The sequence below is a fragment of the Triticum aestivum genome, chromosome 6B, assembly GCF_018294505.1.
Source record: "Triticum aestivum cultivar Chinese Spring chromosome 6B, IWGSC CS RefSeq v2.1, whole genome shotgun sequence".
In the NCBI taxonomy this organism is placed as follows: Eukaryota; Viridiplantae; Streptophyta; class Magnoliopsida; order Poales; family Poaceae; genus Triticum; species Triticum aestivum.
In genome coordinates, this window is record NC_057810.1 from 120565262 (window position 1) to 120637350 (window position 72089).

Below are 72089 nucleotides of genomic sequence, written 5' to 3' on the forward strand. Positions count from 1 at the left end.
TGAGAAAACAACTTATGGGAACAATAATCAACTATCATAGGAAGGTAAAACAAGCATAACTTCAAAACTGTGAGCACATAGAGAGGAAACTTGACATTATTGCAATTCCTACAAGCATATGTTCCTCCCTCATAATAATGTTCAGTAGCATGATGAATGAATTCAACAGTACAACCAGCACCTAAAGCATTCTTTTCATGATCTACAAGCATAGAAAATTTACTACTCTCCACATAAGCAAAATTCTTCTCATTCGGAATAGTGGGAGTAAACTCAACAAAATAATTATCATGTGAGGCATAATCCAATTGAAAACTAAAATCATGATGACAAGTTTCATGGTTATCATTATTCCTAATAGCATACAAGTCATCAACATAATCATCATAGATAGCAACTTTGTTCTCATAATCAATTGGAACCTCTTTCGAAATAGTGGAATCAACACTAAATAAAGTTGACACGCTTCCAAATCCACTTTCATAAATATTATAAGATTTAACATCCTCAAAAATAGTGGGATCACTACTTCCTAAAGTTGACACTCTTCCAAACCCACTTTCATCAATATAATCATCATAAATAGGAGGCATGCTATCATCAAAATAAACATTCTCATCAAAACTTGGGGGACAAAAAATATCATATTCATCAAACATAGCTTCCCCAAGCTTGTGGCTTTGCATATCATTAGCATCATGGATATTCAAGGAATTCATACTAACAACATTGCAATCATGCTCATCATACAAAGATCTAGTACCAAACATTCTAATGCATTCTTATTCTAGCACTTCAGCACAATTTTCATTTTCATCATACTCACGAAAGATATTAAAAAGATGAAGCATATGAGACAAACTTAACTCCATTTTTTTGTAGTTTTTCTTTTATAAACTAAACTAGTGATAAAACAAGAAACTAAAAGAATCGATTGCAAGATCTAAGGATATACCTTCAAGCACTCACCTCCCCGGCAACATCGCCAGAAAAGAGCTTGATGTCTACTACACAACCTTCTTATTGTAGACGTTGTTGGGCCTGCAAGTGCACAGGTTTGTAGGACAGTAGCAAATTTCCCTCAAGTGGATGTCCTAAGGTTTATCAATCCATGGGAGGCGTAGGATGAAGATGGTCTCTCTCAAGCAACCCTGCAACCAAATAACAAAGAGTCTCTTATGTCCCCAACACACCCAATACAATGGTAAATTGTATAGGTGCACTAGTTCGGCGAAGAGATGGTGATACAAGTGCAATATGGATGGTAGATATAGGTTTTTGTAATCTGAAATTATAAAAACAGCAACGTAACAAGTGGTAAAAGTAAGCGTAAACGGTATTGCAATGGTAGGAAACAAGGCATAGGGTTCATACTTTCACTAGTGCAAGTTCTCTCAACAATAATAACATAGATAGATCATATAACAATCCCTCAACATGCAACAAAGAGTCACTCCAAAGCCACTAATAGCGGAGAACAAACGTAGAGATTATGGTAGGGTACGAAACCACCTCAAAGTTATTCTTTCCTTTCAATCTATAAAAGAGTTCGTACTAGAATAACACCTTAAGACACAAATCAACCAAAACCCTAATGTCACCTAGATACTCCATTGTCACATCAAGTATCCGTGGGCATGATTATACGATATGCATCACACAATCTCGGATTCATCCAACCAACACAAAGTACTTCAAAGAGTGCCCCAAAGTTTCTACCGGAGAGTCAATAAAACGTGTGCCAACCCCTATGCATAGGTTCATGGGCGGAACCCGCAAGTTGGTCACCAAAACATACATCAAGTGGCACGTGATATCCCATTGTCACCACAGATAAACACGGCAAGACATACATCAAGTGTTCTCAAATCAAAGACTCAATCCGATAAGATAACTTCAAGAGGGAAACTCAATTCAACACAAGAGAGTAGAGGGGGGAGAAACATCATAAGATCCAACTATAATAGCAAAGCTCGCGATACATCAAGATCGTGCCATAGAGAGAACACGAGAGAGATAGATATCAAACACATAGCTACTGGTACATACCCTCAGCCCCAAGGGTGAACTACTCCCTCCTCATCATGGAGAGCGCCGGGATGATGAAGATGGCCACCGGTGAGGGATCCCCCCTCCGGCAGGGTGCCAGAACGGGCTCCCGAGAGGTTTTTGGTGGCTATAGAGGCTTGCGGCGGCAGAACTCCCGATCTATCTTCTTCGTGGATGTTTTTAGGATACGTGGGACTATATAGGCGAAAGAAGTCGGTCGGGAGGTGCTTGAGGGGCCCACGAGATAGGGGAGTGCGCCCAGTAGGGGGGCGCCCCCTATCTCCTGGCCTCCTCGAGGATCTTCTAACGTGAACTCCAAGTCTCCAGGATCATATTCTTCCAAAAAAATCACGCTGCCGAAGTTTTCATTTTTTTTGGACTCCGTGTGATATTCCTTTTCTTCGAAATGCTGAAACAGGCAATAAAATAGCAATATGGGCTGGGCCTCCGGCTAATAGGTTCGTCCCAAAAGTAATATAAAAGTGTATAATAAAGCCCGTAATCATGTAAAACAGATAATAAAATAGCATGAATGCTTCATAAATTATAGATACGTTGGAGACGTATCAGCATCCCCAAGCTTAATTCCTACTCGTCCTCGAGTAGGTAAATGATAAAAGAAAGAATTTATGAAGTGTGAATACTAGAAGGTGCACAAGTTTGATCAATGATAATTTCAATCACCTTTTCTAGCATGATAATATGTCATAACAGTAGTTCATCTCATAAAACTTTTCACGAATAAGTGACAAGCAATTCAGATGTTAAAGCATAGACCATAAACTTTCTTGAAAACTAGCAAACTTCATTCTCAGTCATCAAACAATTGCAATTCATCTTATTTTCAGGAATTGCAAACTCCACATACTCAACTACCATATAGTCTTCTACAAATGCTAACACTCACGCAATACTAATGGTTATGGAGTTTCAATCGGACACTGAGAAAGATAGGGGCTTATAGTGTTGCGTCCCAACATATTCACCTTTGGGTGATGTCAACAATAATAGTTCATGCTAACTTACATCCAATTGGATATATATATCAGGATCTTCCCAACACGAGGTGCTTGACAAAGGATAAAATGAAAAAGGGAAAGGTGAAGATCACCTTGACTCTTGCATAAAGTAAAAGACATAAAGTAAAAGATAGGCCCTTCGCAGAGGGAAGCAGAGGTTGTCATACGCTTTTAGGGTTGGATGCACAAAATCTTAATGCGAATGAATGTCACTTTATATTGCCACTTGTATATGGACCTTTATTATGCAGTCCGTCGCTTTTATTACTTCCATAACAAGATTATCTAAAGCTATTTTCCTCACACCAAAAGATCATACATATTTAGAGAGCAATTTTTATTGCTTGCACCGATGACAACTTACTTGAAGTATCTTACTCAATCCATTGGTAGGTATGGTGGACTCTCATGGCAAAACTGGGTTTAAGGATATTTGGAAGCACAAGTAGTATCTCTACTTGGTGCAAGGAATTTTGGCTAGCATGAGGGGGAAAGGAAAGCTCAACATGTTTGAATGATCCATGACAATATACTTTAACAGAGATGTCGGAAAACATAACCCATTACATTGTCTTCCTTGTCCAACGTCAACTCTTTAGCATGTCATACTTAATGAGTGCTCCCAACTATAAAAGATGTCTAGGATAGTATATTTATATGTGAAATCTATCTTCCTTCAATATTCTTTCATGAATTGTTCAAATGACCAATACAATGCTTGCTAACCTTCAATAAATTTACAACCTCTACTTCTTAGATGTGAAGTCATTACTCCCCATGGGATAAGCAAATGAAACATATATAATTTCAGATTTATGGCATTCAACTCATTCAACCAATTACTCATAGGATATAAGTGAAGGACACGAGTAAATGATAATCTACTCCAAAAAAGATATAAGTGAAGAACAATGAGTAGCTAAATAATTATGTAACTATGTGAAGACTCTCTCTCATTAAAGAATTTCAGATCTTGGTATTGTATTCAAACAGCAAGCAAAACAAAATAAAATGACATTGCAAGGATGGCACAACTCATGTGAAGAAGCAAAAACTTAGGTTCAACCGATACTAACCGATAGTTGTTGAAGAAGAAAGGTGGGATGCCTACCGGGGCATCCCCAAGCTTAGATGCTTGAGACTTCTTGGAATATTATCTTGGAGTGCTTTGCGCATCCCCAAGCTTGAACTTTTGTGTCTCCTTAATTCCTCCCATATCATGGTTTCTCTTTTTATCAAAAGCTTCATCCACAACAAACTCAACAAGAACTCGTGAGATAGGTTAGTATAAACCAATGCAAAACCATATCATTTTCTACTATAACAAATCACTAAAATTATTATTCAAAATTTAATACCAAATGTCTCTGCATATTTAATACTCCTATCCTCAAATAGAATCATTAAACAAGCAAACATATGCAAACAATGCAAACATAACAGCAATCTGCCAAAACAGTACAGTCTGTAAAGAATGCAAGAGTATCAATACTTCCCTAACTCAAACAATTATGAGAAAAATACTATGCTGTAGAAGATTTATCAGATCTCATTATGCAAAAGGTTTCATCATTATACCATTCTCTAACTTTTCTAGAGAATTTTTGCAACAGCGGTAAACTTTCTGTTTTCAAACAGCAACATGTATACTAGCAAAATAACCATGGCAAAGGATATCCTTGACTTTTTTTATTGAAAATAAAGATGCAAAACAATATTATAAATAATAGCAAGCAAATACTAACAAAATAAAATGACGCTCCAAGCAAAACACATATCATGTGGTGAATAAAAATATAGCTCCAAGTAAAGTTACCGATGAACGAAGACGAAAGAGGGGATGCCTTCCGGGGCATCCCCAAGATTAGGCTCTTGCCACTCCTTATTCCATAGTCCATCGAATCTTTACCCAAAACTTGAAAACTTCACAACACAAAACTCAACAGAAAACTCGTAAGCTCTGTTAGTATAAGAAAATAAAACCACCACTTAGGTACTGTAATGAACTCATTCTAAATTCATATTGGTGTAATATCTAATGTATTCCAACTTATCTATGGTTCATGCCCTCCGATACTACTCATAGATTCATCAAAATAAGCAAACAATACATAGAAAACAGAATCTGTCAAAAACAGAACAGTGTGTAGGAATCTGTATCAAACGTATATTTACGGAACTCCAAAAATCCTACAAAATTAGGAAGTCCTAAGAAATTTGTGTATCAATCCAGAACAAAAAGAATCAGATCATAATCACGTTTATGTGAATTAACAAAACTAATATACTGGGTGCAAAAGTTTCTGATTTTCACCAGGATCAACAGAACTAGCATCGTAAGCTATCCCAGTAGGGGGGGGGCCCCCTATCTCCTGGCCTCCTCGAGGATCTTCTGGCGTGAACTCCAAGTCTCCAGGATCATATTCTTCCAAAAAATCACGCTGCCGAAGGTTTCATTCCGTTTGGACTCCGTTTGATATTCCTTTTCTTCGAAATACTGAAACAGGCAATAAAACAACAATATGGGTTGGGCCTCCGGTTAATAGGTTAGTCCCAAAAGTAATATAAAAGTGTATAATAAAGCCCGTAATCATGTAAAATAGATAATAAAATAGCATGAATGCTTCATAAATTATAGATATGTTGGAGACGTATCACTGGTGCCACCTACCAACGCATGATTCAAACATGCCTAGAGAAACAAATCAGCAAAACAGTTGAAGCATACATCGACAACGTAGTCATCAAGACCAGACATGCCATGTCTTTAATAGATGATCTAAGGCTCATGTTCGATAACCTCTGAACATATGACATTAAGCTCAATCCAGAAAAATGTGTTTTCGGTGTTCCCGCCGGAAAGCTGCTAGGATTCATCGTTTCCAATAGAGGAATTGAAGCAAACCCAGCTAAAATACGAGCTTTGTCACAGTTGGCTACCCCAACAGATCTCAAACAAATACAGAAACTAACTGGATGCGTGGCAGCTTTAAGCCGCTTTATCTCCTGATTGGGAGAAAAGGCATTGCCACTTTATCGCCTACTTCGACGAACTGAACACTTCGAGTGGACGGACGCGGCAACGGCCGGACTAGAGGAAATAAAGGCTCTTTAAGAAAGCAACCCAATCCTGGCCATGCAGAACGTTGGTGAACCAATGTTGTTATACATAGCCGCAACACCCAAGTTGTGAGTGCGGTGCTCGTCGTCGAACGAGAGGAGGAAGGACACAAATTTCTGGTTTAAGCCAGTATATTACGTATCCACTGTCCTCACACCATGCAAATCCCAGTACCCACATTATCAAAAAATAGCATACGCGGTCTTCATGGTATCCCGGAAATTACGACACTACTTTCAAGAGTGTTCAATCACGGTGGCCTCCGAAGTACCACTTAATGACATAATAAACAACCGCGACGCCACAGGCCGGATTGCCAAGTGGGCCATAGAGCTCCTCCCATTCGACATAACATATAAACCATGGCGAGCCATTAAATCCCAAGTACTGGCGGACTTCGTTGCCGAATGGACAGAGGCCGAACTCCGTAAAGAATACGGCACATACTCCAACTGGATCATGCACTTCGACGGCTCTAAAATGCTGGCAGGTCTGGGAGTAGGCGTCGTCCTCACATCCCCCACTGGAAATATAGTCCAATACGTACTCCAAATATTACACATAGACTCCAACAATGCAGCCGAATACGAGGCTCTGTTGCATGGTCTTCGGATGGTCGTCTCCATGGGCGTTCAGCGCCTAGAAGTGTGTGGGCATTCAAACCTTGCAATATCTTAAATAAATGGAGACTTTGATGCCAAAGATCTGAAAATGGCGGCATATCGTAATGCCGTCCTTAAGATGTCACCTCGGTTCGAGGGGCTCGAATTTCATCATGTGGTTCGAGAAAACAATCAAGCGGTGGATGTCCTTGCCCGCATCGGTGCTAAGAGCGACCTCTTCCCACCTAATATCTTTCTCGAAAGGCTTTTCTAGCCATCCGTGGTGTGTCAAGGGGAGATCGGCAACATCAGTCTGGATCCGACCACGACCCCAGAATCTGAACACACTGACATAATCGGGGGCTCTGCCATTGAAATAACACCCTCGGCCCATCTCATCATGGCTGTTATCGCCCCATGGACTGAACCCTTGTTGGCCTACCTTAACAGGCACGAACTCCCCAAGGATCAAGATGAGGCACGCTGCATTGTGTGGCGCTCTAAAGCCTACAAAGTCCATGAGGGAGAGCTTTATAAGAAAAGCGCTACCGGGGTACTTCAAAGATGTATCTCTGAGGAGGAAGGGCGGCAGCTCTTGGCCGAAATTCATGCCAGCCCTGGCGGTCACCATGCTTCAACTCGGGCCCTTGCACGCAAGGCCTTCCGTACATGTTTTTACTGGCCGACGGCCCGAGTAGACGCACAAGACCTTGTCCAACATTGCGTCGGATGCCAGCTTTTCGCCAACCAAAGCCATATGCCACCCACCGCCCTACAAACAATCCCCATAACTTGTACTTTCACGGTCTGGGGGCTTGATATGGTTGGACCCCATAAAGGAGGAAGCCATAAGAAAAAATACTTGTTGGTCATGGTGGACAAATTCACCAAATGGATAGAAGTCAAACCAGTTAAAACGGTCGAATCCAGACCCGTGATAGACTTCATATCGGGTGTAGTACACCATTATGGTGTCCCCCGCAGCAGCATCACTGACAACGGCTCCAATTTCATGGCCGATGAGGTGAAAACTTGGTGCGGCAAGATGGGCATTAAGCTCGATTACGCCTCCTTCTATCACCCTCAAACAAACGGTCAAGTCGAACGAGCAAATGGTCTTATTATGATCAGCATTAAACCTAGACTAGTGTGATCCTTAAAAGAATCAGACACGCACTGGGTTGAGGAGCTTGACTCCGTACTCTAGGGGCTGCGGACCATGCCAAATCGCACTACCAGATACACACCCTTCTTCATGGTGTACGGCGCAGAGGCTGTGCTACCCTGCGATATTATTCATGACTCACCTTGAGTACGCATGTACGAAGAGAGAGAGGCCGAGCTCGATCGGCAGGACAATTAAGATGCCCTGGAAGAGGAGCGCGATGTCGCAAAAGCCTGCTCCGCATTCTATCAACAACAGGCTTGCAGGTATCAAAGCAGAGAAGTACGGGCCAAGACTTATAATATTGGAGAACTCATTCTACGCCTACCGGAGAAGAAAAAGGACAAACTCAAGCCCAAGTGGGAGGGTCCCTTCATTATTGACAAAGTTCTCACCGGAGGAGCGTACCGACTACGGGATGCATCCGATAATCGCCTCTACCCGAACCCATGGAACACAGCCAGACTCCGAAGATTCTACGCCTAGCACCGAACTCCCTATTCGTCTCCTTCCCTCTGTTGCTTTTCATTTTCTTTTTAGCTCTCTTCATGCCTTTCCTTTTGAAAAGCTCTAAAGCTTTATCGTGTCTAGATTACACACTTGTAACGCACTAATCTTCAAGTATGTGAGCTCATTATACCTGGGGGCTTCTTATATAGAATCTTAATATAATTATCTTTCGGGCATCAAGCCCACTGCATATGCGTTCTTTTTCCATATGCACCTTTTCTTCGCCATTATATGCATCGATATGACTTAAGTTTTGGCCAAGCTGGGTTGCCTGGCTCCTGTGCTTATTCCCTACGTTCCCGTTAGTTCGGCTAGGGCATAAAGGGAGCACCTCTGCGATTGTTACTGTCGGGTACTCCGGACGTGTACCTCAGACTGGGTGAAGCCGAAAGCTAGCGTTCTTAAGGGAATATTTGATCGGTGGACTAAAGATGTTTTTTAGTTATCACAATATAACTCCCCAGATGTTTCATATACTGCACTTTTTGATCGCAGTTCAGACATGCACGTTAATGCACGCGTACCCAGGGAAAGGAACCCTTAACGGAACTATTATCTCTAGAAGATGTTTCTTACTAACCATGTAATATAACATAGCTAGTCAAGTACTTGTCTGTTCAAGCAATTATGACCCCTACACCTGGTTTCCACGAGTACCCCGGTTTATGTTACCGAGCGGGTATTCGGAAACACTCCGGTCTGTCGGGTCCAGAGGCTGAAGCAAAAAGGTCTGCCATGACAAATGTTTTACAATCCGGCTAGGGACAAATACGTCAATTGAAGTACATAGTCATTTAGACTCAAATACTTCTTCTTCTATGCCATCCAATAGGTTGTCTAGCCTAAAATCCTGTTGGGAATATTTTGCGGCTAATTCTACCTCGTCATATACTAGACTAACGGGAATTTCTTTCCCATATGACCCTACAAGTCCAACCCGGGCCATATGATTCGGATCAAGCTTGGTATATCGTGTTTTCACCATGGCCCAAGCCTCTCTCTCCCCTTCTCGACAGGAAGATATCTTCCATAGTCACAAACGCTGTCGCGCTCCCTTGAAAAGCTGAGCAAGCTCCCGCATACTTCCTGGTAGGGAGGCGGATGGCCATAAGGCCTTGGTGACACTTCGAATGACCTGCCGAACTTGTTCATGCAGTTGCGAAAGCTCTTGTAGCATATCGCCTAAGGATCCGGGCATCTCCTCTTCGGGACGGCCAGTCAGTATACCTACAGACATATCTCTATTAGTTCCTATCTTTGCCAAACTATAAAAATGTTTGTTTGAGAACATACTAAAAATGCTGCGCTGAAGCCTCTTATTTGCCTTCACTGAGTCAGCCAGCTGGGCCCGAACATCTTTCAATTCTTCACCCAGCTCGGTATTAGCATCCTGGAGCTTGTTTTTCTTCTGTATGACCCATGTATGTACACACTCGCCAGCAGCTACTTGCCTTTGGGCTTCTTATTCACCCTCTTGTGGGATTCCCGGATTCTGTTCCGGATTATCTGAGGATTTTGGTCATCAGATATTGTTAGTGTTACTGGTTTATAAACACAATATTGTTTTTTCTCAATTCGGGAACACATACCAGTCGATGCCTCTTCGGTTCTGGACAGCTTGGCCATAGTGGCCGTTAGCTGGGTTCGACACTCTTCTAGCTCTTGAGACAACAGGTTGTTCTTCTCTGAGAGAACCTACTAGTACAATGATCCTTAAATAAGTTGTACCAATTGCTTCAAGTCTCAGGGGCTACTGATATACATACTCATCAGATTTTTATACTTACCCGTATATCTTTCAACTACTGGTCCGTGGCTCTACCAAGCCCATCCTGAGCAGCTCGGATATATGCATCACCCGAGTTCAAGGCATTAAAAGCCTCTTCTGAAAATCCAGGGTTGCGGTGTGCGGCCCGCCGGCGCTGATGATTCATGGCGCTCTCCACTTCAGAATTTGTAACGAACATTCTATCTGAATCCTCCGTACGGGGACAGTCCGGTGTCACCCCCGGGTTGGCCTCCGTCCTTGAGACCGGGTCTAGAGTCCGGCTAGTAGAGGTACATTTGGCAGGATCCCCTGACATAGTCCAGCGGATGTTCTTTCTGCTAAAACACAACGGATAGTGTCATACTTTAAGATGACAACAGCGGGGTGTGTTTAAAGCCGTACCTCCTTGATGACGGCTCCGCCATGTTTCTGTTCGCCTTTCTTTTTGAAGTCCTACCCGGCATGGGCGCCCCTTGTTGGCGAGTCACCTCGGGTTCGGTTTGGCGCGCCAATCGTCTTCCCTTTAGGGCATAAGAATTGTACGATGGGTAAGTCGGAAAGACTAAATCTTTTTCAGAAGAAAAGTCGCTTTTTTGCTTATGTGCAATTTAGGGAGGAGGCCGGGGTAGTCAGCAATGATGGCCACCTCTGCACCATCACAGCTCGCCCGGTGAAACACCCCTTCCACAAGCTCCACGAATATATTCGGATCCTCTTCAAATCCGGAGTCAAGGGCCCGGTTGCGGTCCTCTGGCTGTGGTGCCGGGCTATGGAACTCAAAGGGCCCTTCCACTAGTTATTTTCTGCCATTCCTGTTATAAGTAGATGGAGCAAATATTTATGAAAACAAAGGCCCAGGGAATGAATAGAGTAGAGTAATGGATGGCAGCTCACCCAGCTGGGAGGGTTGTACATGGAAAATCCATCCCGTGGCTTAATGAGGACGAACTCCTCTCTTCCCCCCCCCCCCGTATAAATTGGACAGTATTTCCACCAGAGCGGTGGTGGAGTCCGGGCCCTTCCAACCACAGCGGGTGGCATCGTCTTCTCCATTGAAGTTCCACATGGGATGCCCTCAGTATTGGAGTGGCTGAACCCCCCGCATTATGGATATCGCCATAACCTTGACTATTGACAATCTATACTGAGCAATTATTCTTATCTTGCTCATCAATTGAAGGACATCCTTGCTATCTTCATCTCTGGGGCTCCGGGGACGCCAGTTAAGGCGTTTTCTCAGCTGAGCGTTTGTAAACTCAGGAAGACCCATTCGGATTGGGTCGGGGAGGGAGACGTCCTCAATATAGAACCACTCGGAAGGCCACTCTTCGGGTGCCTTCTTCGGTGTGCCGGATAAGTATCCAGTCCCGGCGATGCGCCAAATCTCGGCTCCGCCCACTTGGAATATTGATCCTCCTTGATTACGGGGGACGAGGCACAATAGCTTCTTCCATAGCTCAAAATGAGCTTCACAGCCCAGAAATAGCTCACAAAAAGCAACATAACCTGCGATGTGCGGGATGGAGGCAGGTGTGAAGTTGTGCAGTTGGATGCCGTAGAACTCCAGAAGCCCGCGGAGGAATGGATGGATTGGAAATCTGACACCCCTCAGTTAGTAAGAAACAAGGCATACACGCTCCCCCTAGATGGGTTGGGAAAGTTCTTCGCTTGCTCCCCGCCATCGAAGGAAGCCAATCCGGCTCGAATGGGGACTAGATATGCAGGAGGTAGGTATCCTTGGGTCTGCAACTTCACCAATCGGCCGTGGGATACGGTAACACCTCTCCCAATCGCCCGGCTTGGTGTTACAAGAGCAGGAGGAAGAGCTGCGAGCGCCGGCCATGTTGGAGTATTTTTTTTCGGGCACGCTCTGATGATTCCTCGCTTGGGGAAGATGGTGTGGATCGGATCTAGAGATCCATGTCTCTTTAATAGACGATTTATTTACATGGTCAGGGTGGCAAATGTAAAAATGCCCCGACTTCTCGCATTCGCTCGACACGTGGAGACTGAGACTGTTAAGGTGTATAAGCCAATGAGCGTAACATTAAATGGGGAACCGGGCACTACTATTTACAACAGGTGCTTTGAAGAATTCGGAGAAGGAATCCGCCTTGCAATGCCGAAGACAATTTGCACGCCGGACTCATCGTCATTGAAGCCTGGTTCGGGGGCTACTGAGGGAGTCCTGGATTAGGGGGTCCTCCGACAGCCGGACTATATGCGTATGCCGGACTGATGGACTATGAAGATACAAGATAGAAGACTTCGTCCCGTGTCCGAATGGGACTCTCCTTTGCATGGAAGGCAAGCTTGGGAGTTAGGATATGAAGATTCCTTTCTCTGTAACCGACTCTGTGTAACCCTAGCCCCCTCCGATGTCTATATAAACCGGAGGGTTTAGTCCGTAGAACAACAATCATAATCATAGGCTAGCTCCTAGGGTTTAGCCTCTACGATCTCGTGGTAGATCAACTCTTGTTATACTCATATCATCAAGATCAATCAAGCAGGAAGTAGGGTATTACCTCCATCGAGAGGGCCCGAACCTGGGTAAACATTGTATCCCCCGCCTCCTATTACCATTAGCCTTAGACGCATAGTTCAGGACCCCCTACCCGAGATTCGCTGGTTTTGACACCGACACCCGCCCCCTATGCCTACAAGTATTTAGATGTGAGTTGCAAACACCACACATTACCACAAATTCAAATAAAATGTGAGATTGTTCGACATATAGTATTGTCTAGATTGTTTGATATTTAGTTGTAAGCTGCAACCGCCACACATTATCACAAACTCAAATAAAATATGAGATTGTTCGATGTATAGTATGGTTTAGATTGTTCGACATTTAGGTGTAAGTTTCAAATGCCATGCATTATCACATTATGGTATAACATGTGCAAAGCAACAGCACGCGTATCACCGCTATATTCATGCATGCATATGTTTATAACACTATGATCTCCTATTCAAATATATGAATCCACTTCCATATCAAATTATGATCTTTGTTAGTCTCTTACACCCACACAATCCTCTAACCTTTGTAGCTAGCACTAACTTTTTCTCGTGCATGCACACGCCCTCCTCGCCCTCCCCCTCCCTCAGCATTCTATCCATCGTGCACATTCATTCTATTCTTTAGGTCGTTCTCCCACAGTCTCCACAACTCTTTTCCGACACACACCGATCGATAAACCTCTCCAAGCAATGTCTGCCTACAACATACACACGCACCTTCCATCTCCTCCTTTTTGTGTCCATGCCTCATGTCTCTCATACGGTGTAACGCCTCGGACACAACTTTCCATATTCGTAACTCCAACTCTTGCCTTTTCCGAAGATGTGATATGTTATTTCCTCCGTGGTAGGCCTTTTGTCTTTTGTTTTGCAATTGGTTCATGTCTTGCATTTCATCTCATAGCATCATGTGCATTGCATCTGCATGTTTTCATAAAGCTTGCACCCGTTCGTAGTTATCGCGTTCCCCCTTGCTTTCGTTGACCATTCCAAGACCAATCGGGTTTCCGCTTCCCTCTTGACCGTGACCACCTAACCTCTCTTGCTAGCTCGCAGCCCCCTCGCGCGCGCGTCCGAAACTCCCCCGAACCCGACCCGGGCAGTCGTGACCGATGGGTCTAGATCATCCCCAAACATCTATAAAACATCTTCGTCTTCTCTTTTGTACTCCCTAACCCATTTATTCCGGACCGTATGATCGCGATCGGAGGATCCAAATCATCCCCCTTTCATATATATATAGAACCCTAGTCCATTTCTAGACCAAACCCTAAATTCTAGGAGATTTGTCCCTGCCGCCGCCGCACTCATCTCCCACCTCGGGATCCTCCTAGATCCCCTTCGCTCCAACCTGCCGCAGCCTCCTCCTACCTCGATCTCCCCTGCCACTCAGTCCTGTCGATCCATCCATCCATCGATCCCCACCAACCAGAGATTCCCACGGTCCTCCTCGACCAGCAGCATCCAGGAGCTCAAGCTCCCTTCTCTCGGTCCATGGCGCCCGGCGCCGCATCGACCACGGCCAGGCCATGCCCCTGCTTCCTCTCTCTCCTTCAGTTCTCTCTCTCCCTCTGGTCTCTCAAACTCTCTTGCTTTCTGTGTTCCACAGGACCCTATGGGGGCACCTCGCTCGATCTCCGCCTCCGCTTCTGGTTCGCCGCTGCTGCCACTCCCCTCGCCCGGCCTGCCTGCCTCACCACCGACTGGGCCTAGAGCCCATGGTGAGCGCCCAGCCACACCCAGCAGTTTCAGCACAGAGCATGTTTTTTTCCTGTTATGTGATTTTAGCTATTTATCCCGAGACTGCCAGTTTTGCAGAAAAACCCTCCTGCTTCATACATTTAATAACTCACAAACCGTGTATCATATGTAAATAATTTATATAAGACAAATGCTTAGTTTTTCATCTAGTTTCATATTTTGCCACTTTCATCGATGTTCAAAATGCTTAAACTTATTGTTTGTTTAAACTTGCTTAAATGCCATGTTTAAATGATTTATTTCATAACTAATTAACCGTAGCTCCGTTTTTAATGAACTTTATATGTAAATGGGGTGGAAAATGCATAGGTTATCTTGGTGCGCTTTGTTTGATTGTTTAACAACATTGAAATATGTTTTAGGGCCGAACAGTACCGAATTAGAATATTGCTCATGAGGATTTTCCGGAATTGTTGTTTGTTGTTTCCGGCCTCATTTAAACTTGCCTAAATACTTAGTTTTCTTATGCTTCACCTCTTGCCATGTTTAACAACATTTAATATGGTTGGGTACATAAACGAGAGAGAACTAAATAAATGAATGTGGTGTTTCGTCAATGTGTAACTCGTTGCATATTGAGCTCCACTTAATTTGTAGTATTGTGCGTTGCAGTTTGCCATGCCATGCCTTATTAAACCGGACAAGCATCATACTTGTTTGTGCATCATGCCATGTTTATGCTTGTGTGCTTCTTTCCGGTTTGCTTCTCTCGTTAGCTTCAGTTTTGTTCCAGAGTTGTGAGGATTCATTCGACTACGTTCGTTTGTCTTCTTCATGGACTCGTTCTTCTTCCTAGCGGGATTTCAGGCAAGATGACCGTCACCTTGGATCTTATTACTATCATTGCTATGCTAGTTGCTTCATTCTATCGCTATACTGTGCTCACTTGTTCTTCAAGCCTCCCAAACTTCCATGTCAGCCTCTAACATTTCACCCTTCCTAGCAAACCGTTGTTTGGCTATGTTATCACTTTGCTCAACCCCTCTTATAGCGTTATTAGTTGCAGGTGAAGTTGAAGATTGCTCCATGATGGACAGGATTATGTTGGGATATCACAATATCTCTTATTTAATTAATGCACCTATATACTTGGTAAAGGGTGGAAGGCTCGGCCTTATGCCTGGTGTTTTGTTCCACTCTTGCCGCTCTAGTTTCCGTCATACCGGTGTTATGTTCCTTGATTTTGTGTTCCTTATGCGGTTGGGTGACTTATGGGACCCCCTTGTCAGTTTGCTTTGAATGAAACTCCTCCAGCAAGGCCCAACCTTCATTTTACCATTTGCCTCACCTAAGCCTTTTTTTCCTTGGATTTCCGGAGCCCGAGGGTCATCTTTATTTACCCCCTCCCCACGGGCCAGTGCTCCACCGAGTGTTGGTCCAAATTAGAGCACCATGCGGGACCGTCCCTTGGCAACCTGGGTTATGTTGGTACCTGTATGCTTTGCTTATCCGGTGTGCCCTGAGAACGAGATATGTGCAGCTCCTATCAGGATTTGTCGGCACATCAGGCAGCTTCGCTGGTCTTGTTCTACCATTGTCAAAATGTCTTGTAAACCGGGATTCCAAGACTGATCGGGTCTTCCTGGGAGAAGGTATATCCTTCGTTGACCGTGAGAGCTTGTGGGATAAGTTGGGACACCCATGCAGGGTATAAACTTTCGAGAGCCGTGCCTGCGGTTATGTGGCAGATGGGAATTTGTTAATATCCGGTTGTAGAGAACTTGACACTTGACTTAACTAAAATGCATCAACCGTGTGTGTAGCCGTGATGGTCTCTTTTCGGCAGAGTCCGGGAAGTGAACGTGGTTTTTGGGATTATGTTTGAATGTAAGTAGTTTCAGGATCACTTCTTGATCATTGCTAGCTTCACGACCGTTCCGTTGATTCTCTTCTTGCTCTTATTTGCGTATCTTAGCCACCATATCATGCTTAGTCGCTGCTGCAACCTCATCACTTATCTTTTCCATACCCATTAAGCTTTGCTAGTCTTGATACCCATGGTAATGGGATTGCTGAGTCCTCGTGGCTCACAGATTACTACAACAACAGTTGCAGGTACAGGTTATGCAATGATCTTGACGCGAGAGCGATGCTTGCTTGTTTTGGAGTTCTTCTTCTGCTTCTTCTTCGATCAGGGGATAGGTTCCAGGTCGGCAGCCTGCGCTAGCAGGGTGGATGTCGTTGTGTTTTCTGTTTGTGTTTCATCTGTAGTTGGATGATGCTCTTGTCTATGATGATGTTGTATTCGTGTGGCATTATATGCCTCTTGTGTGTATCCCCATCTATTATGTAATGTCGATGTAATGATCTCACCTTGCAAAAGTGTCTCCAATATGCGCTTCTATCCTTAGTGGGACCTTCGAGTTCCTTTAGGATAGGGTCACATATTGGGTGTGACAAGTTGGTATCAGAGCCTCGACCGACCATAGGAGCCCCCTTGATTGTTGGCCGTTGTTGAGTCTAGAAGAAAACTGATTTCTGAGTCTAGTTATATCGGAGAGTAGGAATTCTTTTTACTCCTCAGCTCCTTCGTCGCTCTGGTGAGGACTCTCGACGTAGATGTTTTGTCTTTCCTCTCCTCAATTTTTCACAATTTTTTTAGGATCACGCGGGTATCTTGGGATCGTTCCAATATTCTTGTGACGAGAACATTGTTCTTGGTGCCTCCTGACATTTAGGGGTTGTGGCAGTGTCCCAGGGAGTTGAGCTCCGAGGTGTTGTCGTCACAATTTTATCGTTGCAGTTCTAGAATACCTGAGTTTTGCCATCATCGAAAATCTCTTTTATGCAGTTGTTGATGAGATAACCTCGACGCCACCCAGTACTAGGGAGTTCAGGAGTATTGCCATAGCTCATATAACGGGTGCTTTTCGAAGGTTGATGTACACGATTTCAGAGTTTTCTTGGTTATGTGTTGACGGATGGATACAGCTGGATGTAGGGATTGTTAGTTTGGGTGAGATCTATTGCTTCCCCTGTATCCCCAACACCAGATTGCGTAACCAGAAAGTTTCAGGAGTTTATAGGTGGGAATTCAAGTAGCTCCTAGAATATCTTTCCGACAGATGCATGATATGGGATTGGGTAAATCTCTATCATATGTATTTGTTCCGGCTTATTTCTGCAAGCCAATCCTTTGTTTTGTTTTGAGTTGTGGTATTTGAGTTGCTTCAATGTCAAGTGTTGATTCCATACCTTTCAAGCGGTGTTCTCATATTTCTATGGGAGTACTAATCCTTCTGATCATCGAGATTGTCATGTCAATTCTTTCCAACCGGTGTGCTTCTCTTCAAGTGGATCCGATCATTTCAACATTTGTGAGATCAATAATAAGTTTTCTCAATGGTATCGTTTCATCCATCCCCAAGTTGTCTTTGTTTTCCCGCCCTCCCACCCTTTTTCTTCAAGGACTCAGATTTCTTAATCATGTATCCTTTTATTTGTGGGAAGTCTCTTCATTCTTTTCTTTCAATGTTCTTATCCGGTGATTTCCCATGAAGATGCTCAACAGTTTCAAGTTCATCATCCTTCATAGTTGTTTCTTCTCCGGTGGATCCAATTCAAGCTTTCGATATTCATCATATTCCTTTCCTCATTTCTAATGCTTTCTCATGCCGATGCACCTCTTAATCATTCACTTCTTCCTATTCATTTGTTCTGGAGTGCTGAAGATATCTCACAAGACTTGTGTTTCCATTCTCAATCCGTTCAAGATATTTCGAGGTTGTTATCTCATTCAAGCCATTTAATTCAATCGGTACAATCTCTTTTTAAAATTGTTCAATGGTGTTTTCTTTTGAGTGGGCCCTAACCCACAGGTATTTTCCCAGGATCTTACCTGACTCTTCTAATTATTTCAGAGCTATTCCAAATTCTTTTCAAAGTGTGACGTAAGAATGGATTTCATCAGTCACATGCCTTCTCCAAGATCAATTTCAAATTCTTTTCATCTTTGGTTAAAGAGTATCTCAGTAATTTTGCTGGAGTTTCTCGTCGTCTTTTGAAGACCGAAGAAGAGATCCTCTTAAATCCTTACCATTCTTCCAAAGATGCATAGTTCAAGCTTGATGCCATCCTCTCATAATTGTTTTTAATTGTGAGAATTCTTTCCACCAATCCAGAGCACTTCATGAGTTGTTTCCATTTTATTCCTACGAAGGCCATCATTTCGGGATTATTCATTCCGTCTTTCAGCTCTCGTTCTCCAAATCTTACCCGTGCATCGTTCAAATATCCTCTAATCAGTTCATGATCTCTTCATTCTCAAGTATCTAAATTATCTAAAGTATCTTCGTTCTTTTTATAATTCTTCCCGGTGTTTCTTTATCTTTTCTTCGTTCATTTTCAATTCTTACAGTGGTTCGTTCAAGATTCCTCTTCCTTTGCTACCGTATCATTTCATTCGTTGTTTCCAATCCCACCGGTGGTCCCATCAATAACTTCTTAAAGTTGGCACTATATCTCTTTTCAATCCCTCAAGAAGAATAAGTAGTATGTCAAATCTGTTGCTCGTCATCAACTTAAATTGGTGAAGGATACGCATAATGTAATTCTTATTATTGTTTCATCCAAGTGATCTAGTTTCTTCTTTCCAATGTTGTTCATCATGTCACATTTCTCGGTTCGAGATGCTCCATCTTTTCTTTTCTGGAGTTCCAAGTTTTCCGCATTATCTCATCACGAAGCTCCACCTAAATTATTGCAAGGCTTCACCTTGTGTTTTCAACTTCTCTTCCTTTCTATCACCCTTTTATTACCAGAGTTCTTCATGGAGGATCTACATGGTGGTTCGTCAAGGATTCCTTTCATTCTTCATTTGTTCTTCAAGACTTCTCTCGAGGTGATGATCCGCCAAGCTATACTCAAAATTAAACATGGTGCTCAACACATGTTTTGTTTTGAGGCGTTCAAGTATTCTTCTTCTTGCATTTCGAAGTGCAATTCTTTCTACCTTATCTTTTGAGGTGGTGTTATATCATTCTTGGAAATTTCCATTCAGGTTTCGCGATTCACATGTTGTCAAGAATGAGGTATTTTAAATCCATCAATCTCTTCTTTGGAGTTATATTGGTATAGATTTCACCAAAAGCCTTCCCTAAGGAATGTTGCTATTTGTGGTGCTTATCAATGATCCGAGTTTTCTCCTATCCTCTCGACTAAAGAAGTTTTCATCTCTTCTTTGATCTCAAACAAGCAATTGTTTTTCGTTAGTGGCAGAATTTCACCTCAAGTGTTGAGATGTTTCCATAAGCCCACTACAAGCTTATTCGTTTTGTTGTTGGTTTTCCTTGGAAGGGTGCTTTCCAAGATCATTTGTGGCAGAAGTTGGCATTTCTTCTCCATTTTGTTATTTCAATGATCTATCTTCTATTCTTTCTTCCGGAGGCATTGTGATGTTTCTATTTTCACTCATCATCTCGAAGTGTGAGGATCGTGTTCTTTACGTGCTTATCCATTTAACCTGAGTGTTGTGTCATCTCTTCAAGTTCTTTTCATCTTATCAAGTCTTGCATCTCTTTTCAACCGGAGTGTTATCCAAATTTGTTCTTCCTTGTTCCTTGTTTATCTCGTTTCAACCAGAGTTGTTCCAATTCCTTCTTGTCATTTGTACTTGTCATTCGTATCTTTTCAACCTCTCAAGGTTCTTTGGTTTCATTCATTGGTCGAAGAAGAAACTTAGTTTTACCTCTTCTATTCCTCTTCCGTTTCTCTCCGGTGCCATCCTAGATCTCGAGACGAGATCCTCTCATAGTGGTGGAGTTCTAACGCCCCGGATACAACTTTCCATATTCGTAACTCCAACTCTTGCCTTTTCCAGAGATGTGATATGTTATTTCCTCCGTGGTTGGGTTTTTGTCTTTTGTTTTGCATTTTGTTCATGCCTTGCATTTCATCTCATAGCATCATGCACATTGCATCTGCATGTTTTCATAAAGCTTGCACCCGTTCATAGTTGCCGCGTTCCCCCTTGCTTTCGTTGACCGTTCCAAGACCAATCGGGTTTCCGCTTCCCTCTTGACCGTGACCACCTAACCTCTCTTGCCAGCTCGCAGCCCCCTCGCGCGCGCGTCCGAAACTCCCCCGAACCCGACTCGGGCAGTCATGACCGATGGGTCTGGATCATCCCCAAACATCAATAAAACATCTCCGTCTTCTCTTTTGGACTCCCTAACCCATTTATTCCGGACCGCCCGATCGCGATCGGAGGATCCAAATCATCCCCCTTTCTTATATATATAGACCCCTAGTCCATTTCTAGACCAAACCCTAAATTCTAGGAGATTTGTCCCTGCCGCCGCCGCACTCATCTCCCACCTCGGGATCCTCTCGGATCCCCTTCGCTCCAACCAGCCGCAGCCTCCTCCTACCTCGATCTCCCCTGACACTCAGTCCCGTCGATCCATCCATCCATTGATCCCCACCAACCAGAGATCCCCATGGCCCTCCTCGACCAGCAGCATCCAGGAGCTCAAGCTCCCTTCTCTCGGTCCATGGCACCCGGCGCCGCATCGACCACGGCCAGGCCATGCCCCTGCTTCCTCTCTCTCCTTCGGTTCTCTCTCGCCCTCTGGTCTCTCAAACTCTCTTGCTTTCTGTGTTCCACAGGACGCCATGGGGGCACCTCGCTCGAGCTCCGCCTCCGCTTCTGGTTCGCCGCCGCTGCCGCTCCCCTCGCCCGGCCTGCCTGCCTCACCATCGACTGGGCCAAGAGCCCATGGTGAGCACCCAGCCACACCCAGAAGTTTCAGCCCAGAGCATGTTTTTTTCCTGTTCTGCGATTTTAGCTATTTATCCAGAGACTGCCAGTTTTGCAGAAAAACCCTCCTGCTTCATACATTTAATAACTCACAAACCGTGTATCATATGTAAGTAATTTATATATGAAAAATGCTTAGTTTTTCATCTAGTTTCATATTTTGCCACTTTCATCTATGTTCAAAATGCTTAAACTTGTTGTTTGTTTAAACTTGCTTAAATGCCATGTTTAAATGATTTATTTCATAACTAATTAACCGTGGCTCCGTTTTTAATGAACTTTATATGTAAATGGGGTGGAAAAATGCATAGATTATCTTGGTGCACTTTGTTTTATTGTTTAACAACATTAAAATATGTTTTAGGGCAGAACAGTACCAAATTCGAATATTGCTCATGAGGATTTTCCGGAATTGTTGTTTGTTGTTTCCGGCCTCATTTAAACTTGCCTAAATAGTTAGTTTTCTTATGCTTCACCTCTTGCCATGATTAACAATATTTAATATTGTTAGGTACATAAACGAGAGAGAACTAAATAAATGAATGTGGTGTTTCGTCAATGTGTAACTCGTTGCATATTGAGCTCCACTTAATTTGTAGTATTGTGTGTTGCAGTTTGCCATGTCATGCCTTATTAAACCGGACAAGCATCATACTTGTTTGTGCATCATGCCATGTTTATGCTTATGTGTTTACCATGTTGTTTGCTTCTTTCCGATTTGCTTCTCTCTTCAGCTTCGGTTTCGTTCCGGAGTTGTGAGGATTCGTTCGACTACGTTCGTTTGTCTTCTTCATGGACTCGTTCTTCTTCCTAGCGGAATTTCAGGCAAGATGACCGTCACCTTGGATCTCATTACTATCATTGCTATGCTAGTTGCTTCGTTCTATCGCTATGCTGCGCTACCTATCACTTGTCCTTCAAGCCTCCCAAACTTCCATGTCGGCCTCTAACGTTTCACCCTTCCTAGCAAACCGTTGTTTGGCTATGTTATCGCTTTGCTCAGCCTCTCTTATAGCGTTGTTAGTTGCAGGTGAAGTTGAAGATTGCTCCATGATGGACAGGATTATGTTGGCATATCACAATATCTCTTATTTAATTAATGCACCTATATACTTGGTAAAGGGTGGAAGGCTCGGCCTTATGCCTGGTGTTTTGTTCCACTCTTGCCGCCCTAGTTTCCGTCATACCGGTGTTATGTTCCTTGATTTTGCGTTCCTTACATGGTTGGGTGATTTATGGGACCCCCTTGATAGTTCGCTTTGAATAAAACTCCTCCAGCAAGGCCCAACCTTGGTTTTACCATTTGCCTCACCTAAGCCTTTTTTCCCTTGGGTTTCCGGAGCCCGAGGGTCATCTTTATTTACCCCCCGGGCCAGTTCTCCTCTGAGTGTTGGTCCAAACTAGAGCACCGTGCGGGACCGTCCCTTGGCAACTTGGGTTACGTTGGTACCTGTATGCTTTGCTTATCCAGTGTGCCATGAGAACAAGATATGTGCAGCTCCTATCGGGATTTGTCGGCACATTGGGCGGCTTTGTTGGTCTTGTTTTACCATTGTCGAAATGTCTTGTAAACCGGGATTCCGAGACTGATCGGGTCTTCCTGGGAGAAGGTATATCCTTCGTTGACCGTGAGAGCTTGTGATGGGCTAAGTTGGGACACCCCTGCAGGGTATAAACTTTCGAGAGCCATGCTCGCGGTTATGTGGCAGATGGGAATTTGTTAATATCCGGTTGTAGAGAACTTGACACTTGACTTAACTAAAACGCATCAACCGCGTGTGTAGCCGTGATGGTCTCTTGTTTTGCAATGTCTGCCTACAACATACACACGCACCTTCCATCTCCTCCTTTCTGTGTCCTTGCCTCGTGTCTCTCGTACGGTCCCACACACGTGTAAACTCTCGCCCCTCTTTTCATCGTTCTCACAACCGCACACTCCTCCCCCTATCTAGCTAGTAGCTTGGCCTCTCGCACCACCTCCTAGCCCATTCTCTCTGTCTATCCGTCTAGTTGGGCCTTATTTGCCTCTAACAACAATTGATCTACCGATCGAGTTAGCTTTGCTTACCAAACACATGGTTCCCCTTCATCATCCATGCATGCGTCCCGACAGATCTATCACGCACAGGCACACACCGAAACACATCCCCACTCTTACTGATAATATTGCAGTTCTACCCTCAGTTTGTCTAGTAAGCCTCTCCCACCATCTTCGAGACGCAACTCCATCACCCATCCAACACTCTACCCCTATCCCTCCCTCTCCTCTCTCTCTCTCTCCCTCTCTCTCTCTCTCTCTGTCCCATCCTATTTCCCGTCCTTCAGTTATGTATGGATGTCGACCGGTCTCCCTCAAGACATAGCTGGGTCTCTCCTTCTCAACACTTATACGAGTCATTCTACCTCTCCAGTTAGGCCACTGCCTCCCCCTTCCCCCCCCCCCCCCCGCACTCACACTGATACATCGAGCGCTCTAGTCATGTCTCCCTGCCACACACAAACTTGTCATGTGCCCACTGACGTCCCGGTAGGTCAGTCGCCCTATATCTTTGACTTGCACACACACAATTTCGATGGCTCTCTTCATCGATCTCGCACCCACCCACTTGATCCTCTCTTCAACTTTATCAATATCTATGACCCCTCCCTCTCTTCTCGTGGATCGCCCTTGCCCTCTATATATGATATGGATAGACCTCTATTTCACACACATTGCATGTAAAATTTTGTTTGAGATGTCATCGACACATATTACCACAAATACATTCACGAAATCACAGCCCCCCTAAACAAAAAACACTCACGAACGCACACACCATCTATCTAGGTTTATATCTCTCTCACACACACACCCACATAGGTGGGGTACGTGCACAAAGAGAAGAGGTGCACACACGGCACACGTACTCCCGTCTCTTTCCCAACCACACCCGCGCGGGTACACGGTGGAGCTCATTTCTATACGAAATGGCGGCCCACGTGGTAAGTTGACATGTGTACTAGTTGTCCACTTGATGGAGGATCACTTATCACAGGTGAACAAACAAATTGCGACTTGACGCGTTATGTTAAAAAAGAGGCAAACCATGTGGGGCCTACCTTAGAGGCAAGGCTCTATACACTGGAGTACTTTTGATGTGTCCCATCAACTTGCGGAACGAGGAGAAGCTTGCTTAGTATGCTGTCTTCCCCGCCCATGGGCGCGGTGGCTCGCAGGAGAGGTGAAGCTTGCTTACTAGTACGCCTTACGCCCGCTCTCTCGCCCACGCGCGCGGTGGCTCGCAGGACGAGGAGAAAGTTTTACTAGTCCCTCCATTTACTCCTTGTCCCTACATTGGTTGGAGAGATTATCATATTGTTTGGAATATATGTCCTTTATTAGATTTCAATATGAACTACTAGTACATACTCCAAACACTGATGTATATAGACGTATTTTAGAGTGTAGATTCACTCATTTTGCTCCGTATGTAGTCCATATTGAAACGGACGTAATAGTATGCACTCTCCCTTGCCCCTCGACCCTCGCCCATGTGGTTGACGTTCAGCAATTCATTCGGTCTCATATAGCCAGAACGATATATACTGCAGTACCATTATTGCTCGACTTCCTGAAGAGGCGAAGAGCCAATCGCAAGGTTAATATTTTGGAGATGCCAAGCACAAGGTTTATAGGAGGACGAGTAGTAGGTGCCATGTCATTTATAAATAAAGTTTGTTTTCTTCAGTGGCACGTACGCAATATAAATAGGTTCATATGGAGAGAAAAGGAAACCGCTCCACTATATACATAGGCAGGACGAGCCTACACGGTTGCTTGATGGGGCTGCTCTCTTCACACTCTATCACACAAAACGATTGTGGTCACATCTATAACATCCAAGTGGATCACGTCCGCCGGGAGAAGGGGTGGATGCTTAGTGTAGATGCGCTCGCCGTCGCTGACGGCGAAAACCCGTTGTCGACACGTCCCAATCAGGGGTCCCCGCCATTCCGTCTCACAAAGCCAGTGAGGTTGCTTTCATCCCTTGCTCACTGCCATGACATGGGCAGTTGCCGCCTCCCGCCACCCTCCTCTAGGTTGACTTACGTTCCGACATCCCTCAGGTACAACTCCCTTTACAATCGGCTTGCACCACTGCTCCAGCTGCCCACATCACTCAATGTGGATATTTCTCTACTTCTTTGCCCCGAACATACCTCTACTTGCTTCTACTTACTGTATTTGTGATGAGTTTATGTCTCATCAACTAGTCCCAGTAATCTTATTCTAATCACGCTTCTTCAATTTCCTTGCCACAGGGATGCTCATCTCGATTTTGGTGAAACTGCACAAAATGATTCGATGGTCAAAGGGTTGCAAACTTCATTTCTTCGGAAGCTCCAACGTTGCCAGCAAATTAAAGCTTGGTTAGGGTTTACGGTTCAAGGGCTATGGACTGCATGGATCATTTTTTCTTTAGTTGTCTCTGTTCCAAAATAAGTGTCATCTTTAGTAGTAGTACAACTTTGTCCTAAAGTTTGCATAAAGTTGAGACACTTACTTTGGAACAGAGGGAGTACATATTGGCTACGATCTGTCAATCATTGAGATGCAATAGCATGCATGTTAGTCTCCTTTGTATTTGATGAAATGTTGCAATGGGTAACCTTGGATGCAAGATACATGAAACAGAAGCTGGAAGCTTCATAGCATTGTAAAAGTTTATCTCGCTGATAAATTACAGTATATACTATACTAGTACTATGTAAAGAGTTAGGTGTTGCATAGTGTCCAGAAAATATGATGATAGTGTGAGGTGGGCCATTTAGATATATTAAAACTGAGCATCCTCCCAGCCCTCTCAACGCTTCCAGCCATCACTCTCGACCACCATCCATTTTCCCGATTTGAATGTGTCTGGCCGTCCGATGCTCCAGTGTCGAGGGGACGCTGCTCCCGTAACAGTTTTCGAGCAACATGATTAATTGGGCCCGATAGAGCGCAGGAGGCCCGTTTAGCCCTATCCCTTCGCAGTTCATGTTTCCGTCCAATGGTATTCCTCCCGTGGTGAGTCCCCTCCCCTCCCGAGTCCTAACCTATCTTCACGCTAGGCAACGCGTCGATCATCTAGCGTCTCTTCGGTTGGATCTGGAAGTGATCGGGGTTGGAACTAAGCCGAGGGAAAATAATGCAGCGACAGGAAAGATGTGAATAACGCAGTGTCGTGCTAGATCAACGATGCGAAGAACATCACGCATTGCGGGTATGTGGTGGAAGGTTTGTGTGGAGCCGTAATGCAAGGATTTCTGCTACCTATTGTGTCACCGCTGGACTCGATCTTCCAATTCTGCCTCCAACCAGGACGACTCAAAGGTTTGGTAGCCTTTCTTGATTCGCCACCACAATTTGTTTCTCCAATCTAATCAGTTTGGATCCGTTCTTTTTTTTTCCTTCAGCGCCTGCTCATCTGCCCCTTTTAACCCTAGGCGTTGAAAGAAATGGAGGCGACAAGAATGAGATTATAGGCTGGGTCACCAGGTAAATCTCATTCTTCATAATCAAGTGTTATACATAATTACCTCTTATATCGTTCTTATGCTGTCAGTTAACACGATTCTGTAGGGACACCATTTGTATGTTGTACTCTACCAAGTGTAGCAAACACATGTATATCACAAGCTATGATACGAGGATACCTAAGATGTTTGCACTGCTAATCTATTAAGCATTTTGCGGTGAATTACTTTCCTATCTGAAATCCTTTTATTTTTTATCAAATAAACTATGAACTCACACGTGTTGTTTGATCACTGAACATTAATCCATATTGACGTTAACCCTTTCTATTAAAAAAAGTCAACGACAATATGCAAGCTACTGCCGAGGATTTGACCTTATGATGCATTAAGGCAAAGGATTTTGATTTTACATCTTTTTATTCCTTCCCATGCTATTTATATACTTTTATTCTGGCGGCTTCCCCATCTAGGTAGGAGCTCACACCTCGTGTGTTTTTGGAATTAGCATATTCCCATAGCTTCGTACAAAACCATGGTAAATTTTATGACAGAATATAACATGATAATTTTAGGAAAAGCATACGGTGAAATTGATTAATTGTGCATCTGTCCAAGTTGTGCAAACACATGTTCGGTTATTGTTTCTTTAAACTTCTCAGGGTTTAGATTTTTTATCATGCTATATACACATGCAAGGGAGAAGTTTTGTGATTTAGTAAAGGATGTCAAGGTGGACCCTGAACTCTGAAACTCGGGTCAAACAACATTACATTCTTTGATATTTCATATTATTGAATGAAAGCTAAGCTTTCAAGCCGTAGCTGAGAGGTGTTCATCAGTGGCGGAGCTTGCCAAAAAAAGCTGGGCGGGCTGAATGGGCCAGGCTGCAAGGAATTACTACTAGCTGGCATTCTACAACCCATGGGCTAGCTATATTGTGAGAAAAAGCTGCAGAGCTGGGCGGGCCATGGCCCATTTGGCCTTGCCTAAGCTCCGCCAGTGGTGTTCATTATGCACTTCCATGATTTGAGGCTTCATGGTGGCATTGATTCTGTTATTTGATACTCTATATGGTTTATATAGATTGGTCTTTTTTAGTTTGATGATCTGGTTTCGTGCCTTCTTTTGTGGTCAGGTATTGTTCATTTACAACTGAAATATCATGGTTCTTGCCATTACTTTGAATAGCGAGGATCTCTAGAGAATTGGGCAATCCAAGATTCTCATCATACTATGGGTAGCATTTGTGTCCTATTTCCATAGGTTCAAGTTGTTATTAGCAGGAGCAAGAACATAATTGTTCTTAGCAGGCTGACCAAAAGGTGTAATTTTTCTGCCACCAATTTGTTCAGTTTTCCTTGTCCTGCACTTATTGGCTTCACCTCAAAAGTTTCTTCATGTTTGCAGGGAAGTAGCAACACCTTGCAACAGGACTTACTGAAACAGGAATAAGAGTCGGCAGAGTAACTAGAATATGCAGAGCAACTGCTAGCCAAAACGTCAAGATCTTAAATTTAACATGAGTGAAATGAAAGTGCCATATGATCTTTTTCATGATCACTTTAGGTATGGCTCACTTACAAAAACTATGCAGGTTTCTCTTCATTAATGTGGTGGTCATTTATTTTAGAAAACTTACATGTCTTCAGGCAAGTGGCTAAATGTGGAAAGGTACCATAATTTATTATGGGCATGTATAAACAATAGCATGATAGTGGACCTCTGTTTTATTGCCCAGCTTGAAAAATTCAGCAAGGATGTTTCATAGCCATACAAGATTCCTAAATGTTGAAACTAGGTACGTATGGTAGGTGATGCTCTCTTACAAATATTAACATAAATGCTATTCCCTCTATAAAGAAATATAGGAGTGTAGTGATCTAAACGCTCTTATATTTCTTTATGGAGGGAGTATTTGAGTAGTGATGCTACTGTGTAGCTGCATCAGTATACATTATTATCGCTTACATTATGATGTTGCTTTATGGTGAACAACTTTAATTTATTTGCATGTCAGACCAATTGAGTTAGAATTTCATAACAACCTACTACCACTTGATTGAGCGCTTTGGAGATAATTTTTAGTTTTTTACCTTAAGAAAACTTTCCTTATTGTAGATCATATGAAATTCTTCAACCAGAGAAGATCTCCTCAACGAGTTAAACTACATTATCAGCCATCTATGTTGACACAACAAAGACATACTCAAAGAACTACATTGACAATAATTTGAGACAACAAAGACATACTCAAAGAAAGCAATGAATGGTCAATGAGAAATTATATTGTATTTCAGCAGTCTCTATGAAAACACTAAAATTGTTCATCTCTATTCTATGAGTAAGTTTGACATGTTTTTTGACAAATGATTCTTTTGACCGTCTAGATCTTAGTGATGTATTTTTATGGACTTCGGTTAGTCCATGGTGTTTTAATGCACTATATGTGTATTAGTGTATGCCCAACAAATTTTGTCAAAATGTATGAACATAGATTGCCAGTAGGAGAAATTTATTCCTCTGTTGTAACCTCTATTTACATTTCTGAACTATAGGGGGGTGAGAAGTAATAATTGCACTACTTTCCAATTCTGCCTTAAGGTTTTAATGTATTTGTCAAATTTCTATCATTACAGTGCAAAAATTTATTAAAAATTCTATCACAATAGACGGGTGCAGCAAAGCGCGCCATCATTGATCTAGTGTAATCAATGAGTATGCGTGTTTTCACTGCTCTCGCACTCCTCCGCTATAAGAATGGAGAAATTTTAATCTAGTAGTAGCTCCTTTCGGTGAAAGCGTGGGAAATCCAGCAGTCCTACCACCTCGGTAATAATGACCAATGAGCCGTCAAATCACATAGACCCGGCAATAAGTTGGACGGACGAAGCAACCATCACTCTTGAATCCGCTTCTCCCTTCAACGCAAGCGCTAGTGAGAGGTCGTGTCCGCTCTGCCCGGGCATGAATACGGCACCGATTCTTTGGAGCGACGCTGACCGTTTTGGGCGGGAAGTGCGCGCGGGCGATGGAGGGGCTTTGGGTGGGCCAGGCTGGTTAGGAGCGGGCGTGGCAGCTGTCCGCCTGTCCCGATCGGACACCCGAAAGTGGGAGGATCAACTCTCGTGGCTAAATCGTACACTACACACCATCTCTCTGTAGGAGTAGGTCTATGTGTCGCTCTCTCTAACACACACACACACACGCGCGCGCGCGCAGGTTCATAGAATAAGAATATCGTGTGAGTGCGAAGCCACAGGAAGTGAGATACAAATGGAGTATGTACAAGAAGAGAAGAGGTGACGAATATTCCATCAAACCTGGATGAAGGAGTAGTACTCCCTCCGTCTAGGTGTTAACTCATCTTACGAAGAAGGATTGACGTTGGTACTAAGAGCATAAGTCTAAGCCTTCTCACAACTTTGTCTTCAGCTCCCCTGTAATTTTATTTGTCCAGCTATTAACTTTGATTAAAAAATGGTGTGGACTAAAAACCATGATGGAGGTAGTAGCCCTCCATTTTTATTTACTCCGCATATTAGATTTGACTGAAGTTAAACTTTGTAAAGTTTGACCAAGTTTAAGCCAAACAAAACAAACCATAACTATTGAGAGAGGGCAAACTGTACATACTCTCAAACCTTTCCGATAATTGAAATTAAAATTCTTTATTTGTACACACTCTCACACGTTTCCGATAATTTGGTGCATGTGTGGTTGTTCACTTAAGGGAGGATAGTGTACAACACGTGAAGGACAAGAAGTGCGACCAGGACGCGTGGATCGTTAGTTCATTGGAAGTAGTAGTTTTCTTCACTGGTACATTAAATAAAGAGATTCGTTTCATACTTACACAAATTAAAACAATTGTTATGGACAAAATAAGAAAACCACTCCACTACATATTAGTAGTATACACGAGTACTATATGGATGTAGCTTCATTGACTTAGTTTACCTGCCTTTGGGTTTATGACAGATGGGCCCAAAATGTGCCTGGCCCCCCTATCATACAGCCAAAAGCTGGTGCAGTTAAGGCATCGGAGCTCAGTCCGTACTATAGTATATATGTAGTACTATATAAGCTGGAGCCTCAATGCTTGTTCGCTATGGTTTTCACTCTCCACACTCTCGCCGCACTATACACACACACGCACGCACACACACACACACACACACACACACACACACACACACACACACACACTGGAGGCTCAGCGTTCCTTTGCTAGGGTTTGCTATATTCACAGTCTCTCACCCTCTTCATCAGATCTAAACAAGACTGCGTTGGCCTCTTGTCTCTCCCTCTCTCTCTCCCCTCATAGCTGGTGAAGGAGGCATCCGGATCCCGTCACACCGGGAAGGGGAGGAGGTGCAGCGTTCACTCTATCACCTTCGGCGAGGGAGGCAATCCACTGCCGGCTGCACTATTCTCTTTCACCCAGCGCCTGTTCGGGAGGGCCACCGACCCCTTCTTCCTCGCTGTCGTACGTAGTGTGGGCAGATCCGGCTTCCCGCCGCACGCCTTGCCACATCCCGACGACCCTAAGGTATAAGTTTTCTTTGAAATTATCATTGCTCTAGCTGCATGCAGATCTTTTCCAATTCTGTAGTCGAATTTAGGTCTTGGTTCAAAGAGGAAAGAAGGGTGCGGTGGGGTGGAGCATGAATCTAGGACGTGGTTCAATGTGGAAAGGAGGGAGGGAAAGTAGTATAGACTGGCTATCCAGCCGCTTTGTTGGTCGAAAAGGGAAAAAGGGGGTAACCCAGTACACACATCTGTAAGGAACCGATCTCTTTGTTGAAAAGGGAAAGAAACTGGGGGGTTGGGTAGTTTGTGCAGGACTAGATTTGCTGCCCTCACATAGGAAAAAGGTTCAAAGAGAATAAATATGGGACCAACGCAGATATGCTTCTTGGCTACATAGTCTGCATCACCCATTTATACGTGTGGACGCACATGGTGCTGGCATGTCCCATGTCCCATGTCCCATACAACTATTTTGATGTTGTTAATCTAAGAATGCCGCTGGAAAATTGAAGCAATGCCGCTGGAAAATTGAAGCAATGCCACTGTTAAAAGTAAATTATATTTTTAACGAATGTTGATTTAAGAAAATGTCCGTTAATATGAATCAATGCAACCGTTTTAGAAATGTTACTGTCCTACCTTGTTTTCCATCAAGATAAGTTACTTCCTCTGTCCCATAACATAAGAACGTTTTTTACATTACACTAGTGTCAAAAATGTTCTTATATTATGGGATGGAGGGAGTAGGCGCTTATTTTTGTCGCGGTATGTTTCATCCTCCTTTATTGGCCAATAATTGTTTCCTTTTGCCTCTGTTAAAATAGGGATATCTATTCAAATTGTTGCTATGGCGAACTTAAATGTCACACCGGCGACTTTGCTTGATTTAGTTGAACTACACAAAACGAGATTGGATTTCCTATTCGTGTTGGCAGATTCGTAGGTGATCTTGTTAGCATGATGAAAGGTCGGTACCTGCCTTCATCCACATGATCGTGCAGTGTGCTTTGAGATTATGTGCTACTTGTATTGGTACTGTTTGAAACAAGGCATTGTTAAGATAAAGTATCCGTTAATATGAATGTCACACTGTTTGAGAATTGCTACTCTCCTGCTTTGTTTCCCATTAAGATAAGGTAGTTGTTTTTTCTTCTGGGAGTATAACTCATCAATCATTATTTCTCAATAATTTTTCCCTTATACCTATTGTTGCATACAGGGATATAGGGGGCTATTTGGTTCTTGCCTGTGTGAGCCTTGCCAATCGGTTTTATTTCGACTTTGATTTTAGTTGAATTGCATAAAAGGAGCCAATATGTTTATGGCAAACTGTTGCATTATTGGGCCCAGTTGGTCTTTCCACTTTGTGGAAAGAAGTAGTCACTGTTTGCACTACATTACACAAGGAATGATCAAGAAGCTTTACAGAGTATTAGTAGACACTAGTGACATGACTAATCTGCTGAGAGCATTGGCAACTCAACAACACGTGGAGTGCAAAATTTACTCCAGAATTAAAGGTATGACCAAGTCAGATGCCGACGCGGCTATAATAAACAAAGTCAGTATCGGCCTTCATCCACATGTTCAAGGGAAAGAACTCTGTCCAGCAGAATACTACCTTTAAGAAGGGTAAGAAGAAAGACAAAAAAAGAGATGACTACTTTACTTGTGGCTCAGAGGAACACTGGGCAAACAAGTGCCCAAACAAGTACAAGAAGCCAGGACAGGACTCCAAGTCTGTCAATGTCACTCTAAGCAGCAACGATGGGGCATCTGGGTATGGTAATCAGTTTAACGTACTTTCAGTTTGTCAGTCCACCGATAGGTGGGTTGACACTGGGCCAATATTAATGTGTGTGCTGATGTGTCTTTGTTTTCTTGCAGCAAATAAATATGAAATCCACAGGATGCTCAGCTTGATTTTAGTGGAACTACACAAAATGTTGAGATGGTTCGTGTCCTACATAATACTTCATCATGCACAATACATCGAATGGTTCACTAATCATTCGTTGTCACCTTGAGCCACCGGACTATCAGCTGACAAACTGATGAAAAACCCTACCCGTTCTACAATCATAGGCAATACATATTTTGAATGGGAAAAGCTTGTCAAAGTTTAATCATTGATGTTAGCAAGAAGACATTAGTTTAATATATTGGAATTGGAAAACCTTGTCAAATTTTGCTCATTGATGTTAGCCAGAAGACATGCATTTGATATTTTTGAGTGGGACGCCCTTTGCTATGAGCAGTGTCGGTCATTTTTTCCTATTCTTGTGTTCAGTTTAGAAGTAATAGTTACTCTGCTGAGATGCATAGTCACACGAATGTTGACTTATGTAAGGTATTTTAAGAGTTTGTTCTGAATGTTGTCTATGTAATGTCAGGCCTTGTGTGTTTGATTGCAAAGTGGAGCTTGGAATGTTGTGGCATGCGGCATCACGAGCTGTTCACCGTGCCTCCTGAGAATAATGCTTCGTATTGTTTTGCATGTTAATCTAATGCCAGTGATTTGCATGGTAAGAAGACCATCCTCTTCTGTTGTTTCTGTGCTTAAGAAGTTCATCGTCTTATGTTACATTCATAGCCTATACGACAACTTGGGTATGTTAGAGGTGAAACCATATGATCTTTCGACCAACTCATCATCTTAGGCCGTGATTGGATCATCGTTTTCCAACCAAAACCGCTTATAAAACTAACGCTTGTAAATAAAAGCAGATGGTCTCGGGCGAAGCGCTTGGTTGGTCGATATCGACTAGTAAAATATACATTGGTCTCTCAAATTACACGTGTAACCCGCCGGTTTTACTTACAGACCTCGGCCCCCCGGTTTCCGATGACGAGTAAATTACACATGTATCTTAATACAGGTGTGAAATAAACCAGAGCTCCCAAGCGTGGCCTTACCTTTTCATGCCATCTCAGTCTCTCTAAGATGCTCATAGGTGTCCGATGATCCTGGCTTCCTGAATGAGAATCGGGCGCTGTATCAGACCATCCGTAGGGCCCGCGAGGCCCTCTCGGTCGTCTTTCGAGTTGTTGCGCTTGCCGTGGCGCCGAGCATTGTCAACATGGTCAATGAACATGAGGATTCAGGACATGACTTTATTTTGACTAGATGACAGTAGGGACCCACTAGAGCCATAGCCGTACGTACGCAAGTGCCTCCTTATTATGTACAACTATATTTTTTTGGCTTCCTCGTTTCCTGACATCACGATCCCACACCATTGTCAACCTATGTAGTCAATAAACGAGAGAATTGCACAAGGAGCAGCCGACAGCTGGGACCAAGTAGCTGAGCAGTATTTGTGTTATTGAGGTGTGACCACTGCAGAGTTTTTCTTGAGCGATGTTTTCGTTGTCGTTCATAGGGGAGAAGGGTATTAACTGGGCAAGCAGTGGCCTGTCTAGCCCAGGCCAGATATCCCACCCAGATATTAAATTTTTTTCGAGCTGAAAATGGCTAGCCCGGCTATACTTTTTTTTGAGGAATACCCAGGCAATGTCAACTTGTTATTCTCCGCCCCGCTGGGCTCCAAATCTTTCCTAGGAGGGATGCATTAGGCTTAACATGAAAATGGGCTTTAAGAAATAATAAATGGGATGTAGTTATAAACACTGGGTAGTAGCTGTAAAAAATGCACGAAACACGTAATTAGTTTATAAAATATTATTTTTGGATTTTGAAAATTTCAATTTCATTAATTGTTGCCTGCGCAATGTTTCGTTGGATTTTTACGTAATACAAGTTGATATTGAAATTGTATTTAATATGACTAGAAATTTCGGGATAACAATATTACGGATCTCATCAAAATGTGGGAAATTTTATTGAATTCTATTTTGAACGGTTGGTTTTAATTATTAATCGTTGTCCTAGCTAGAATATAGGATGTACTTTTAACAAACTATAAATGGGTTGTAGTAAATTCCATTAGAATTCAAAAATGGGTTGTACATTCTTATAAATCACAAATGGCTATAAGTTCTCTGCCACACACTTGTGGGCCTACTAAGTTGACGCGTCCCCTAAAAAAAGTAAGTTGACGCGTATGCAAGGCTTTGTCAACTTATAGTCAATACATGGTTCTAGCAGCAGTGGCCGTTGGATGTCCATTCAACGGATGTCGTGCTTCTTCTTCAATCTCGGATATTCTAGTTTCAGCCACCCAAAAAATGATTCCTCCCCCTAACATTTGGGGCGCACTGTTTCGGAGGCTGACCTGTGGGCCTACTAAGTTGAGGCGTACCAAGGGCTTTATCAACTAAGTCAATATAAATGATTCTAGATGTAGTGACCGTACGATGTCCATCCAATGGCTGCCGTGCTTCTTCAACCTCTGGTCTTCTTGCTCCAGCCGCCCAAAGCAGGGCCGGTCGTGCCGCCTGGTCCTGCCTCCCATGGCCGGTTGTACTGCTGCGGAGGCCTCACCTCCCCCTAATACTCCCACAGCTGGCCAGGCCATCCCTCCACTCACCCAAACCCCCTGTTATTTTGCGGCGACGGCAGCCTCACACTAAAGCCAAACCAGTGAACCCCCATACTCCTCTCTGCGTGGGCTTCCACTGCCGCGTCTTCCCTGGCTCCGCGTCATCCCCTTCCTAGGCCTCGCCATCATCCACCGCCCTGGTGCTCTCGGCGCAGCGTAGTCAACGTGGTCAAGGAACGACTTCCATCGGACGTGGACTATACGTGGAGAGGCTGGCAGCTGGGTTCATGGCTGCACACAAGGAAATGCCTCCTTATTATGCACAAAATAATGATTCCTCCACCTGACATCTGGGACCCACTGGAAGGGCCTCTGTATTTCGCGAAAAAAAACGTTCCCCCCGCTGACAGGTCGACCCACCAGCTATACCTTCACACGCAAGGAAGTGCCTCCTTGTTATGCATAAAAAAATGAATACTCCCCCTGGTAGCTAGGACCCAACATAGTGGGAGGCTGACTTGTGGGCCTACTAAGTTGACGAGGATGGAGGGCTTTGTCAACTTAGTCAATATGAACGATTCTAGCTCTAGTGACCGTACGATGTCCATCCAATGACCGTAGTGCTTCTTCAACCTTTGGTCTTCTTGCTCCAGCCGCCCAATGCAGCGCCGGTCATGCCACCTGCTCCTGCCTTCCATGGTCGGCTGTGCTGCCGCGGAGGCCTCACCGCCCACTACTACCCCCACCGCTGGCCAGGCCATCCCTCCACTCACCCACACCCCCTGTTATTCTGCGGCGACGGCGGCCTTGCACCTAAGTCGAACCAGTGAACCCTCGTACTCCTCTCTGGATGGGCATCCACTGACGCGTCTTCCCCGTCTCCATGGCGTCCCCTTCCTAGGCTTCGCCGTCGTCCACCACCCTGGTGCTCTCAGCGCGGCGTGGTCAACGTGGTCAAGGAACGACTTCCATCGGAAGAGTACTATACGTGGAGAGGCTGACAGTTGGGTCCACGACCGCAGCAAGGAAGTGCCTCCTTATTACGCGGAAAATAATGATTCCTCCACCTGACAACAGGGACCCATCGTATGGGCCATCGTATTTCGCAAAAAAAATGTTTCCCCTGACTGCTGGGACCCACCAGCTACATCTTCATATGCAAGGAAGTGCGTCCATATTACGGGAAAAAAACCGATTCGCCCCCCTGACTGCTGGGACCCACCAGCTACATCTTCGCACGTAAGGAAGTGCCTGGCAGTCGGGACCCACCTGGTGGAAGCGTATGTAGCATTGTCATACTGGTCACAAACGTGTACGTACATACTGGCCGACGTAGAGGCGCGCACGTGTCGTAGTAGAGGCGCGCACGTATCGTAGTAGAGGCGCGCACATAGCATGTACACGTACGTACAGCGGCCAGGGTGCAAGAAAGTAAATACGGCCACGTACGTACATACGGGCGGGGTCTCGAATGCCTACTCGCACATACGTACGGCCAGGGCTTGTGTACTTGGTTGGGACGGAATGGAGAAACTGCATCGTCATCGTGTTCTTGGGGAGGCAACGGAATGCGTCGTGTTCATCGGGAGGCAACGGAAGCGTGCTGTCATCAGGAGCCAACCGTCTTGGACGGAACAGCCGATGGAAATGAGGCCTGGCGTAACGCAGAACGAAGGAAACGGCCTTGTGTTCGACCGGCCACGATCGAAACAGGATCATGTTCATCGGGAGGGGTCTCGCGTACCGCAAAATGGAGGAAACGGACTTTTGTTGGACCTCCTACGGTTGAAATGGTGTCCTGTTGATCGGGAGGGGTTTGGCGTACCGCAAAATGGAGGAAACGGACTTGTGTTGGAGCGCTATGGTCAAAATGGGGGTCCTGTTCATTGGGAGGGGTGTGGTGTACCGCAAAACGGGACTCCACGGGATACTGCTCATCTCCACTATCGACCTCCTCCAGCCTCCACGTGCTACTATTTATCCACTGTCGACCTCCTCCAGCCTCCACCTGTGACTATTCATCCACGGGCTCCTGTTCATCCAGCCTCCATCGCGCGCTCCTCCACCGGCTATTGTTCAACCAGCCCTCTCCACGGGTTACTATTAAACCACCCCTCCATGGGATACTGTTCATCCATCCCTCCACCGGCTACTGTTCAACCAGCCATCCACGGGGTCCTGTTAATCCAGCCCTCCACGGGGTCCTGTTCATCCACCCCCAACCGGCTCGATCGGGGTCCTGTTCATCTAGCGGCAATGGCCTCTACTACCACGGGGTCCTGTTCATCCAGCGGCAATGGCCTCTACTACCACGGGGTCATGTTCATCCAACCCCCCACCGGGAACTGTTCATCCACCCCCCAAAAAGGCTCACTGTTCATCCAGAGGTAGTATCGATCGGTTTCAGCTAGCAGCAGTACCGAAGGAATCGCTCAATCAGGTTCAGTTAACAACCATGTGATCGCTCGGGTTCAGTAATGCGTAGCCTGTAGTGCAATCGCTCGGGTTTAGTTAGGCGAACGCCTCACTCGGGTTTAGTTAGAGCCCAATGCCTCGCACCCATGCGCGTACGTCTACTAGAGAAATGTGCATTGCTCGGCCCCCGACCACCCACCATAACCGGGAACTCCCCGATATTTTCCTCGCCCTCACTTCTACCAGGGTTTTTTCCGTCATTGACGGCCCAAAGAATGTCATGCAGCTACGTCTACGGCCAGCCAGGACGAAAAGCCCATTTTCTATCATGATTTTTTGTCATTGAAGTAGGATCCCACCACATCTATGATGATACCGGGTTTTGTCACAATTATCATCATAGAAGTGTCATAAGCATGACAGAAAAAAATCGTTCTGCCCAAAATGTCATGGATGTGTCTTTTTTTTGTAGTGTGTATGGCTCTCTGGAGCCTTTAAAATAAAGTACTTTGAGTTGTAGAGTTTTGTTGTGATGCCATGTTGTATTTGCACATATCGAGCATATTGTGTGTATGCTTTGAAATGCTTGGTATATATGTGTGGGATCCGACAACCTAGTTGTTTATTCTTGGTAGCCTCTCTTATCGGGAAATGTCTCCTATTGCTTCCAGTGAGCCATGGTAGCTTGCTACTGCTCCGGAACACTTAGGCTGGCCGGCATGTGTCCTTCTTCATTCTTGTGTCTGTCCCTTCGGGTAAATGTCACGCTTTGTTCCATTAAGTCCTTGTAGCTTGCTACGACTTGGGTTCATATATTATTGATCAACACGTTCGTTGCTGGGTCATGTATGCATGTCCCTGTAAGTTAGCGCCACCTTGGGTTTACGACTAGTCATGTCGGCCCGGGTTCTTTGTCATATGGATCCTAGCGGCACTATCATATATGTGAGCCAAAAGGCGCAAACGGTCCCGGGACAGGTAAGGTGGCACCTATGGGAATACCTTGCGTGAGGCTGCAAAGTGATATGATGTGTTACATGCTAGATCGGCGTGACTTATGATCGGGATCCCTACAAACGATGACATGACGTAGACAAGATCTATTCATGTAGGAATAGACCCCATCTTTTTATCCTTAATAGCAACGATAAATGCGTGCCTCGCTACCCCTTCTGTCACTGGGTGAGGACACTGAAAGATCGAACCCATCACAAAGCACCTCTTCTCATTGCAAAAAAAATAATCAATCTAGTTGGCAAAACCAAACCAAAGTTTCGGAGAACAAATACATCAAGTAGATCTCATCGAGGAGACCATTGTATTGAAGATCAAACAGAGAAGAAGCCATCTAGCTACTGCCTACGGACCCGTAGGTCTATGGTGAACTACTCACGCATCATCGGAGGAGCACTAATGAGGATGATGAACCCCTCCGTGATCGTGTTCCCCTCTGGCAAGGTGCCGGAATAGGGATCTAGATTGGTTCTCGTGGTTCTGGAATTTATGGCGGCTAGAATTGTGTTTTGTCGACTCCTCTAGGGTTTCTGGAATATTTGGGTATTTATAGAGCTGAGAGGTGGTGGAAAAGACCTCCATGGGCCCCACGACCCATCAGGGTGCGCCAAGAGACTCTAGCGTGCCCTGGTGTCTTGTGGGCCCCACAGGTCTCCCCTTGTGCACTTCCTTGGCTCCCAAGATGTCTTCTGGGCAGAAAAAAATCTTCAAAAAAATTCGTGGCATTTGGACTTCGTTTGGTACGAATATTCTACAAAGTAAAAAACAAGAACAACAATAAGAACTGGCACTGGGCACTATCGGTATCAAAACCGGCGGATCTCGGGTAGGGGGTCCCGATCTGTGCGTCAAGGCTGATGGTAACAAGAAGTAAGGGACAAAGATGTTTTACCCAGGTTCGGGCCCTCTCGATGGAGGTAAAACCCTACTTCCTGCTTGATTAATATTGATGATATGGGTAGTACAAGAGTAGATCTACCACGAGATCATAGAGGCTAAACCCTAGGAGCTAGCCTATGATGGTATGAATGTAATTGTGATCGGCCTCCTAAGGACCAACCTCTCCGGTTTATATAGACACCGGAGAGGGCTAGGGTTTACATGGAGTCGGTTACAAGGAAGGAAATATAATATCCGGATCGCCAAGCTTGCCTTCCACGCCAAGGAAAGTCCCATCCGGACACGGGCCGAAGTCTTGAGTCTTGTAACTTCACGCTTCAATAGTCCGGACGTTGTACACAGTCCGGCTGTCCGGATACCCCCTATTCTAGGACTCCCTCAGTAGCCCCTGAACCAGGCTTCAATGACGATGAATCCAGCGCGCAGTATTGTCTTCGGCATTGCAAGGCGGGTTCCTCCTCTGAATACTCCAAAGTGGTTATCGAACACGTAGACTGTGTCCGGATCTGCAGGATGATATTCGTATAGTATAGATCTGATTTGCTGGCAATCTTCGGGCGTCGTGCCCTCGTATCATGGCTCGGTCCAATGTGACCCATCATCTCCTAGCCCACAACAACTCATGTTACGAGGAAGTTTTATTGGCACGTCCCGTCGAGGCAGAGATCGTGTCCCTTTTATTACGGGATTTTCCATAAATATGAGCATGTGTGACCCCACAACGGCCGTTGGTATTACCCCGTGTGTTTTTAGATAAGCCTCAAACGGTCACACCGGGGACTCTTGATATTCACCCTCTTTATAAAGGGGTCGAGACTTACGCCTCTTTCTTCACCTTCATCGCGCCTTCTCGCACCTCGAGTTCTAACACCCAAGACCTAAGCTCCACCCCTCCGGAATCCGCTAGTATGTCCGGATCTGATCCTCAAGGCCGGTGGGTCACCTCCTCGATCAAGGAGAAGGACATTGCGAAGCTTAGGGAGGTCAGATACCTAACCGCAGATATCCAGCACAGGCTTCCTGCTCCAGGGCAAGTTATCCCCACGCCGGAGCCCAACGAGTGTGTTGTTTTTGTCCCACACTTCCTCCGTGGTTTGGGTTTCACCCTCCATCCCTTCGTGAGGGGGATCATGTTCTATTATGGGCTGGATTTTCATGATCTGGCTCCAGATGCTATCCTCCATATCTCTTCGTTCATTATCGTGTGTGAGGCTTTTCTCCATGTCACGCCACACTTCGGCTTATGGCTCAGGACCTTCAATGTGAAGCCGAAGATGATCGAGGGGCGACACGTGGAGTGCGGAGGTGCCGTAATAAGCAGAAATGCCGATGCCCCATGGCCGGAGGGTTCTTTCCCAGAAGTATCTGACGTATGGCAGCGGAGGTGGTTTTATGCTACAGCCCCAAGGGGCACAAAGTGGGTGGCCGCCCCCGAGTTCCGCTCGGGCCCCCCGTTGTAGTTGGTGTCTCGGACAGACATAGGACATAATTGGGGGACCACAGGTGACGTAGCAATACCGCAGAACCGCATCCGTGTGCTTCTCGAGAGGGATATCAACCTTGTCAGCGTAATGCAAGTGATGTTAATCCGGCGGATGTTGCCGTGCCAGCGCCGGCCTCTTCGGATGTGGGAGTTCAATCCGGAGGGTCCGCGGACTGTGAAGCACTTCTTCGGCTTAAAGCTCGAAGAGATGTGCAAATTATTCTTCAGATGGAAGATAACATGTCCGGATACCACCGAGGATGTGGGCCTAAGCTGCAATCGCCTAGATACTCAAGTAATTAAGTAGCCTTGATACCGGACACCCTGTTTTGTATTTGTCAAGATTGTTTATTCTGAACATCATCTGCGTCCAGGAATGGCTCCGCAAGGCAGAGAGAATCAGGTGTCCGACGCCACTTCCCGAAGGCTCACCCGCCCCTACCGTGGCCAAGATGCTCGACCAGGTCCTCAGCAGAATGCCCTCGGCGAAAGACAAGGGGAAGGATGAGAGATTCGAACCCCACACACTACGCATCCGAACCTGGGATAGTCGGGGAGGAGACGTCGAGGCCGCCTCCCCACGCGGGAAGAAGAGGGCCGCCTCCGAAGATTTGGAGGCAGAGACGCCCAAATTGGGGAAAAAGGGATCCCCATGGGTCCTTGCCTCGACAGGCATCCTCACCGCATTGTGCCCTCCAATGGGCCAGCCCTTCGACGAGTCGTAAGTCAATAATTAACTTAAAGGTACTGTATTTCTCCTGGATCAATGACCAGGACTCAACTTTTTGCAGTCCGGCTGGCAGCTCTTCTCAACAGGGATCGTCTTTGGGCGACCTTCCTCCGGAGATGATGGAGAGCGAGACCCCACCCGCCTCTCCGGTTCTTGACGCGGGCGACACCGAGGTGTCGTCATGGAGGAGCCCGGATCCGCCAAGGCCGGAAGCCAATGCGTCAGCCGCCCTAAGTCCGGACGTACTGACGGGCTTACTGGAGCGAGCTGCGCTCTCGGAGGAGCACTGCTCATTAATAAGCGCGGTGCTCAAGAAGATTTCATCCGCTACAAGCGGTTTGAATGAAGCATTCACAATCCTGTTCAGAGGCTTTGAGGTATGTAATGGAGAACTCACTATTTCTTTGGTTGTAAGGCACGTGTTAGGTGTGCTCCATATAGATAGTAGCCCCTGAGACTTTGGTTGCCCGCCCTAGGCGGCAAACGGGGGATCATAAACCAATGATAGTGCTGTAAATGTGTGCAGGTACCTGTGGGTCCGGCCGCCGGCCCGTCCGTTGAAGTTGCCGAACTATCGAGGCAAATTGGGTCGATTGATGTCGATATTACTCTGATGAATGAGCGGCTGGATACATCACTAGGTTGTGCCCTGTCTCCCATTGCATAGGAAAATATTAAGGTGGCATGTATTAATATAATTTGTTCGGACTACAGATGGTGCTGCTGCCGTGGAGGCCCTGAGGGCTGAACTTGCTCTAGCCAAGGAACAAGCTCGGGTGAACAATGCGGCTGCCCTAAAGGCGGCCGGGGAATTGAGAGCCGAACAGGCTGCTCATTGCCGAAGCGAGGAAAATATAGCTGAAATGGCTATCGAGTTAAAACATGCCGCTAACCGGTATGAGCTCCTGAAGAAAGAGCATGAAGATAAGTCGCCTGACCTGAGAAAGGCGCTGAATGCCACCAAGGAAATACGGACCGAGCTCAGGGGTGCGCGGGAGGAGCTTCAACAGGCCGGAAAAATTGCAGCTGGAGGCTCCTATTTGCTGCGGACGAAGTTCTTCGATCTGAAGTATGCTCCCCTTGATGGACGCTGGAGCTCGCTGGATGCATACGCGGACCTGGCGAAGAGTACAGCTGATGCTATGGAGTTCTTCAAATATCAAGGTGAAAAGGAGGTGGAGAAGCTTTTTTGGTCGTAGTTCCATGCTCCTACTCGCCCGCTGCCATTAAGTGATAAGATGGCTGTTGTGGCGGAGCTTCACAGGCTGTCCGGGCTTGCGATGCGGTCTGTAGTAGATCATCTTTGGCCGAAGGAGCCTAAGCCGGACAGCTACTTTGGTTTAGTGCCACAGTTCCTTGGAGCCGTGCCTCGGATCGATGCCATGAGGAGGTCAGCATGCATAGAGGGTGCGCGGATGGCCCTTGCACGCGTTAAAGCGTATTGGACGAATATGGATGCCACTATGATAGCGTCTCAGGATCCGGTAGGGGGTCAATATCCGGCCGGGCACTACTTGGCGCAGGTCACGGAGGGTGCCCGCCTGATAGAGGCGCAGTGACCGAAGGATCTCCTCTTCGAGTGATGATTCACATTTTGATTAGAAGGTTATATTTATAATTTGTGTATGAAAATATGATTGTGTCCCCTGTGCTGCAATATATATATACAGACTGTCTATTCTGCTAATATTAGCAGAATAACTATTCTGCACACCACTTCCGCACTGCACGTTGAACGCAAGTGCACGTCATTCTTTGAACCAAGTGTGCTACAGTACTCACACGAGTGAACTTCTCGTCGGAAAAAACTGCACGCGTTATTTTTTCGGTACTGTTTTCGCACTAATTTTTTAACCGTTTATCGGAATGAGGCGTGTAATATACCGTTGAAAAGCTATGGATTAGGCGCAACTTTGACCTGTTGAACACTTTTCGAAAGTCCACACGGTTTAAGAGCAGTTTGGAAAATGGTGCGGCCCATGACGAGTGGCAGCGAGTGTTTTTTCACGATTTCTTCTAAACCACTCGTCGGAATGAAGCAAACAATACGCCGTTGGATGGATATCGTTGAGGCGCATCTTTTTCATATATAAATTTTTCTCTAATTCCTTACGGTTTAAGAGCAGTTTCAAATTTACTAAATCGCGGAATTCTGTTTTTTGATTATTTTTTTTCAAATTTTCGGTACTGTTTTAACTCCAGTTTTCTAACGGTTTGTCAAAATGAGGCGTATGATACGCTGTTGGAAAGCTACGGATGAGGCGCAACTTTCATATGTTAAAATGTTTTTGAGATTCCTTAAGGTTTTTAGTTAATTTTAAAAATCGTGCGGCTGACGACGAGAGGCAGCGGCCGTTTTTCGCGAAATTTTTACAAACTGCTGGTCGAAATGATTCAAACATTATGCTGCTGGAAAGATATCGATGAGGCGCAACTTTTTCGTGTAGAACACTCTCACTAATTCTTCACGGTTTAAAAGCAGTTTTGAAATTCCCAAAATGCGGGTACTCTGTTTTTCGCGACACCCAAAATGACGAGTGAACTTCATCAGACAGAAAACCGCACCGCTAAACGCACTGCAGCAGACGGGCAAGTGAACTTCATGGTTTTTGTTTGTCAGACATAAATTTTCCAAGACGAGCAAGTGAGCCGCATCAATACAAAAAATGAACCGCAATGCGGACACTATGTTTGTCGCGCCATCAAAATCCATGAGTGAACCGCATTGGATATAAAAACGCACTGCTTCAGACTGAAAATGCACTGCATCAGACAAACTAGCGGGCTTCATAATTTCTTTTGTCATTTTTCTAACATTTTTTATGGAACACAAAACACCTTGTGGGATGATTGAGTGCACATCAAAGTTAAAGTGAACAACAACATAAATCGAAATGGGCTGCGTGGCTTTTTTGTCATTTTCAAACTACTTTTTTATAAATGCGTTCAAAGTGAATTACCAAGGCAATTGTACTGATTCTTTCCAAAACACCTTTTTTGAATTTTGCATGGTTGAGATTGGTGAACTGCACTATTAGTGAGCATGAGCGGAAGTGACCCTCAGAGCCAATCAAAGTAAATCGTAGTTTTTTGACATTATTTTCCTCGTGTGTTCTGCACTGCAGGAGACGGAAGTAGCAAACCACGCCGATTGAAGTAGTGAACTTCATACTTTTCCTCGACATCTTTTTACAAACAAAGGTACATAATGAACTTCTGTTCATGTTCAACAAGCAAAAAAAACACACAATTTTAGAAACAAAATAAAGTACAGTAAATTTCCGAGAGCTCCCGAAGGAGCACAGGTTCACTTGCATAGGAGGTTGGGGGCACACATGATCCCGCATCCGGCTAGAGGTTGCACGTCTGTGGCTAACGAACTGCAACCGCACGCAAAAATGCCCAAAGCTGCAAGCGCTTCAGGACTAAACCGCATCACGGGCGCCTCCGAGCTGCACTGTCACGGTCGCCGAACTACAAGCACAAAAATAAAGGAAGGAAGGGGTGGAAGTGGGGAGCAGGCGGTTTCTCATCTGCATTAGGTGAATGAAACTAAAAAAGGGAAAGAGAAACAATCGGTCGATGAACTTCATGTCCACGGCCACCGAATCGCATTGGACGCACAGGAGAGCTGCACAACCATCAACTGTGAACCATTTTTAGAGCATAAACATATGAATTTTGCAACAAAAATTAACAAAAAAAACTCAGTGGCTGAGACAAAGAGGAAGCCTCGTGCCACCGGACAGCTAGCACACTCACCGTTGGACTAAAATTCCAGTCGCACCGCACTGACGCCCCAAGAGAACTGCAGTGTTGTTCCCAAATCTGAAAAGAAAAAAAATCGAAGGGGAGGAGAGGACGCTTGAGGCCGGTGGATGCGGCGGGCAGATGGCCCTCGGCGGACGGGCGGCCATGGTCGAAGGCAGCGGGGCGGGGTGGATACGATGGTTGCCGGGTTGGGGCCGAAGTTGTTGCGGCGGGGAGGGTGCGGTGGCACGCTGCAGTGGCTAGGGATGGAAGGGAGGTGGTGGAGGAACAGGGAGGAGAGGGAAGAGTCGCCGGTGACCCGGGATGGAGAGGACGCCCGCGGGACGGCGACGCGTGGATCTGATGCCAGGCAGCAGATGCCGGCGTCACGGGGCAGGGTCGTAGTCACGGCCGGGGTGGGGCGGCGTTGTGGGGCAGGGCTGGGGCCACCGAGGCCGGCCGTCATGGGACGGGGGCCGTGGCCATGGCCGGAGTTGGCGGGGTCACGGGGCGGGGTCGTGGGAAGCCGGGCGAGAAAGGTGAGGGTGGTCACCGTGGCCTAGATCCGGTACCGGCTCGTGCTAGGAGGTGGCTGGGGGATGGGGCTCGCTGGCGAGGGGCAAGGACGCAGGAGGTCGGCGCTGGTTGGTGGTGGAGGAAGGGAGGGAGATGGTGCGGTGGTGGAGGGAGGGAGGTTGGGGAACATATCTGGTGCACCAAGGGAATTGGTGCTACCGGTGCACCGGACCCCATTGCACATTAAAAATGTTCAAAAAAATCTGGAAAAAATTTATTTTATTGACACAACATCAATGTATGTCGTCACAAAAATTTGAATCAAAATTCAAAACAATGCTCAAGATACGAAAATGACAAATTTGACGTCAATGTGCTAATGGGCCAAAACTGAAGCCCAACTTGTGTTATGTACTATTCAATGTGAAATTTGTTATTTTTGTATCTCGAGAAATGTTTTGAATATTGATTTAAATTTTTGTGACAACGTACATTGATGTTGTGTCAATGCGCTATTTTTTCGATTTTTTTTGAACATTTTTGAATGTGCAACGGACCATCGGTGCACCGTAGCACAAATAGTCCCGGTGCACCAGATACATTCCCAGGGAGGTTGGTGCGGTGGTGTGTGGTGGGGGAGGAGACGAGGAGATCTGGGAGGAGTGGGTTGGCCGGGTGTTGACCTACTCTTTTTTTATTTCGCGTCGGTCGGGTGGGTTAGGGTGTTAGCAGAATAAGGGTTTGGTGTCCAGAATAAGACTCTAGAGGGTGTTATCATAATAGACCCACCCTATATGTGTGTGTGTGTGTGTATGTGTGTGTATGTGTGTAATCCGAAAGATAGCAGTCGTTGGCTTCAGCCCCCACGAATACAATGCGGGGGTGTTCGCGAAAAAATGTGCCTGATCACTCTTTATCCAACGTCTTGGTCCGGCAAGGAGGTGATCGCACGTCGAACTAGGCAACCGGACTATATAGTTGTAACACTTTCGCTTAGCTGCAGGATTCTAATATTGGGGCTACTATGTAGCCCCTGGTACCATCGCGTGCATCCGAATACGGGCGTGTATGTACCTGGCCGGGAAATGGCCCTTCGTCAAGGCAGAGGAATCCTAGAGATTCCGATGAGTCATCGAGTGTTTGATTAGTCTCTCATTGTATCATGACGGTCAGTTTTTGGCTTTCTCTACTAAGGTGCTCATCCGGAATAACCAGGGCACAATCGCAGTAGTTCTCCTTTGGCCACCTTAGCCGATTATAACAGAACGTAAGGCGGCAAACCCAGGAGACGGGCAATCCCAACATTTGACCAAAGACATGATTCAGAGCTGATGCATATAAGGCCAAACTCGTGACGCCGAACACTCCCGAAGGTATTCGGACTTTCTAACAGATGATGAGCTCAAGAATGCCCATTCATTATAAGCCTTGTATGTCCAGGTGCGTGCATTAATCTGTCGTGGTGTAATGCCAAAAACGGCAGTATCCTCTGTGGGTATGGAACCCGTGGGATAATGAAACAACAAGAGGCAATAGAAAAGGTTTACACAGGGGCTTAATCTAAAGAGAAACCTGTTGGACGGGGCCCTATTGCACGTATGCGCCTTTGTCTCCGTTGTGCCGCATCCTAGAAGGGTATCGCGCGAATGTTGTCTGCGGAAAAAGGGGATCTCATAGAAGAGTGCAACGTAAGTGTGCGATGGATAGTAGAAAATGTAAACTGCTGGCCTGCCGATAAGGTTGAGCCGAGAGTGTGGGGCTTTATTATTAGCCCCTAGTATCCACTATAGGATTACATACAATGCCCTGGTTTAATGTGGGCACCCAGACTCGTCTAACCATGTCCGTGGTCTTAACGACTTGGTATAATTTTGTTAGAGGCCGCTTATAGTCCGGCCGCTAGGGCCATTGCGTATTCCTCTGCGCGCGAAAAGCGCTCCGTTTTTCCGCTAACGGTGATGATGTCGCATGGACCGGGCAGCCTGAGTGTAAGGTAGCCATAGTGCGGCAATGCGTTGAAGCGGGCAAAGGCCGTTCTACAAAGCAATGCTTGATAGCTGCTTTGGAAGGTTGCGATGATGAAGACTAGTTCTTGGCTTCTAGAGTTAGCTGGAGAGCCGAATGTTACCTCCAGTACGATGGAGCCCTTGCTGTAGGCTTCAACGCCTGGTATCACCCCTTCAAAGGTGGTATGGATTTTGCTGATTCTGGATGAGTCTATCCCAACCTTCGGACAGTGTCCTCATATATTAAATTGATACTGCTGCCACCGTCCATGAGGACATGAGTGAGGTGGTATCCGTCAATTATTGGTTCAAGCACCAAGGCATTTGATCCTTCGCACCGAATGCTAGTTCGGCCGTCTAGGTGATCGAAGGTGATCGAACAAGACATCCAGTAGTTGGGTGTGGGTACGATGGGCTCTATATCGCGTGCGTCTTTATGGGCGCGTTCGTGCCTTCCCAAGGATGTGCGAGTCGCGTGGATCATGTTCACTGTTTTAACCTCTGGCGGGAATGTTTTCTGTCCCCTAGTGTTCGGTTGGCGAGGTTCATCCTCGTCTTCACTTGGTGTTTCCCTTCCCTTGTGTTCGGCGTTTAGTTTGTCAGCCTGCTTGAAGACCCAGCACTCTCTGTGCGTGTGGTTCGCAGGTTTGTTGGGGGTGCCATGAATTTGGCATAGTCTGTCCAGAACTCTGTTCAGACTGGATGGTCCCTCTTTACTGCCTTTAGGTTGCTTATTTTGCTGGTTAGGTCGAGAGCCTCGGAATCCGGCATTAACCGTTGTGTTTCCCGGGCTCTCTTCCTTGTTTTGGTGTTTGTTTTTATTACGTCGTGGCTTCCCGTTGCCATCCCTTACTTCGGATGTGCTGGGGTCTGATACGTCTCCAACGTATCTATAATTTTTTATTGCTCCATGCTACTTTATCTACTGTTTTAGGCAATATTGGGCTTTATTATCCACTTTTATATTATTTTTGGGACTAACCTATTAACCGGAGGCCCAGCCCAGATTTGTTGTTTTATGCCTATTTCAGTGTTTCGAGGAAAAGGAATATCAGACGGAGTCAAAACGGAACGAAATCAACCAGGGAAGTTAATTTGGAAGGAAACCAACCAGATGGGCTTGGAGTGCACGCCAGGGGAGTCCCGGGCTGCCCACGAGGGTGGAGGGCGCCCCCCCTGGGCGCGCCCCCTACCTCGTGAGCAGCCCGGAGGTCCACCGATGTACCCCCTACACCCATATATACCTACGTACCCTAAAACTTCCAGAACAAAAGATAGATCGGGAGTTCTGCCGCCGCAAGCCTCTGTAGCCACCAAAAACCTCTCGGGAGCCCATTCCGGCGCCCTGCCGGAGGGGGATCCCATCACCGGTGGCCATCTTCATCATGCCGGCGCTATCCATGACGAGAAGGGAGTAGTTCACCCTCGGGGCTGAGGGTATATACCAGTAGGTATGTGTTTGATCTCTCTATCTCGTGTTCTCTCTCGTGTTCCTCTACAGCACGATCTTGATGTATCCCGAGCTTTGCTATTGTAGTTGGATCTTATGATGTTTCTCCCCCTCTACTCTCTTGTGATGAATTGAGTTTCCCCTTTGAAGTTATCTTATTGGATTGAGTCTTTATGAGAATACTTGATGTACGTCTTGCCGTGATTATCTGTGGTGACAATGGGATATCATGTGCCACTTGATGTATGTTTTGGTGATCAACTTGCGGATTTCGTGATATTGGGAACCTATGCATAGGGGTTGGCACACGTTCTTGACTCTCCGGTAGAAACTTTGGGGCACTCTTTGAAGTACTTTTATGTTGGTTGGATGAATCTGAGATTGTGTGATGCATATCATATAATCATGCCCATGGATACTTGAGGTGACAATGGAGTATCTAGGTGACATTGGGGTTTTGGTTGATTGTGTCTTAAGGTGTTATTCTAGTACGAACTCTTTTATAGATTGATCCGAAAGAATAACTTTGAGGTGGTTTCGTACACTACCATAATCTCTACGTTTGTTCTCCGCTATTAGTGGCTTTGGAGTGACTCTTTGTTGCATGTTGAGGGCTTGTCATATGTTCTATCTATGTTATTATTGTTGAGAGAACTTACACTAGTGAAAGTATGAACCCTAGGCCTTGTTTCCTATCATTGCAATACCGTTTACGCTCACTTTTATCATTAGTTACCTTGCTGTTTTTATTATTTCAGATTACAAAAACCTATATCTACTATCTATTTTGCAATTGTATCACCATCTCTTCGCCGAACTAGTGCACCTATACAATTTACCATTGTATTGGGTGTGTTGGGGACACAAGAGACTCTTTGTTATTTGGTTGCAGGGTTTCTTGAGAGAGACCATCTTCATCCTACGCCTCCTACGGATTGATAAACCTTAGGTCATCCACTTGAGGGAAATTTGCTACTGTCCTACAAACCTGTGCACTTGCAGGCCCAACAACGTCTACAAGAAGGTTGTGTAGTAGACATCAATCTCTTTTCTGGCGCCGTTGCCGGGGAGGCTCACGCAAGAAAGTCAACCATACCAAGTACCCATCGCAAACCCTATCTCTCGCACTACATTATTTGCCATTTGCCTCTCGTTTTCCTCTCCCCCACTTCACCCTCGCCGTTTTATTTGCCCTCTCTTTCCCAATCTCCTCCTCTCTTTCCCGTTTGCCTTTTTCCCGTTGCCTTTCTGTTTGCTTGTGTGTTGGATTACTTGTTGCCATGGCGCAAGATAATACCAAATTGTGTGATTTCCCGAATACCAATAATAATGATTTCCTTAGTACTCCGATTGCTCCTCTTAATAATGATGAGTCTTGTGAAATCAATACCGCTTTGTTGAATCTTTTTATGAAAGATCAATTCGCCGGCCTTCCTAGTGAAGATGACGCTACTCATCTAAACAATTTTGTTGATTTGTGTGATATGCAAAATAAGAAAGATAGGGATAACAATATTGTCAAATTGAAGTTATTTCCGTTTTCACTTAGAGATCGTGCTAAAGTTTGGTTTTCATCTTTGCCTAAAAATAGTATTGATTCTTGGAACAAGTGCAAAGATGCTTTTATCTCTAAGTATTTTTCTCCCGCTAAGATTATTACTCTTAGGAACGATATCATGAATTTTAAACAACTTGATCATGAGCATGTTGCCCAATCTTGGGAAAGAATGAAATTAATGCTTCGCAATTGCCCTACTCATGGTTTGAATTTATGGACAATCATACAAAAAAAATTATGCCGGATTGAATTTTGCTTCTAGAAATCTTTTAGATTCAGCCGCGGGAGGCACTTTTATGGAAATTACGCTAGGGGATTCTACCAAATTGCTTGATAATATTATGGCTAATTATTCTCAATGGCACACCGAAAGATCTTCTAGTAAAAAAGTGCATGCTATAGAAGAAATTAATGTTTTGAGTGAAAAGATGGATGAACTTATGAAGATGTTTGCTCCTAAAAATACTCCTCTTGATCCCAATGATATGCCTTTATCTACTTTGCTTGAGAATAATAATGAATCTATGGATGTGAATTTTGTTGGTAGGAATATTCTGGAAACAACGCTTATAGAGGGAATTTTAATCCTAGGCCTTATCCTAGTAATCCTTCTAATAATTATGGAAATTCCTACAATAACTCTGATGGAAATTTTAATAAGACACCCTCTGAATTTGAGAGTAGTGTTAAAGATTTTATGAATTCACAAAATAATTCTAATGCTTTGCTTGAAGAGAAATTGCTTAAAGTTGATGATTTGGCTAGGAACGTTGATAGAATTTCTCTTGAAATTGATTCTTTAAATCTTAGATCTATTCCTCCTAAGCATGATATCAATGAGTCTCTCAAAGCCATGAGAATTTCCATTGATGAGTGCAAGGAAAGAACCGCTAGGATGCATGCTTCCAAAGATGCTTTTATTAAAGCCTGTTCTACCAATCCCTATGAAAATCAAGATGAAGATCTAAAAGTTATTGATGTGTCCCCCATTAAATCTTTGTTTTGGAATATGAATCTTGATGAATCTGAAGATTATCTTCCTTTACCTAGAAGGCGTTCTAAGTATTCGGAGTTTCTAGATCTTGATGATGAAATTGATGAAAGTGGGATTGAAATAGATAAAAACCGTGATGTTGCTAAACCCACTATTTTGGATCTCAAGGAATTTAATTATGAAAATTGCTCTTTGATTGGTTGTATTTCCTTGTTGCAATCCGTGCTAGAATCTCCTCATGCTTATAGTCAAAATAAGGCCTTTACCGAACACATTGTTGATGCCTTCATGCAATCTTATGAAGAAAAACTTGAGTTGAAAGTTTCTATCCCTAGAAAACTCTATGATGAGTGGGAACCTACTATTAAAATTAAAATTAAAGATTTTGAGTTTCATGCTTTGTGTGATTTGGGTGCTAGTGTCTCTACTATCCCCAAAACTTTATGTGATTTGCTAGATTTTCGTGATTTTGATGATTGCTCTCTAAACTTGCATCTTGCGGATTCCACTATTAAAAAACCTATGGGAAGAATTATTGATGTTCTTATTGTTGCAAATAGGAATTATGTGCCCGTAGATTTTATCGTTCTTGATATAGATTGCAATCCTTCATGTCCTATTATTCTTGGTAGACATTTCCTTAGAACGATTGGTGCAATTATTGATATGAAGGAAGGGAATATTAGACTCCAATTTCCCTTAAAGAAGGGTATGGAACACTTCCCTAGAAATAAAATAAAATTACCATATGAATCTATCATGAGAGCCACTTATGGATTGCCTACCAAAGATGGCAATACCTAGATCTATCCTGGCTTTTATGCCTAGCTAGGGGCGTTAAACGATAGCACTTGTTGGGAGGCAACCCAATTTTATTTTGTGTTTTTTGTTTTTGCTTCTGTTTAGGAATAAATAATCCATCTACCTTCTGTTTGGATGTGGTTTTATGTTTTAATTAGTGTTTGTGCCAAGTAGGACCTATAGGATAACCTACGATGATAGTTGATTTGATTCTGCTGAAAAACAGAAACTTTGCGCGCACGAATTTAGTTATGATAAATCACAGTAACGTGCTTTGGCGTTTATTGTTTTTGCTGCTGATCAATAAACAAATTTTCCAGGACTTCCTATTTTGGTAGAATTTTTAGAGTTCCAGAAGTTTGCGTTAGTTACAGATTGCTACAGACTGTTCTGTTTTTGACAGATTCTGTTTTTCGTGTGTTGTTTGCTTATTTTGATGAATCTATGGCTAGACCATAGAGAAGTTGGAATACAGTAGGTTTAACACCAATATAAATAAAGAATGAGTTCATTACAGTAACTTGAAGTAGTCTTTTGTTTTCTTTCTCTAACGGAGCTCACGAGATTTCTGTTGAGTTTTGTGTTGTGAAATTTTCAAGATTTGGGTGAATTCTTTTGATGGAGTATGGAACAAGGAGTGGCAAGAGCCTAAGCTTGGGGATGCCCATGGCACCCCCAAGATAATCAAAGGACACCAAAAATTCAAATCTTGGGGATGCCCCGGAAGTCATCCCCTCTTTCGTCCACTTCCATCAGTAATTTACTTGGAGCTATATTTTTATTCACCAACATGATATGTGTTTTTCTTGGAGCGTCTTGTATTATTTGTGTCTTTGATTGTTAGTTTACCACAATCATCCTTGCTGTACACAAATTTTGAGAGAGCCATATATGAATTGGAATTTGGTAGAATACTCTATGTGCTTCACTTATATCTTTTGAGCTTGATAGTTTTGCTCATAGTGCTTCACTTATATCTTTTGAGCGTAATATTTTTGCTCTAGTGCTTCACTTATATTTTTTAGAGCACGGTGGTGGATTGTTTTAAAGAAACTATTTATCTCTCATGCTTCACTTAGATTATTTTGGGAGTCATTGATAGCATGGTAATTTGCTTAATGTTAATATACTTAGTGTCCAAGACATGTGAAACTTTCTTTTGAGTAAATTGAATTCTAAAGATAAGTTTGGTGCTTGATAATTGTTTTGAGATATGGAGGTAATAATATCAAAGTCGTGCTAGTTGATAATTGTGAATTTGAAAAATACTTGTGTTGAAGTTGCAAGTCCCGTAGCATGCACGTATGGGTAAAGTTGTGTAACAAATTTGAAACATGAAGTGTACCTGGCTTGTGCATCCTTATGAGTGGCGGTCGGGGATGAGCGATGGTATTTTCCTACCAATCTATCCCCCTAGGAGAATGTGCGTAGTACTTGATTTTTTTGATGGCTTCTAAAATTTTTGCAATAAGTATATGAGTTCTTTTGACTAATGTTGAGTTCATGGATTATACGCACTCCCATCCTTCCACCTGTGCTAGCCTCTCTAATACCGCGCACTTTTCGCCGGTATCATACACCCACCATATACCTTCCTCAAAACAGCCACCATACCTACCTATCATGGCATTTCCATAGCCATTCCGAGATATATTGCCATGCAACTTCCACCATCATCATTATGACATACATTACTTTTGTCATATTGCCATTGCATGATCATGTAGTTGACACCGTATTTGTGGCAAAGCCACCATGCATTATTTTCCATACGTGTCACTCTTGATTCATTACACCATCCCAGTACACCGCCGGAGGCATTCATATAGAGTCATACTTTATTCTAAGTATCGAGTTGTAATTGTTGAGTTGTAAGAAAAATAAAAGTGTGATGATCATCATTATTAGAGCATTCTCCCAAGTGAGGAAAGGATGATGGAGACTATTATTCCCCCATAAGTCGGGATGAGACTCTGGATGAAAAAAAAGAGGCCATAAAAAAAGAGAAAATCCCAAACAAAAAAACAAAAAAAAAAGAATGAGAGAAAAAGAGAGAAGGGACAATGCTACTATCCTCTTACTACACTTGTGCTTCAAAGTAGCACCTTGTTCTTCATGTAGTGAGTCTCATATATTGTGCTTCAAAGTAGCACCAAGATCTTCCTGATAGTGAGTCTCATAAGTTATCTTTTTATACTAGTGGGAATTTTTCATTATAGAACTTGGCTTGTATATTCCAATGATGGGCTTCCTCAAAATGCCCTAGGTCTTCGTGAGCAAGCAAGTTGGATGCACACCCACTAGTTTTCTTTTGTTGAGCATTCATTGCTCTAGTGCATCCGTTGCATGGCAATCCCTACTCCTCATGCTAACATCAATTGATGGGCATCTCCATAGCCCATTGATTAGCTTCGTCAATGTGAGACTTTCTCCTTTTTTGTCTTCTCCACACAATCCCCATCATCATATTCTATTCCACCCATAGTGCTATATCCATGGCTCGCGCTCATGTATTGCGTGAAAGTTGAAAGAGTTTGAGATTATTTGAGTATGAAACAATTGCTTGTCTTGTCATCAGGGGTATAGAAGTTGGGAACATATTTGTGTGATGAAAATGAACCATAGCCTAACTATATGATTTTGTAGGGATGAACTATCTTTTGCCATGTTATTTTGAGAAGACATGATTGCTTTGATTAGTATCTTGAAGTATTATTATTTTTGTGTCAATATGAACTTTTGTCTTGAATCTTATGGATCTGAATATTCATATCACAAGTAAGAAGATTTATATTGAAATTATGCCAAAGTATCACTCCGCATCAAAAATTCTTTTTTATCATTTGCCTACTCGAGGACGAGCAGGAATTAAGCTTGGGGATGCTTGATACGTCTCCAACGTATCTATAATTTTTGATTGCTCCATGCTACTTTATCTATTGTTTTAGGCAATATTGGGCTTTATTATCCACTTTTATATTATTTTTGGGACTAACCTATTAACCGGAGGCCCAGCCCAGATTTGCTCTTTTATGCCTATTTCAGTGTTTCCAGGAAAAGGAATATCAGACGGAGTCAAAACGGAACGAAATCAATTGGAGAAGTTATTTTTGGAAGGAAACCCACCAGATGGGCTTGGAGTGCATGCCAGGGGCGTCCCGGGCTGCCCACGAGGGTGGAGGGCGCGCCCCCTGGGCGCGCCCCCTACCTCGTGAGCAGCCCGGAGGTCCACCGATGTACCCCCTGCACCCATATATACCTACGTACCCTAAAACTTAGACCGGGAGTTCCGCCACCGCAAGCCTCTGTAGCCACCAAAAACCTCTCGGGAGCCCGTTCCGGCGCCCTGCCGGAGGGGGATCCCATCACCGGTGGCCATCTTCATCATCCCGGCGCTATCCATGACGAGGAGGGAGTAGTTCACCCTCGGGGCTGAGGGTATGTACCAGTAGCTATGTGCTTGATCTCTCTCTCTCTCGTGTTCTCTCTCGTGTTCCTCTACGGCACGATCTTGATGTATCCCGAGCTTTGCTATTGTAGTTGGATCTTATGATGTTTCTCCCCCTCTACTCTTTTGTGATGAATTGAGTTTCCCCTTTGAAGTTATCTTATCGAATTGAGTCTTTATGAGAACACTTGATGTACGTCTTGCCGTGATTATCTGTGGTGACAATGGGATATCATATGCCACTTGATGTATGTTTTGGTGATCAACTTGCGGGTTTCGTGACATTGGGAACCTATGCATAGGGGTTGGCACACGTTCTTGACTCTTCGGTAGAAACTTTGGGGCACTCTTTGAAGTACTTTTATGTTGGTTGGATGAATCTGAGATTGTGTGATGCATATCGTATAATCATGCCCACGGATACTTGAGGTGACAATGGAGTATCTAGGTGACATTAGGCTTTTGGTTGATTGTGTCTTAAGGTGTTATTCTAGTACGAACTCTTTTATAGATTGATCCAAAAGAATAACTTTGAGGTGGTTTCGTACCCTACCATAATCTCTACGTTTGTTCTCCTCTATTAGTGGCTTTGGAGTGACTCTTTGTTGCATGTTGAGGGCTTGTCATATGTTCTATCTATGTTATTATTATTGAGAGAACTTACACTAGTGAAAGTATGAACCCTAGGCCTTGTTTCCTATCATTGCAATACTGTTTACGCTCACTTTTATCATTAGTTACCTTGCTGTTTTTATTATTTCAGATTACAAAAACCTATATCTACTATCTATTTTGCAATTGTATCACCATCTCTTCGCCGAACTAGTGCACCTATACAATTTACCATTGTATTGGGTGTGTTGGGGACACAAGAGACTCTTTGTTATTTGGTTGCAGGGTTTCTTGAGAGAGACCATCTTCATCCTACGCCTCCTATGGATTGATAAACCTTAGGTCATCCACTTGAGGGAAATTTGCTACTGTCCTACAAACTTGTGCACTTGCAGGCCCAACAACATCTACAAGAAGAAGGTTGTGTAGTAGACATCAGGGTCGCTGGTGCCTTTGCGGGCGAGCCAGCTATCTTCTCCCGCACAAAAGCGGGTCATAAGGCTTGTTAAGTCTGCCATTGTCCTTGGCTTTTCTTGGCCGAGGTGTCTGGCGAGCCACTCGTCCCGGAGGCTGTGCTTGAATGCCGCTAAGGCTTCGGCATCCGGACAGTCAACGATTTGATTCTTCTTAGTGAGGAATCTGTTCCAAAGTTTGCGGGCGGACTCTCCGGGTTGTTGTATTATGTGACTTAAATCGTCAGCATCCGGAGGCCGGACATAAGTCCCTTGAAAATTGGCCCTGAAAGCGTCCTCTAGTTCTTCCCAGCTCCCGATTGAATTTTCGGGGAGGCTTTTCAACCAGTGTCGGGCTGGTCCCTTTAGTTTGAGGGGAAGGTATTTCATGGCATGGAGGTCATCTCCACGAGCCATGTGTATGTGGAGGATAAAGTCCTCGATCCAGACCCCTGGGTCTATCGTTCCGTCGTATGCCTCTATGTTTACAGGTTTAAAGCCCTGTGGGAATTCATGGTCCGGTACTTCATTAGTAAAGCACAAGGGGTGAGCAGCCCCTCTGTATCTGGACGCGTTGTGGCATGCCGTCGGCCGTTGTTGTGTTCGGTGTTTATTCCGAACTGGTGTTTGGTTGTCAAAATTGTTTTGACAGTCATAGTCCCTCGCCGGGGCGTCTCCTTTAGATCCGTAGATGGACCAAGCTGCACCAGCTTTCTTCTCCAGGTGCTCTCGTAGATCATGGGCATCTTCGGTAGGTGATTTATTGCGGCTATGAGGTGGTACTCCTGGTCTCATGTTCATGTTGTTCTTTGGTGGAACGTCCTCGTCATCGAATTCTGGCAGTAGCTTGTGTTTTGGGTAGCTCTTTGTATGGCGATTGTCGCCATATCTTTCTTCGGTGTCTAGCACTTTATTCCATCTGCGATTGAGCGTTTCCTGTGCGGCTTTAAGCCGTTGCTTCTGCTTCTTCAGACTTCTCGCTATGGCCATAAGCTTTCTATGGAGGTTCTCTCATTCCACGCGTTCTTCCGGAACGATGAATGTGTCGTCGTCCAGACTATCTTCTTGTCCTGGGCCGGATTGGTGAACTTGTCCCTCTGGATTGTTTTCATCGGGCGTATGACCCGTACTATGTTCAGCGTGACCTGGTTTGTCCTGCTCCATTGCTGGTTCTGTTTGGTCATTATTGCCATCGGGGTTGACCGGAGTATCCATTCTTCTAGCACTCTTGCTGATATTGTTACTGTTGCCGGATTTGGAACGGCGTCTGCGCCGTCGCTTTGGTTTTTGTCCAGGGGTGTTATCTTTCGGATTGCCACCGTCGCCTTCCTTGGGCGTATCCACCATGTATATGTCATGTGGTGAGGCGTGAATTCGGCACCTCATAGATTCTGAGTCTTCTCCTGCATCATCGTCCATACCGTCGATGCCTTCGGAGTCGAAGTCCAGCACGGCGGTTAAATCATCAACCGTGGCTATGAAGTGGGTGGTGGGTGGGCAACGAATGTCTTCGTTGCCTGCTTCGCACTCGAGCCGGATATAATTCGGCCCGAGATTCTCTGTCAAAGAGAGGGTATTGAATGAGTTTAGTATGTCGTCGAAGGGTGAGTGTTGGAAGATGTCCGCTACGGTGAACTCCATCACCGGAGCCCAACCGGGATCAGCGGGCCCGGGGACGCACGGGCTGGAGCCTACAACCGGACACGAGTCCAGGGGCCCGGGGTCACCGGTTTCCTCAAAAGTGAAGCATGTGTTCGGCTCCATCGCCGATGAGGGTACGGCCTGTGGGGCGGGGTCCAGCCCTCCGTCTTTAGGCAACGCAACCTGTCCCGGATTTCGGTCCGGGGCTTCTGCCGGGATGATATCGCAAGCAACGTCTGACAGCAGGTCTAAGCCGTGCTCATCGTGACTGTTTAGCACTTCTGGCGCTGGCCCGAATCCGCTGAAGATCAAGTCTCCTCGGGTATCGGTCGTGTGGTTCAGGTTTCTGAACCCTATTTGAGGGCCAGGAGCATAGCTATCGATCTGCTCCAAGTGGCCAAGCGAATTGGCCCGCAGCGCGAAGCCACCGAACACGAAGATCTGTCTAGGGAGGAAAGTCTCACCGTGGGCAGCATCGTTAATAACGATCGAAGGAGCCATCGAGCCTGACGGTGACGTCACAGAGGAACTCTCAATGAAAGCACCAATGTCGGTGTCAAAACCGGCGGATCTCGGGTAGGGGGTCCCGATCTGTGCGTCAAGGCTGATGGTAACAATAAGTAAGGGACACATATGTTTTACCCAGGTTCGGGCCCTCTCGATGGAGGTAAAACCCTACTTCCTGCTTGATTAATATTGATGATATGGGTAGTACAAGAGTAGATCTACCACGAGATCGTAGAGGCTAAACCCTAGGAGCTAGCCTATGATGGTATGAATGTAATTGTGATCGGCCTCCTAAGGACCAACCTCTCCGGTTTATATAGACATCGGAGAGGGCTAGGGTTTACGTGGAGTCGGTTACAAGGAAGGAAATATAATATCTGGATCGCCAAGATTGCCTTCCATGCCAAGGAAAGTCCCATCCGGACACGGGCCGAAGTCTTGAGTCTTGTATCTTCACGCTTTAATAGTCCGGACGTTGTACACAGTCCGACTGTCCAGATACCCCCTATTCCAGGACTCCCTCAGGCACTATGTCAATAGGTTAGTCCCAAAAATGATATAAAGTTGCTATAAAATGATTGTAAATAATCCAAGAATGATAATATAACAGCATGGAACGATAAAAAATTATAGACACGTTGGAGACGTATCAATGTATTGCAGGGTTCTCTAGTTACTCAATCAAAACTTTAAATGTAAGCTCCTTACTTTCCATCTCACTATAATTTCAACAATTATCTGTCAGTTATGATGATAATGTGGAAACCGTAGTTAGTCTTAATTAACAAATAGGACTTGGTTTTCAATCAAAAAGTTGTTGCCAAATAAATATTTCTTACTTCTAAGTCTAAAACCAGTTATTTCATTGCAAGCTACCATAAGTGCTAATATTCCAATATGCCACATTTGTGCTAAGTGTTTTTTTATTAATGTTCTGTGCTAAGTATTGTCCACTATATATTCAATAAAAATAAAGAGTTATGCATGTATTACTTGGTAGTGGTTTACTCTGCTTCTTTAGGTTGCAAAAGGCAACACTTCTTTGTGCTACTTGCAATTTTTTATTTTGTGTCATGGTGATTGGCATTCAATTCATAACTAAATTATCTCTATTTAATATGCTTATTATAGGTCATAATTTCATTTCAGACGCCATTCATTCTTTGTGATTCAATTTTAGTTTGTTGCTCACGTAGTTTGAATATAAATCCATTATCTGTTTTTAAAGCTTCTTATCACCATTGTTTCACATGTCTATTAGCACGGTGGAAGGTGATATGGTATGAATAAATTGCTTTCCCGGCTAGCATGTCTTAGTAGATTACTATGGCCCCATTTGGTTTAGCTTTTTTGGACGGATTCCGCTGCCTGGCAGCCAAAGAGCGAATTGACTAGCCCTGATTCTCGCAAAGTGTTGGGGATATTACTACTAGGTGTGAACCGGCCTACCCGGGCCGGGTTAGCTTCATTAGTAGTATAAAGGTGATTAAGCAGATGAAGGCCCAAGGCCTGTAGTCGGTTTAGAACCTGTAGCCGTAAACTGGCTTGATATGTAAACTTGCATTGTAAGTTAGGAATAGAGAGAGACCAACCGGGATACGAGTATGAACCGGTGTGGGACTCTGTGGACCGACGGGCGTCACCCGTGTATATAAGGGGATGACCCGGCGGCGGTTCAAGGAGAAACAACAACAACTCGAGCCTAGGCGAAGCTTGTTTGCTCCCTAGCCATCGAAACCACATCAATTCCATCACAACTAGATGTAGGCTTTTACCTTCATCGAAGGGGCTGAACTAGTATAAACCTTTGTGTCTTTGTGTCCGCTTTAACCCCTTTAAGTTAACCCGTAGCGATGGCTCCACGACTAAGTCCTTTCACAAGGACATCTGTCGTGACAAATCCACGATAGTTGGCGCCCACCGTGGGGCTATCGCACGACGGTTTGATGATCTTGGAGGGCAAGCTCAAAGGACTCGAAGGCTATGCTGTGGGCCGGATGACCAAGAGTCGTCACGGCAAGCTCTACATCGACGATGCAGGATGGGGTCCTGAAGCCGGCTCGATCGAGTACGGGTACCGGGTCCCCTTTGGTGGCATACACGTTTTTATCGGCAAGATTGGTGAGCCTGGGCCTGAGCCGGACATTCGCACCGACCTCGTCGAGACGGCTCAGGGTGCGAGATCTACCCAGGTTAAACCGGCCGTGAAGCGTGCCTTCGTGGGAGTCATCCACGGAGGAGAGCATGGGGACGAGTCAGAATACGGTAGCGAGACCGTCGTCTATTCCGGCGACGAGTCCTCAACCGGAGAGACCGAATCATTGTACCAGTTGCAAGACGACCAGATTAGGGGCTGTTCTGATGGCAACAGTATTCCGGACCCCCCTGAGCAGATCAACCGGGTTGGAATATTCATGGTCGGTACGCAGGCGGCGAATCACTCCTCGACCACAGCAGCAATGTTCTCCGGATCAGCAGCGGCAGCGGCAGCAGGGGCAGGAGGCCTTGTGCGCCCACCAGTTCAAGTTCTATCTGACCTATTTGATGCACTAGTTGTACTTATGGCAGAGGCCAATCCGGCGGATCAGGAGGCCCATGATGCAGAGGTTGCGAAGGTGAGAGAGCAGATCGTACAAGCCAAAGCCGACCTGGCAGCAGAGAAAGACAGGATGGCTGCAGAGCGGGCCGACGCCCAGGCCTATAAGCTCATGCTAGACCGGAACGCATCACAGGAAGTCTTGAAGCGGAAGCACAGATCACGCCTGCCATTAGGGTTCGACCCTCGAAATCTCTTTCACACTCCGGGAGCTGGAACCAGTAATCCGCCAGGGCACCTGGCGGTAAACCGGGTCGAGGCACCAGGGCCAGGAGCGACGGTCCAACCCCGCCTGATGGAACCTCCTCGGCAGAACATTGTGATTCCTCCACCGGTCCAGACACCTCTGGGTCATTATTCTAATCATATGGACAATCTTGTCGTAGCTGCTGCGTGATTAGAAGCTATCCCGGTCGAAGGAGACTCTCCGCAAGCAATAGAGACACGCCGGGTTAAGGAACTTCTCCGGACCGCTTTGATTCAACAGGAGGCATATTCATACAGCCGCGATCGGATTCATTCCACACCTCGTCCAAGCCGGAGCTATAGTAGGTGCCTGGATGAACCGGCCATATCAAGCAATGCGCGGGGCCATGAAGCAGCCCGTGGCAATAACCCGGCCGGTGGTGTTCACGATGCTCAGGATGTAGTGGACCGGGCCCGGGCACGAAGGGAGGCCGAGTTAGCAGCACAGAACGAGGCGGATCAGCTTACACCGGTTTGTCTTACCACCTCTGCCGGGCCAGGGGTCGCATCTAGCTTGGGAGTGCCCTGTTTAGTCCCCGCTTTACGCAATGTACGCCTGCCCAAGGACTTCAAGGGCCCGCGCAAGGTGCCAAATTACACCGCTGATTTATCTCCAGAAGCGTGGGTAGAGAGTTATGAGATGGCAATGGAGATGTTGGATGTGGATGAGACCGCGTGTGCAAAGTACTTCACCATGATGCTTGGAGGCACAGCCCGTACTTGGTTGAAGAGCCTGCCACCTAATTCTATCAGTTCATGGGCCCAGTTGCGGACCCGGTTTATCCAGAATTTCAAAGATACGTGTAAGCAGCCTAAGTCCATAGTAGACTTGGCGGCTTGTGTTCAGGAGGACGGAGAGTCAACAACCCATTGGGTACGCTGCGTTTCTGAAGTCTTGCACTCGTCTGACAGGATCAATGCTGACTCTGCGATCTTAACCCTGGAGGGCAACTGCCGGTTTAAACCTCTAAAGCAGAAGTTGGGGCGTATGAAGCGGTTCTGTAATGACATGGGAACTCTCATGGCCGCTTTAGTGAAGTATGCTGATTCTGATAGTACCAAGGATCCCGAGACTGACGATGACGAAGCAGGGAAGGGAAAAAAGAATAGCAACTCTAAGGGGCATCAATACAAACCGGCAGGCCATGGAAACGGAGGCAAGCGTAAGGCGGATGGCAGCATGGACTTTGTGGCTAACACTAATGCGCAGGACAAGGGTCAGCGGCGCAGAGGTAAAGCGGCGAATCGTAATGGGGCTCCAAATCCTAACCCGGATCGCTTAAACTATTTGATGAATCAGCCTTGCCCAAAACACGGGACGAAGGAGGCGCCGGCTAACCACCTTTGAAAGGATTGTTACATTATGCAGGAATTTAAAAACTCTAATGCCTTCCGGTATGACAGTGGGTCAGGTGGTGGCTCAGGATCCGGTTTCCATGGGCCGGGTCACGATGGAGCTTCCGGTTCAGGTTTCAATCAGGGCGGTAATAATAACCAGGATAATCAGAACGGTCAAGGGGGTTACAACCAACAGCAGCAGCAGTAGCGGTCGGGTTATCAGAGCCAGCCAAAATAGTTGAACAATGGGCAGTATCACGTTTTCACAACTAGCTCGGATAAGCGTGACCGGAAACTTCATAAGCAAGCAGTGAACTCTGTTGAACCGGCCGTACCGCGTTATTTACGCTGGTCGGAGCAGCCTATCGTATGGAGCAGGGAGGATCACCCCCCCCCCCCCCGGGTTGACAATCTGGGCCAGTTGGCATTAGTGGTAGACCCTCAGGTGGGAGGTTATAAATTCACCAAGGTACTCATGGATGGAGGGAGCAGTATTAACATCATGTACTATGAGACATTCCGCCGCATGGGGCTAACAGACAAGGATCTTAGACCGTCTAATAGGGTGTTCCATGGTGTGGTGCCTGGCAAATCAGCATATCCTCTGGGTAAGATAGCCCTGGAGGTGGCTTTTGGGGACGAGCATGATTCCCGATCCGAGACACTAACCTTTGAGGTGGTGAAGATCCGGAGCCCATATCACGCCTTGTTTGGGCGGCCGGCTTATGCCAAATTCATGGCACGGCCCTGTTATATCTATTTGCAGCTCAAGATGCCGGGTCACAAAGGGACAATAACGGTTCATGGGAGCCGCAAGATTGCTTTGGAATGTGAGGAAGGTGATGCGGCCTATGCAGAGTCGGTTTGTGCCACGGAAGAGTTAAAATATTATAGGGACAATGTTGATCCGGCGGACATGACCCCTTTGAAGAAGCCAACTACGGAGCATGATTCAGATCTGAAGTTCAAATCAGCGCCTGAGACCAAGCTTGTTGACTTCGTGCCCGGCGATTCGTCCAAGCAGTTCACTATCAGTGCCAACTTGGACCCTAAATAGGAAAGCGCGCTCATTGAGTTCATCCTTGAGAATCGGGACATTTTTGCATGGAAGCCTTCTGACATGCCAGGTGTGCCGAGGGAACTCACTGAGCACACTCTTAATGTTGATCCCAAGTATAAACCGATAAAGCAATTTCTCCGCCGGTTTAACGAAGAGAGGCGCAAAGCTATTGGGGAGGAGGTGGCCAGGCTCTTAGCAGCTGGTTTTATCATTGAAGTGTTCCATCCAGAGTGGCTTGCTAATTCGGTGGTGGTTCTTAAGAAAAATGGCACTTGGCGTATGTGTGTGGATTACACGGATCTTAACAAGGCTTGTCCAGCGGATCCTTTTGCCCTCCCTCGCATTGACCAGATTATTGACGCCACGGCGGGTTGTTAGCGTTTGAGTTTTTTGGATGCGTATTCTGGGTATCATCAGATCAAAATGGCGGTTAAGGACCAGGAGAAGATGGCGTTTATTACTCCCTTTGGAGCCTTCTGCTATATATCTATGCCTTTTGGGCTCAAGAGCGCCCAAGCCACTTATCAAAGGTGTGTACAAAATTGCCTGCATAAACAGATCGGCCGCAATGTGCACGCCTATGTGGATGATATTGTAGTCAAGTCAAGGCAGAAGGAGACGTTGGTTGATGATTTAAAGGAAACCTTTGACAACTTGCGGGTTTATAAGATGATGCTTAACCCTGCCAAATGTGTCTTTGGTGTTCCGGCAGGCAAGTTACTGGGCTTTCTTGTGTCCAACAGAGGAATTGAGGCTAATCCGGAGAAGATTACAGCTATCACTTCCCTGGCTAAACCGAAGTGTATCAACGATGTTCAGCGGTTGGTGGGCCGGATCGCCGCACTGAGCCGGTTTATCAGCCGCCTCGGAGAGAAGGCCATCCCTTCATACCAGATGTTGAGAAAGACAGATCAATTCATCTGGAGTCCAGTTGCTGATGAAGCGTTGGAGGACTTGAAGCGGCAATTAGCGAATCCGACCGTTCTTGCAGCTCCGGTCGACAAGGAGCCATTATTGTTATACGTAGCGGCCAATGCTCGTGCAGTTAGCGTGGCTATTGTAGTAGAATGCAAGGAGGCGGGCAAGGAGTATCCGGTTCAGCGGCCGGTTTACTATATCAGCGAGGTGCTTATTGAATCCAAGCAAAGATATCCGCATTGGCAGAAGCTGGTATATGGAGTTTTCATGGCAAGCCGGAAGTTGAAGCAGTATTTCCCAAGGGCACCTTATCACAGTGGTCAGTTCAGCTCCCTTGGGCGATATCATACAGAACCGGGAGGCGACCGGCCGGATTGCCAAGTGGGATATAGAACTTGGGCCGCACGGATTGAAGTACGTACCCCGGACGGCGGTGAAGTCTCAAGCACTTGTTGATTTCATCAATGATTGGACTGAGTTGCAAGCACCAGAGGAGAAGCCGGACCACACATATTGGACTATCCATTTTGATGGATCCAGGCAATTGGAAGGCTCGGGGGCTGGAGTCGTGTTAACTTCCCCACGAGGTGATAAGTTTTGTTATGTTCTCCGCTTAATGTTCCCTTGTACTAATAATGCAGCTGAGTATGAAGCCTTGCTCCATGGTCTCCGGATGGCTAAAGAGATGAATCTAAGTCAGGTTAAGTGCTTCGGTGACTCGGACCTCGTTGCTCAACAGGTGTCTGGCACTTGGGATTCTAAAGACCCACTCATGGTTGCATATCGTCGTGAGGTGGATATTGTTGCAGGTCACTTCAAGGGTTATTAGGTGGATCACGTGGATCGTCGAAAAAAAGAAGCAGCGGATGCTTTAAGCCGGTTGGGCTCTCAGCGTAAACCGGTCCCGCCTAATGTCTTTCTTGATGTGTTGCACAATCCGTCAGTCAAGCTCCTAGGTGAAGCGGATTTGGCTATTCCTGATCCGGAGGCTCAATTGGTGGCTAGGAGGATTAATACAGTGGCAGTAATTAAAGAAAGAAGAAGTACAAGGAAGTTACCTCAAATTTATCTCTCATCATCTTTATCATGCCAGCTTCACAGTCACGACTAGTATATAGTCGGTTCAAATAACCAGAATGAAGATCTTGGGCACTCAGAGCAGCATACGTTTCCAGATCAACATCCCATTTGCCTTTGTTCATGGCAGAAAAATCTTCTTTGACAGTATGCTGAGCTAAAGTGACAAGATTCCCTGGTGCAGAGCGACCTATGCCGGTAATTACAACATCATCATCCTTGGACTCGCCGGTTTGCACTGGCGCTATCGGTTTACCAGCAGGTTTTGAAGGACTGCGGGATCTTTCAATCCGGACGGAGCTGGCAGGCTGGTTAATAGGGACTGAAGTATTGACAGGCCTTTTATCAGTAATAGCATCATCTTGCAAGGGAGGATCATTGGGAATGTCTTCAGGAATGAACGCTTCAAGATCTGGTGCTTTATCCTGTTCAGGGGCAGCATCTTCCTCGGCCGCTTTATCCAGGCAGGCTTTCTTGCTCGGTTTAGGTTTAGCCCTGAAAGAGAAACAAGGAGTCAAGGAATAGCATAAATTATAACGCAGTATACCATAAGCATATGTTCAGCCTAGCTTACCCAAGAACCGTTTTCAGTGGTGGCAGCTGAGTGGCCGATGATTCACCAGAGGATGAATGAGAAGTAACCTGATAATCGGAGTCGGACGGATTAAGAGGTTGACGGATGAAACCCGCTTTAGGATAGAAATTAATAAAAAGGTCGGAGACCTCTGAGCGGCGTTTTCGAACCGAACGGTTCGGTAAACCGGCGGAAGTAACTACCTGGCCGCTGTGCCGGGTTGTGCGGCGAGCTTCGTGTTGCTGAGACTTCATAAGAAATTTGGGATCCAAGTAAGCAAGAGGATGAGAAAATTTAACTTTCCGGTTTGCCTGGCGAAATTTTGGCAAAGGCAAAGGATCTGAATCGGAAGAGAGAATAGTTACCTCAGCAACATCAGCATTACTGGCTTCAGCGTCGTCCTGACAAGTATCATCATCAATAAGGCGTGTAAAAAGTAAGCCTAGTGAATCGAGTTCTACCTCAAGGTCCGAATTACCCACATCATCATCAACAGCCGGATCAGATGAAGCAGTGGTTTTCCTCTTTTTAGCAGGCTTCTTGACAACCTTGGTCTTGGGCCGGTTTGACCGTTCTGTTATCTCCGGTTTGTCTTGCGGAAGCTTCTTGCTCCAAAACGGATTATTACCCTGGTTAAGTAGCAATTGATGTCAGATAGAGATAGCAATAACAGATTCAGTAAAAAACGCAATCAGAAACTTACAGCTGGCGGTTTGCTGGTAGCACAGAAAGGGGGCAGGCCGGTTTGAGCGCAGAGGTGTTCCGGTTCATTCAACATTTTCTTCACAGCCTCTGTGACTTCATCATCCGAGAGCTGGATGTTGGTGTGTCGAAGCGGGTCATCAATGCTACCAGTATACTTGCACATTAAACCGGAGCGCCGGCTGAGAGGCAGTATGCTCCATGATATCCAACAGCGTGCGAGGTCTATTCCTGTTAAACCGTTGGCCATGAAGACTCGGAGCTTGGATAATTGCAGAGCATATTTACTCCTCTCCTTGGCACTTAACCTTTGTGGGAAGGGTGTGTATTACTAAGCCGCTCCGGACGAAAGCCAGGCAAAGGATTTTCATCATCAGGGGAAGTATCTTTGCAGTAAAACCATGTTGCATTCCACTCCTTGGGTGACTGTGTAGTCTGGCATGGGGATAAGTGATTTCTTTCCTTTTCTGAATTGCCATACCGCCCAATTCGGTATTGGGACCATCAGTGAATTCTGTGCGGCGGTTTAAGTGGAAACAATCTCTAAACAATTCAACTGTGGGTTCCTCTTGAAGGTATACCTCACAAAGTACTTGGAAGTGACATAAGTTGGTAATAGAGTTGGGGCCAGTGTCTTCCGGGCGAAGTTGAAAATTGGCTAACACATCTCGGTAAAATTTAGAACCGGGCGGTTTGAAGCCCCGGGCTAAGTGATCCGCAAAGATCACAACCTCTCCCTCTTGAGGTGTGGGAGGACATTCATCACCAGGAACCCTCCAGTGGATAGTCTCTTTGCTGCCTAAGGCGCCGATCGAGACAAAATCATCCAGCTGAGTTTCTGTGACGCGAGAAGGAACCCAGTTGCACTCATATACTTGTTTGGCCATGGTGAGATCTATAAGAAATAGGTGATTCCGGTTCAAGAATATGTTGGATAAAAGAAGGCGCTGGTATGAACAATGTTAAACCAGAGGCAGTATATTTAAACTGGATTTTTATGAAGTGGCATCATATGTCTAAAGAGTTCTGGCGGTTCAACAAGGGGACTAATGGTATATACCGGTTTATTAACTTTTTCTATATTAAGTTAAACCGCCTGATCTAAACATTGAAAGCAATTGAGGTTGCGGATGGCTAAGTATGCAGAAACAGGTTTCACAAGGTCTTATTGCAGCAAGGGATCTGAAGCAAGTTCAGAAAAACAGAAAATATTCAAAAGATTAAAGCAGAACGGAAGTGAATCAATGGGCAGGTATGTAGATGAGATCTATGGACTTGAGCGTGAAACTACAGGTGGATGCTAAAAGGCTACTGCTAATCAGAGCAGGGTTTCACAAATCTATCCAGGAGTCTGGGTACGAGCATGAACAAGTGAGGAACACGGCAAGAACACGAAACCCTAGAACAGATCTATGTTAAGAAGAGCAGAAGGCTTACCAGAATCGAGGAAGACGCGAAAAGCTACCGCAGTGCTCTGGAGCGTTCAGGTTGATGCAGCGGCCCAAGACGGTGCAGAGGTCAATGGCGGTGGCGGAGCTCCGAGGCTGGCGACGCGAGGAAGACGAAGAGAAAGAGACGAAGGGGAGAAAAGGAAATGACCCTTCGGTCCTATTTATAAGGCAAAGGACGTGTGTCAGGCGCGCGAATCCAGGAGCCACAAGATTCGGAAGTGGAGCTGCTGCCTTGGGTATCGCAGATCTATTAATAAAAGAAGGCATTATAAATGTTAACTTCATGATGACATCATGCCGGTTTACAGCAACCAGAGATGATGACGACATGGCGGTTTACCAATTACCAGAAGATGTTGAAGACAAGGATTTTTGTGAAGGATTGACATGAACCAGTTCAAATCAATCTGGGGCCTAATGTTGGGGATATTACTACTAGGTGTGAACCGGCCTACCTGGGCCGGGTTAGCTTCATTAGTAGTATAAAGGTGATTAAGCAGATGAAGGCCCAAGGCCTGTAGTCGGTTTAGAACATGTAGCCGTAAACCGGCTTGATATGTAAACTTGCATTGTAAGTTAGGAATAGAGAGAGACAAACCGGGATACAAGTATGAACCGGTGTGGGACTCTGTGGACCGACGGGCGTCACCCGTGTATATAAGGGGACAACCCGGCGGCGGTTCAAGGAGAAACAACAACAACTCGAGCTTAGGCGAAGCTTGTTTGCTCCCCGGCCATCGAAACCACATCAATTCCATCACAACTAGACGTAGGCTTTTACCTTCATCGAAGGGGCCGAACTAGTATAAACCTTTGTGTCTTTGTGTCCGCTTTAACCCCTTCAAGTTAACCCGTAGCGATGGCTCCACGACTAAGTCCTTTCATAAGGACATCTGCCGTGACAAATCCACGACACAAAGCGAAGCCAAAAATACACACATGAGTGGTAGTAGCCCACGAGGTGCTTTCCCGACTTATGATGCGTGCCTCTTTGAACCTACCCCCATTCCATTGGTAAAATTACCCACCTTTGCCACTGGATGGGTCGACCCATAGGCCAGGACCGATCCGAGGAACACTCACCTCTTGTCTCGCTCTCTCTAGCAATTAGGGTTGCCCCACGCTGCCGCCAGGGGCTGACCACCGCCCAGGTCCCTTGTCTCAGCCGGCGCGCCGCCGAACGCCTCCAGCCCCATCCTACTCCATCCCCCATCCACCCGAAGAGGCTCTCCACTCCGCCACCAGGAGAACTTCTGCTGCCCCTGCCGCTACAAATCAGGGGAGAGAACCACCGGCTTGCCACTATAGTCGGGAGCCTCAATCCCCCCATCTGCCGGACGAGCTTCTACACCCATCCGAGTTGCCCCACCGCAAGCTAGCCACTGAAGGTACTTCTGAATGTTTTACATCTATTATTACTATAAATGATTATCAAAAATTCAAAATTGTTGTCTTGCTAGCATGTCTTAGTATATTACTATATGAGGCCATTGATAGCTACACACACAAAAAGCAAACAAAATGTCTGATATAGCATAGACCAATCACATTGCTAGTTGGCCCCGTGGAGTGCACCTTTTCTTCTAGTTAGTAAATAAAAGATGAAACTTTACATGATTAGCAGGCTGAACACTCGTACTGGTCCTCAGTCCAATCTCCTAAAAAGGAAAAGATCTCAGCTCTCCACTTAATTTTTCAATCTCCAGCATAACAGCGGTCGGAGAGAAAGGAGGAGTGGCGCCACCGGTGACTCCACACCTCTCCGTCCCCGACAACAACCAAATATTTGAGGTCAGGAAACCCCATTCCCTTCATCTCCTCCATCTCCTAGAAATAATTTATTTATGTTATTTCCTTGAGGAAAACCCTAGCTTGATTTCCCCTCATAACCCTAACTTTCCCTTACTACAACAGTGGAGTGGAGGGAGGAGAGCGGGTGGTGAGATAAGAGGAGGTAGATAGGTGATGAATCCAGTTGAGATTCCCCACTGGTAACATCCAGCTTCTCTTTCGCAAAAAAAACATCCATCTTCTCTCTCCTTAACTTTGTGAATGTTATGTTGTATGTCAATTTGTTTTTGGGTGGCTGCTGTTGTTT

General features: G+C 45.4%; 1 long non-coding RNA gene and 1 pseudogene across 1 annotated transcript; both read left to right on the forward strand.

Moving 5' to 3' along the window:
• The first annotated feature begins 27791 nt into the window (after window positions 1-27791).
• LOC123133716 (uncharacterized) lies at window positions 27792-28531 on the forward strand. The gene is made up of 2 exons (XR_006465363.1): window positions 27792-28102; window positions 28188-28531. It is a non-coding gene; the product is annotated as an uncharacterized lncRNA (long non-coding RNA).
• A 43372-nt stretch (window positions 28532-71903) lies between these two features.
• Window positions 71904-72089, forward strand: part of LOC123133718 (uncharacterized) — a 2358-nt pseudogene continuing 2172 nt past the window's right edge.